Source organism: Malaclemys terrapin, chromosome 3, assembly GCF_027887155.1.
Source record: "Malaclemys terrapin pileata isolate rMalTer1 chromosome 3, rMalTer1.hap1, whole genome shotgun sequence".
In the NCBI taxonomy this organism is placed as follows: domain Eukaryota; kingdom Metazoa; phylum Chordata; order Testudines; family Emydidae; genus Malaclemys; species Malaclemys terrapin.
Window position 1 is genome coordinate 94,270,149 of NC_071507.1, and position 72,089 is coordinate 94,342,237.

Sequence of the window (72,089 nt, forward strand, 5' to 3'; positions counted from 1 at the left end):
TCAACCTTTCCAGACTACTGTGCTCCTTTCCGGAGTCTGATTTGTGTTACGTACCCCCAAGTTTCACCTCATTTAAAAACTACTTGCTTACAAACTCAGACATAAAAATACAAAAGTGTCACAGAACGCTATTACTGAAAAATTGCTTACTTTCTCATTTTTACCATATAACTATAAAATAAATCAATTGGAATATAAATATTGTACTTACATTTCAGTGTATATTATATAGAGCAATATAAACAAATCACTGTCTGAATGAAATTATAGTTTGTACTGACTCCACTAGTGTTTTTTTTTTGTAGCCTGTTGTAAAATTAGGCAAATATCTAGATGTATGCCCCGGAATCTCTGTACCTACTGCGGGCAGATTTGCAGTTCCAGGATCGGACTCCTGAGTCATCTCAGGACCCAGATGTAAATCCGTGGTAAAGATCATCCTCAAATCAAGGTATCACCTCTAAGTACCCCTGGTTGTGAAACACTGTTTTAGGGGATACAGGTCCAGACACACTTGACTCATTAGCTGCCAATCCCAGCTGAGGATGTAGGTGATGAAGAGCACCTGGCCTGTATAAGGCCAGCAAGAAATCACCTGAAGAGAGAACTGGGGAGGGTTGCAAGAAAGCCCATGAGTTAGGAGAGGAGCTGAACAGAAAGGAACTCCCAGGAGAGCAGCCCTGAGATACAGTGCTCTATAAGAGAGACAGAAGAGCCCAAGAACCATGGTTTTCAACCTTTTTTTCCTTTTCAGGCCCCCAACAAATTTTAAATGGAGGTGTGGATCCCTTTGGAAATTTTAAATGTAGTCTGTGGACCCCAGATTGAAAACTACTGCCCTAGAGGGATGAGAGATTTTTTGAAAGACAGACCGACCCTCAGGAAGGAAGGCTATGCTTCAGTCTTGAGCTAGGCACAAAACTCTTGGTTTGTGTGTTTGTTTGGACTTTAATACCCCAGATGAGGTACACTCTTATGTGGGCTCAGGGGACTCAGACTAGAGTGGAAGAGCTTAGCTTATTTAGTCTAGCAAAAAGAAGGCTGAGAGGGGATATGATTGCTCTCTATAAATACATTAGGGGGATAAATACCAGGGAGGGTAAAGAGCTATTTAAGGACAATGCTGTTGCAAGAATAAAATGGGTATAAACTGGCCACTAACATATTGAGGCTGGAAATGGGAAGGTTTCTATCACAAGGGTGAGGTCCTGGAACATCCCGCTAGCAAGAGTTGTAGGGGCAAACAATTTAATTAGTTTTGAGAGAGCTGGACTAATTTGTGAGTACAACTGTATGATGGGGCTGCTTGTGATGGTGGGGGCAGGGCTCAAGCAGCCCTGGTGCTCACTTACAGTTTATGGCCTTTGTTCCTAAAGCTCATGGTTACATGATGAAACCTTGAAGCTATGAGGGGGTCAGTAAAGGACCCCCCTCCCCAATGTATTCTGACAGGGATTTTTTTTTTTAAGTCTCAGTCCTCTGAAGTATCAGGGATGACTATTGCTGGAGATGGGACATTGGGTGGGATGGACCAGGGCTCTGAAGTGGCATCAAACATTCTCTCTTGGCTGTTTGGCTCTTGCTCACATGCTCAGGGTCTAACTGATCACTATATAGGGGTCAGGACGGAATTCTCTCCCGGTCAGATTGGCAGTGACCTTGGGTTTTCTTCAGCTGCATGTAGGTGTGGTGAACTTGCCAGGATTATCTGAGTATATCTCAATCATTTCCCTGCTATTGTCAGGACCCTTGGTATCTTGAGACCAGGGGCTTCACTTCAGGGCAGGCTATTCAGTAACAGGTAAATTAACCCAGTGCCAGCTGTGAGTAATTCTGAGACACAAGAGCTAATCACACCGCTTATTAACTTCCTAGGCTTTTGCCAGCCTTAATATAGAATTTAAACGGTCCCCTTGGGGAACCCCAGTCTCTTTTGATACTAAGTGAGCAGACCCCTGTGATATTAGGTTCCCCCTTTCACCATAATATCAAGAAAATCCAAGTTTCTCATTTCCCAAAGGACCAAACACGTACCAAAGATCAGTTCCTTAGATCTCCCTCCTTCATCCAATAAGGCACTGCTCAGTCCAATCCTATAATAAACTTATTTAGGATTTATTAAGTGAAAATGAAGCAAGAGATATTTGCACAGTGCTAAGAATATTAAAGACAGACAAATACATACTTAGATTATTTTATAAAGAAAATTTCTGTTCATAGTCTTATAGATTCAGTTTCTGAGGTTTATCCCAGCTATGGCAGCTCGGGGTCTTTTATCTGGCAGACAAAATCCTTGTCTCTTAGGATCCAGGCTGGTAAAAAGAACCCTGTTTCCTCCTACTAGGCAGCTTTTATCTGAAAACCCTGCCATGTGACTGTTCTGACTCCAGGGCTCACAGATGCAAAAGATGATGGTGGGGGAGTCCACAAGGTAATTCTTCGGTGATGTCCTCCTGTGTAACTCATTCCTGGATGAGAGTTTCCCCTTGTCCCATAAATTGGCTTTAGCTACAGTATTGGGAATTGAGAAGCTTCTTCTGGACACATAGCTTTTTAAATGGGTATCAATTGGCCACTTTCCCCTAGGAGGGGTAGCCCTTGCTATAGGCAAAACTCAGTGATTAAAGGCTCTTGTTATCAAGTGGTCTGCCCCAGCCATGTCCACATATTACTCTTAGCATGAGAACTACAGAGATTAGCATATGAGTATTAGTAGTCCATTCCCCAGTATTTAGGAAAGTCCTAACTATATATTTACAGCAATTTTAACAAAATAATTAAGCCTGACAGACTCTCCATTGATATATAGGCTTAGAGTTGGCCTAAGCCTCCACAGTGTCACAGCAGGGGCCTTGATCACAAGTACATCTCAGTCCTTCCTATTCTTTGCCTGTGGCACAGTCTGGTCTCCAGTGGGCTGTAATACTTTAGTCTAATTTCGGTTGTTGGGATAGCGTGTGGGTGCTAGGTGGTGTTGGTGGCCTGTGATGTACAGGCGGTCAGACTAGATCATCTGGTGGTCCCTTCTGGCCTTAAACTCTCTGATTCAGCTGGAGGGCTAAGTCACCTCAGCAACTGAACACTCTGAAAGCTGTGAGAGTTGATGACTACCTGGGATAGAAACTGAGGTAGGGCCTGCAGTAACATGCCATTCAATAAAGGGCTATGACAGAGTCCACTCTGCAAAAGTCCTTTTGTGGAAAGACAACAGTTCTTCTTAAGGCAGCTACTCTGGGTCCTCTCCCTCTCACCAGCTAAATGCAGCTATGTGGCACTTTTTTTTTTTGGGGGGGGGGGGGTCTTTGAATCAATTACTTTTTTATAGGGCCTTTATCTCATGAACATATTCAACTACACACTTTAACAGGCAATTTTCTGTATGAATGAAAGACAAATTGGCAACCTAAAGACAAGTGGCAAAGTGCCATCTGGGATGAGCAATGTCAGAGGGTGGTGTCTGCCTACCTGGCAGTCGCTCTGAGTACTGTACTATCACTTGAGGACAGACTCAGGCCTGGTCTACACTACGACTTTAATTCGGATTTATCAGCTTTAATTCGAATTTACCCTGTAACCGTCCACACAACGACGCTATTTATTTCGATGTAAAGGGCCCTTTAAATCGATTTCTGTACTCCACCCCGACGAGCGGAGTAGCGCCAAAATCGATTTTAACATTTCGAATTAGGGATAGTGTGGCCGCAATTCGATGGTATTGGCCTCCGGGAGCTATCCCACAGTGCATCATTGTGACTGCTCTGGACAGCAATCTAAACTCGGATGCACTGGCCAGGTAGACAGGAAAAGCCCCGCGAACATTTGAATTTCATTTCCTGTTTGCCCAGCGTGGAGAGCACAGGTGACCACAGATAGCTCATCAGCACAGGTAACCATGCAGGCTGATAATCGAAAAAGAGCACCAGCATGGACCGTGAGGGAGGTACTGGATCTGATCGCTGTATGGGGAGAGGATTCAGTGCTTGCAGAACTTCGTTCTAAAAGACAAAATGCAAAAACTTTTGAAAAAATCTCCAAGGGCATGATGGAGAGAGGCCACAATAGGGACTCTGAGCAGTGCCGCGTGAAAGTCAAGGAGCTCAGACAAGCGTATCAAAAAACAAAGGAGGCAAACGGTCGCTCCGGGTCAGAGCCGCGGACATGCCGCTTCTACGCCGAGCTGCATGCAATTCTAGGGGGGGCTGCCACCACTACCCCACCTGTGATCGTGGATTCTGGGTCGGGGATAGTCTCATCAGCGACGCCTGAGGATTCTGCCGATGGGGGAGAGGAGGAGGAGGAGGATGAGGATGAGCTTGCAGAGAGCACACAGCACTCCGTTCTCCCCAACAGCCAGGATCTTTTTCTCACCCTGACTGAAGTACCCTCCCAAGTCTCCCAAGCCAGTACCCAAGACTCTGACCCCATGGAAGGAACCTCAAGTGAGTTTACCTTTTAAAATATAAAACTTGTTGTAAAAGCAAACGGTTTTTAATGATTACTTTGCCCTGAGGACTTGGGATGCATTCGCGGTCAGTTCAGCTACTGGAAAAGTCTGTTAACGTGTCTGGGGATGGAGCGGAAATCCTCCAGGGACATCTCCATGAAGCTCTCCTGGAGGTACTCCGAAAGCCTTGCCAGAAGGTTTCTGGGCAGTGCATCCTTATTCCCTCCTCCATGGTAGGACACTTGACCACGCCATGCTTGCAGCAAGTAATCTGGTATCATTGCCTGACAAAGCCTGGCAGCGTATGGTCCCGGTGTTTGCTGGCATTCAAGCAACATCCGTTCTTTATCTTGTTGTGTAATCCTCAGGAGAGTGATATCACTCCTGGTAACCTGGTTGAAATACGGGAACTTAATTAAGGGGACAGAGGTGGCCGTTCCTACTGGGCTGTTTGCCTGTGGCGGAAAATAAATCCTTCCCTGCAGTTAGCCAAGCGCAGATGAGAAATTGGCCCTGAGTTTTTCGCGTTTGGCTAGCAGGGATCTTCCCTGTTACCAGCCACGCGGTGGGGGGGAGGGGTACAGCGATCATCCCAGAGAATTCATGGCGGGAGGGGGGCGGCGGCGGGGGGGGGGTGGTTAGTTTGGTGCCTGCAGGGATCTTCCCTGATACCAGCCACGCGGTGGGGGGGAGGGGTACAGCGATCATCCCAGAGAATTCATGGCGAGAGGGGGGGTGGTTAGTTTGTTTTCTGCTGCTGCTGCTGAATGTTAACAGAAAAACCGCAGCACTCTACAGGCTATGCTTGGTATGTGGGAAAGGAGGGCGCAGAAGCTGTAAGACAATGGCTTACCATGGCCGCATGCAAGCCGAATTCTGTTGCCCAGACCTGTGATCTCTAGCAGCAAAGCCACAGGCACTCAGCATTAAGAGGCAAAATGCGACCTTGCACAGAAATCACATGTGCTATGTAATGTGAATAGCGTTGGTCACCGTGAAAGAGTATAAGCATTGTTCTGCAAAATGTAGCTTTTTAAACAATTCTCTCTTTTTTCCCCTCCCTACAGCAGCTGCAAATTCCTCAAGCCTCCCTCCTCCATCCCGTAGGTTATCACAGATAAGGCGTCGTAAGAAGAGAACGCGAGACGAGATGTTTTCTGAAATTATGGAATCCAGCCGCAGTGACAGAGCTCATCTGAATGAGTGGAAGGAAACAGTTTCAAAGTATAGGAAAGAAGCCAGGGAACGTGAGGACAGGAGGGACCAACGTGAGGACATGAGGGACCAACGTGAGGAGAGGAGGGACGCTCAAGATGAGAGGTGGCGGCAGGAAGACCAGAGGAGGCAGGATGCAACGCTGGGGCTGCTGCGTGAGCAAACAGACATGCTCCGGCGTCTGGTGGAGCTTCAGGAACGGCTGCTGGAAAACAGACTGCCGCTTCAGCCCCTGTTCCACCCTCCCCCCTCCCCATGTTCCGTATCCTCCTCACCCAGACGTGTAAGAACACGGGGGGGGAGGCTCCGTACACCTTCCCATTCCACCCCAGTAGACAGCCCAAGCAAAAGGCTGTCATTTTTTTAACCTTTTCTTTGTGGCTTTTTCCTTCCCAGCAATCCTCCTCCCAAATACCACCCGGGTTCCCTCCCTCTTTTTCTAATCTATTAATAAAGAATAAATTATTTTTAAATGATAGTGACTTTATTTGGTTTGAAAGAAAGCTGGGGGAAGGGGGAGGGTGGGTTCCTTACAGAAAATCAGTCAATAAAGGGGGCGGGTTTTCATGAAGGAGAAACAAACAGATATTTCACACTGTAGCCTGGCCAGTCATGAAACTGGTTTTTAAAGCTTCTCTGATGCACAGCGCTTCCTGGTATCTGGCTGCGCGTAATCAGCAGCCAGGCGATTTGCCTCAGCCTCCCACCCCGCCATAAAGGTCTCCCCCTTACTTTCACAGAGATTGTGGAGCACACAGCAAGCAGAAATAACAATGGGGAGATTTCTTTGGCTGAGGTCAGAGCGAGTCAATAATGATCGCCAGCGACCTTTTAAACGGCCACATGCACATTCTACCACCATTCTGCACTTGCTTAGCCTGTAGTTAAACAGCTCCTGACTCCTGTCCAGGCTGCCTGTGTACGGCTTCATGAGCCATGGCATTAAGAGGTAGGCGGGGTCCCCAAGAATAACTATTGGCATTTCAACATCCCCAACGGTTATTTTCTGGTCCGGAAAGTAAGTCCCTTGCTGCAGCCCTTTAAACAGAGTAGTGTTCCTGAAAACGCGAGCGTCATGAACCCTTCCCGCCCAGCCCGCGTTGATGTTAGTGAAACGTCCCTTGTGATCCACAAGTGCTTGCAGCACCATTGAAAAGTACCCCTTGCGTTTTATGTACTCGGTGGCTTGGTGCTCCGGTGCCAAGATAGGGATATGGGTTCCGTCTATCGCCCCACCACAGTTAGGGAATCCCATTGCAGCAAAACCATCCACTATAGCCTGCACATTTCCCAGAGTCACTAACTTTCGTAGCAGCACCTGAGTGATTGCTTTGGCTACTTGCATCACAGCAGCCCCCACTGTAGATTTGCCCACTCCAAATTGATTCCCGACTGACCGGTAGCTGTCTGGCATTGCAAGCTTCCACAGGGCTATCGCCACTCGCTTCTCAACTGTGAGGGCTGCTCTCATCTTGGTATTCTGGCGTTTCAGGGCAGGGGACAGCAAGTCACAAAGTTCCATGAAAGTGCCCTTACGCATACAAAAGTTCCGCAGCCACTGGGAATCGTCCCAGACCTGCAACACTATGCGGTCCCACCAGTCTGTGCTTGTTTCCCTTGCCCAGAATCGGCGTTCCATGGATAGAATCTGCCCCATTAACAACATGATCTCCAGAGCACTGGGGCCCGTGGTTTCACAGAATTCTGTATCCGTGTCCGTGTCCATGTCCATGTCAATGTCCTCATCATGCTTGTCGCTGCGTTGCCGCCGCCGCTGCCTCCTCGCCTCGTTTTTCTGGTCCTGGCTGAGCATAAACTCCATGAGAACGCGCGAGGTGTTTACAATGTTCATGACTGCTGTCTTGAGCTCAGTGGGCTCCATGCTTGCCGTGGTATGGAGTCTGCAGTGTTCACTCACCCAGGAAAAAAGGCGCGAAAATGGTTGTCTGCCGTCCGTTGCTTTCATGCAGGGAGGGAGGAGAGAGGGAGGTGGTGAGGCTGTACCCAGAACCACCTGCGACAATGTTTTTTGTCCCATCAGGCACTGGGATCTTAACCCACAATCCCAATGGGCGCGGGAGACTGCGGGAACTATGGGATAGCTATGGGATAGCTACCCACAGTGCAACGGTGCAGAAATCGACGCTAGCCCCGGTACTTGGACGCACACCACCGAATTAATGTGCTTAGTGTGGCCGCATACATTTTGACTTTATACAACCTGTTTTTCAAATCCGAATTATATAAATTCGGATTAATCCCGTAGTGTAGACATACCCTCAGTCAAACAATGTAAGATTCTGTCCCCAACAAACCTAGCAGCAATGCTGCCCAGTTTTGGAGCGAGTTGTCTCCACAGAAGCAACTGTTTTCATGCTGGCAAAAGCCACCTATTTCACCTATTTGGGGAGAAAGCATTGAGCACAAGTGAGAGGGAGGAGGAGAGGGATGGGTAAACTCCATGTCTTTACCACCCCAAAAGCTACTAGAAGGTTGGAGAAGGATTATTAGTTTCCCTCAGTTGTACTTTGTTTTGTTTTCCCCTTCTCCTCAGTCCTTTCAATGGTTTTATATCTTCAGGCAACTTAAAAAGGCATCCACAGATCAAACATTAAGGGCAGAGAGTAGGAGACAAAATAAACCACACAATTTTAGAGGAGGGAGAACCTGGCCCTCATCTCCCAGAGAGAGAAAACTCATTTCAATAATAATGTTTTAGGGCTGCTGGGCCCCCATCCTTCTAGGCTCTTCTGATTTCTTACACCTCCTTCCCAAGCCATCAGCATTTTCACTACTGAAGAAAAAAGAGGGGAACCTAGAGCAGAAGGCAGGGTAAGATGTCCCATACAAAATGGGATAGCTTGCATTTCTGGGATGATAGGCTTGTCCTGTGTTCTGGGTTAGGACAATGTCATGTCTGGGGAGTACAGGGTCCAGAAAGGAGAAAAAGGGCTGGCTGGCTGCTCCAGGATCACATGGCTCAGTACTACTACAGAAGAGCAGAGAGAGGAGGAAGCCCCCAGGAACTCCTGGGTAGCGTTTTGCTTGTTTTTAAGGGAACAAATCTTTGTTTGGAAAATGAGCACAATCTTGAGTCAAGAGGTATTCTGAGAGGGGTGGAAATAAGGCAAATTTTCCCCCAATGATACATCAATATTGGAATTGTCAGTGCATTGCCATACATTTTAATTTCTTGTGAACATAAGCTTTCACTCCCCCTCCTACTAAATACCCCCCTCTTAAAAACACCTTGTGATGGGTTCCCAAGGGTGCCACCTGGAACTGGGATACCACTGCCCCCCAACCCACTAACCTGGGCTCCCTTTACACTGTACTGGGGTGACCAGTTTGCCAAGCCCTCTCCCAGGCTCCAGCACACATACAGGTAGGGACACACCAAGCTGCAGTATATACAGACACTGTGATCAGCTCTGCATGGGGAGGCTACAGCTAAGGAACTGCCCAGCTACCCAAGTGCACACCCCCATCTGGAATGAAAACCCAAAATTATACCATCTTGCACTGCACAGAGATCTGTACAGCGTAAGCTCATGAAATTCTCCTCCTCCCTCAATATGGAGAAGGACATTGAACAGCTTTCTGCCCCAAGTTATGACTCCCACACACTGGTTTTAGACAAAGCAAAAATACGTTTATTAATACAAAAGATAGATATTAAGTGATTATAAGGGAAGCAAACAGATCAAAGCAGATTACTTAGCAAACAAAACATGCAAACGAAGCTTACTATACTAAACCCAAGATTGGATATGAGTAGCAAATTCTCACTCTAAAATGATGATTCAAGCAGGCTGCAGAGATTCTTAAGGAGCCAGCTGCACTAACTTATAGCTTAAAAACCCCAGGTGTTCCTTTCACAGGCTAAAAATCCCTTTCGCCTGGGTCTAGCACGTCCTCCCCTTCTCCCCCGCCCCCGTTTAGTCCTTGTTCCTCAGGTGTTTCCAAAAGACTCTTTAGGGTTGGGAGTCAGTGAAGAACCATGATGTCACTCTCCTGCCTTAAACAGTTTTTGCATATGGCGGGAGCCCTTTGTCTCAAAGCTTGGTTCCCACTCCAGTCAGTGGAAAAACACTGGTATTCCAAGATGGAGTCCAATACCAGGTGACCTGGTTACTTATCCCTGTAGTGCCATAGCAACCATGAGTCAGAGGCTGTTTACAGCATCATCAGGAAGGCTTCCTGATGGCAGATTAGCTTCTTCTAAGGCCTATTGTTTTCTCCTAATGGCTCATCAACCTGAATGGGCCTTTCCCAGCCAGCCATCTAGACTGACAGTCTTGTGCCTAGTGGGTCTTCCCCAAGTGTAAACACATTTGTAATACAGATACATAGTCCATATTCCTAGCTTCAGATACAAAAATGATACATGCATACAAATTGGATAATTATTCAGTAAATCATAACCTATCCAATGATCTCACATGTCCCATCTTGCCTAAAATACATCATAGTTATGCCATATCATATCATAATATCTCTATGAAGAATATGGGATGCAGTGTCACACACCGCTCAAAGCTCATCAGGCTCCTATCTGCTGAGGATCCCAATCCCCAAACATTTATAATCTGTGCCCTGTGAACTGCCAATCTGGTGGAGTTCACAAGTTCCACAGGAAAAGAACTCCTCACCTGCCACTGCAACACACTTCAAACTAAGATTGTTGTTTAAAGGCATGGGATTCTTTATTGCCTCAGCGATGCAGCGCAGAGACAGACTCAGCGCTCTGTACAGAACAAGGTTCAAACTATAGTGTCTGACCCTATCCACAACAACCCCAGCCAGCAAGGGTAGGGAGAGTCTAGGAATCACCAACTTTGGGACCACAGTGGGGAGTGTCCAAAAAGTTCAGCCACTGTGAAAGTTTCAGTTATCAGTGTAACTGCATTGCCTTTTGTGCATGCCTTACACCAAGATTAGAACTTTGAGAGAGTGGAGAATCACTTTGACATCAAAGGGGCTGCCCCTGAGCACCCTCTGTCAGACTAAAATTCCTCCTTCTCTCTGGTAACAAATAAACTTAGGGAAGCCAGTCAGCTTTCTCCATCTTCCCCCTGGTAGCTTGAAGGATGGGGTCAGGGGAAAGGCCCAGAAGTACTAATTGGAAGGGTAGGGTCAGGCCTTTTAGTATTCTACATCCAGCTAAATTATTCCTCTTAGAGGGATTTAAAGCAGATGAAACAGTTCAAGTATAAAGCTTCCTGTTTAACCATGAATGCTGGAGAGCAAATAGTTCTTAATTACTTTGACAGGCACTGAGTCAGCTTGTCAGCTAACTCCACAGTAAGATCTTAAGTTTTTTTTTTAAAAGAGACAAATGGAGGCGACAAGGCCACACTTCAATTTCATGGACTGAGAAACAATGTAATAAGACCTGAAATCTGTGAACTTTGAAGTTGACACATCTGATTAGAAGTGGATACTCAGTGCTTTGAATGCTCACTAAAATATGGTGACTGAAATATTCCATAGTGAATGAGCCAGTGTAAAGTACTGCATTCTTTTGACATATTACTTACCTTAAAGGGATTCTTTTCCCTTTAGATCCAACTTTGTCCCTACCCTACAAAAACAGGGCTGCTATTTCGCTTCTATTGCTGGTAAATAATCTGAAGTCAGAAGTGGGAAATCAACAAACATATTATAAATAGCACTGTTTTGCTAAAGAAACAAATCCTGCATCACTGTGCTCCTATTGCACTCTCTTATGTCCGTAATACTTGGTTTCTCATCCACATGTGTCTTGGGAAGAGAGAAGCCTTCTGATAGCACCTGGAAAAAATCTAGAAAATCTAGAAAAGGGCCTTTGCCAAGACATTCAGATTTGCATTTTGAACCCTCCAAGTTCTGGGCTATACTGCTGTTGGGTTTTGATTCAGGCCATTAGAGGCAAGCTGTGCAATTCAGATCCAGGTTTGGACATATACCACCACCACCACCACATTCTGCTCTTTGATATTCAGAACTCATTCTAAAGGAGAGTCTAAATGTCATTATGTACAACATGATTGATTGAAAAACAGCACACCTACAAGGGTGGGGTTGTGTGTGTGGCGGGGGGGTTGTTGATCTGAATAATGTGAAATATTGTTCTGCTCTGCCTACCACATCTCCAGACCCAAAGAATGAAGTTTTATGGGCATGTGTGATGCTTCTTGGGGCACGGAGGGCTGGAAGCCACTTTGTTCCCGCCTGCATCCAGTGTGAAGGAGTCCTGCCTGTGTCACCTGGGTGTTCGCTCCCTACCACAGCCAGCCACTCAAACAATCTCCTCTGGGCTGTATCAGACGTGTCTTTGCCCTCCAGGTTACAATAGATGCACCTCATTCCCTCAAGTCCTTTCAAAGTGTCACCTTCTGGTATCCAACTCCTCATCACTGGATACCTACAGAAACCCCAGATCCTCTTCCAAAGGAACAGTGTACCCCAATTTAACCGTAGCCCATCACTCCTGTATTGCACACAAAGCTTGACTTCAATTATAGTAAAACAAAAGGATATTTAAGAGAGGATAGGGATTTAAATAGAAACAAGTAGTTACAAATAAAACAAAATCATAACATACTTAGAACAGCCTTCCAAGGGGAATAGTAGAGGCAAAAACCCTAACTTGTTTTAAGACTGAGCTTGATAAATTTATGGAGGCGATGGTATGAGGAGATTATAAACAATGGTATATGGCCTATCCGTGACTGTTATTAGCAAATTTCTCCAATGGCTGGAGGTGGGGCACTAGATGGGAAGAGCTCTGAGTTACTACAGAGAATTTTTTTCCAGGGTGTCTGGCTGGTGGGTCTCACCCATATGCTCAGGGTCTAACTGATCACCGTATTTGGGATTAGGAAGAATTTTTCCCCCAGGTCAGATTGGCAGAGACTTTGGAGGGCTTTCACCTTCCTCTGCAGCGTGGGGCACACTTGTTGGTTTGAACTAGAGTAAATGGTGGATTTTCCGTAACAAAGTCTTTAAATCAAGATCTGAGGACTTCAGTAACTCAGAGATTACAGGCCTATTACAGGAGTGGAAGGGTGAGGTTCTGTGATCTGCAATGTGCAACAGGTCAGACTAGATACCATGATTGTCCCTTCTGGCCTTAATGTCTGAGTCTATAATTAAAACAGAAGAACTGTCATACTGGGTCAGATTATGGTCCAGTATCTGTCTCCAACTGTGACCTGTGTTGGGCCAGTGCCAAATTATTATGAATTGCTGTGACTGATATGAATAAATATGGCAAGCATGAGTTTGATATGGGTTGGTATGTCTGAACTTGCTAGAGGAATCTGGGAGTGGGATTCTCTTAGCACTAGATAAATGATGTGGAAAACTACTGGAGGTGCTAATAGCGGCTTGATCTGCGTTTATGTTTCAATGTCGAACTTTGGACTATATCAGCAGGGGACCAGCTCACAAAGTAAAGAAAATGTAATATCATGTGATCAGTGGGCTTGGTGCAAGCTGACCTGGGTCAAAGTGACCTCTTTGGATGGCATCACGCTAAGAGCTTAGGTGAATGATTGATGAGAGAGTACATGATGTTTGAACTTTGGTTTGTGTCTGTTCTGCAGCCCCCTCCTTCCAAAATATTAATTAAAAAAAAACAGTGATGAACACCCACCAGGCATATTTCTGGACACGTGACTCCTTTAGGAACAAAAGGTATAAATGCTAAGCAAAGTAAATTGGTTAAGTTAGTTCTCTAATTAACATCGGAAAAGGTTCAAGACTGTGAGACAAGGGATGTGAAGAAGGTGGTCAGGGAAAGTGTGGGACCCTTATTAAATGGGGTGGGGGGCAGCAACCTAGTGACTGATGATGTGGAAAAAGCTGAAGTACTCAATGATTTTTTTCCCCTTGGTCTTCACAGACAAGGTCAGCTCCCAGACTGCTGCACTGGGCAGCACTGTATGAGGAGGAGATAAGCAGCCCCCAGTGGTGAAAGAACAGGTTAAGTACTATCTAGAAAAGATGGACACGCACAAGTCCATGGGGCAGTATGCAATGCATCCGAGGATGCTGAAGGAGTTGGCTGATGTGATTGCAGAAACTTTAGCCATTATCTTTGAAAACTCATGGTGATCGGGGGAGGTCCCGGATGATTGGAAAAAGGAAATGTAGTGCCCATCTTAAAAAAGGGAAGGAGAATCTGGGGAACTACAAACCGGTCAGCCTCACCTCAGTCCCTGGAAAAATTATGGAGCAGGTCCTCAAGGAATCCATTTTGAAGCACTTGGAGGAGAGGAAGGTGATCAGGAACAGTCAATATGGATTCACCAAGGGCAAGTCATGCCTGACCAACCTGATTGCCTTCTATGATGAGATAACTGGCTCTGTGGATATGGAGACAGCAGTGGACATGATATACCTTGATTTTAGCAAAGCTTTTGATATGGTCTCCCACAGTATTCTTGCCAGCAAGTTAAAGAAGTATGGATTGGATGAATGGACTATAAGGTTGATAGAAAGCTGGCTAGATTGTCAGGCTCAACAGGTAGTGATCAATGGCTTGATGTCTAGTTGGCAGCCAGTATCAAGCGGAGTGCCCCAGGGGTTGGGCCTGGTGCCGGCTTTGTTCAACATCTTCATTAATTATCTGGATGATGGGATGGATTGTACCCTCAACAAGTTCGCAGATGACACTAAGCTGGGGGGAGAGGTAGATACGCTGGAGGGTAGGGATAGGGTCCAGAGTGACCTAGACAAATTGCACTTGTCCTTGTTGAACCTCATCAGATTTGTTTTGGCCCAATCCTCCAGAGTCCTGCACTTAGGATGGAAGAATCCCATGCACTTCTACAGGCTGGGGACCGACTGGTTAAGTGGCAGTTCTGCAGAAAAGGACCTGGGGATTAGATGAGAAGCTGGATATGAGACAGTGTGCCTTTGTTGCCAAGAAGGCTAATGGCATATTAGGCTGCATTAGTAGGAGCATTGCCAGCAGATCGAGGGAAGTGATTATTCCCCCCTATTTGGCACTGGTGAGGCCACATCTGGAGTATTGCGTCCAGTTTTGGGCCTCCCACTACAGAAAGGATGTGAACAAATTGGAGAGAGTCCAGAGGAGGGCAACGAATATGATTAGGGGGCTGGGGCACATGACCTATGAGGAAAGGCTGAGGGAACTGGGGTTATTTAGTCTGCAGAAGAGAAGAGTGAGGGGGGATTTGATAGCAGCCTTCAATTACCTGAAGGGGGTTCCAAAGAAGATGGAGTTAGGCTGTTCTAAATGTTGGTAGATGACAGAACAAGGAGTAATGGTCTCAAGTGGAGAAGCACTGGAATGGGTTACTTAGGGAGATGGTGAAATCTCCATCCTTAGAGGTTTTTAAGGCCCAACTTGACAAAGCCCTAGCTGGGATGATTTATTTGGGGTTGGTCCTGCTTTGAGCAGGGGGTTGGACTAGATGACCTCCTGAGGTCACTTCCAACCCTAATCTTCTATGTGTACTGTGTAACATTAACTGCTTATGTAATTCTTTCTCAAATAAATTTCTGTGCATTAAGCATACTGTAGGTGAGTCTTTCACTGGTACCAGTAACAATCCACCCAGCTGTGGGCCATTAAAGATCCGTTTCAACAGCCTGTATAAGAGATTCAGAGAAGTGTATAAAATGGGGCACTTACAGAGTGATCCACCCATCTTCCACTCCTACCTTTTGGTAGTCAGAGGTTTAGGGTCGCCATGACCTCAGGGTTGCATCCCTGACTATCTTGGCTAATAGCCACTGTTGGATCTATCCTCCATGAATTATCTAGGGGTTTTTTTTTTTAGCTAATACAAAAGATTCTCACCCCAAAGTTCTTTTGCAGGCTTGCTAGCCCCAAGGAGCTAAGAGCTAGGCTTTCATGAAGCATCTCTGCTCATCAAGCTACCTCCTGAATGAATGGATCTAGAGTATCTCTTTCCACTCTGTGAATAAAGACAAAAGACTGACTCATTTATATCACAGACAAGGCTGTCATCTTATGCCTTTTTCACTTCCAAGTGTTTTTGATGTTTATAGCTTATCTTTGATGGTTTTCCATTGACGTTTCTGGTTTGGTGCACAGGTAGACAATTGAAGCAATACATTTACACAGTCAGCTACCCAGGCAGAAGTAACAACTCCCTCCCACTTGAATAGGCCATCACCGAGACTTGATTCCCTGGTGACTCACTTTCCTTCTAAGACCATCAGGACATAATTTGCAATAGTTACATTATTCCTTAAATATCACCTGTACACTCATCTCACAATGATTGAGTATTGATAAGTTACAAGTTTTCAGTGGAAGCCTCACATGCAACACTTTATGGATAAATACCATGAAAGTGGTATATTAGGTGTGGTGAATTTGTCAGATATGAGACAGCAGGTGCCTGTAAAGAACAGTGAACACTTTGCCAGTTGGCACCAATGGGCCTCTGTGTCACAGCATGTCTCCAGTATTGGATTTCAGGGTACTATGTGCAGTGCAAGCCTCCCACTTGATGGCATATATTCCCTTTAAAAGCTCACTTATTCCCATAAAGAAAAGAGCTGCCGATCTCAAAGGAGCTGTGAAAAGTGCTGCTTTACAATCAAGTTGCATAATTTGTCATTAAGGAAATGGAAATCAGTCACTAAATCTAGGGCTTGTTTAAGCATGGGAAATGAGGCCTGGTCTGCACCTAAAACTTAGGTTGACATAGCTATGTCACTCAAGGGTGTGGAGAATTCACACCCCTGAGATATGTAGTTGTGACCTAACAGCATCCCAATACAAGAGGGAAAGGGATCTATTGACAAATTTCAGGTGGCCTGACCAGTTCAGTGTGCCCCAACTCATGAATATCATAACCTTTATCTAGAAGGTGTCATGTAAGATATCAATAGAAAGCTAACAATGTACTGATCACTAATATTATTGTGAGGTATGCATGGAGGACAAATTCAAAATTACAAACATATTGGGAATTAGGTAATTAAAATGTGTCTTCCTGGCAGAGCTAAAAACTTACCTTCTAGAAGGCAGAACCACATTCCTCTGTCTAGGGTGGGATATTTCCAAGGTACATTAAGAGACAATGGGAATGCAATTTACATAGAAGGTAATCAGGGCCATCAAGCCAACAAGGGGGGAGAAAAAACATCAGAGCCAGGGGAGGAGAAGGTAATCAGGGCCATCAAGCCAACAAGGGGGGAGAAAAAACATCAAAGCCGGGGGAGGAGATTGAACGATAGGTCAATTTGAATTTGAGGAAACACCATTGGGGGAAGAAACCAGTATGAAAATTCCTTCACCAGGAAACTCCATGTTGTCTTCCTCACAGCTTGAATGATCTTTAATTTTCGGGTGGTGGTGGTAACCTCCAGAAGAATCCATTTCAAAGATTCAATGGATTATAAAAGAGGGGCAAACCCCAAGTTAAATTTCACATAAGATGACAAAGGAACTATGCACTTTAGACTTTTGGGGAGATCCTGGCCAAAGGGGGTGGTCAGCCATCTTGCTGGAAGGCAGACACATGAGGAAACTACCTTGAGCAAAGACCGTAATTTTGTTAAGTTTTAGTCTCTACAAAGTGTTTTTAACTTTTATTTGCTTGTAACCATTTTTAACACTCTACTTAAACTCACTCAATCTTATCTCCTTTTGTTAATAAACTTGTTTTACTTTTAATCTAACCCAACTCAGTGCTGTGTTTGAATTAAAATGTTAATTGACTCCAGTAAGTGATATGTTGTGCAGTTTGTCTCTTTGGACAGCAAATCTTATTCCTCTGAATTGTTCAGGAAAGTGCTGGAGACTGCAGAGCATGCCGTTGGCGGGAAATTCAGGATTCAACATGTGCTTGGGGATAGGTCACCCCCCCCAATTTGTGTGTCAGAGACTAGAGTGGCACTGTTGCATTGTAGGCAGGGTGCCAGGGTCAGAGTGCTGACCCAGGGTTGCAAAGCACAGACACCCAGGATACTGCATGCTTATCTGCTGGCTGGCTTTGTCCAGGCTGTGAGCCACAGCAGCAGAGCATTTGAGGCACCCAGGGATACAGGGCAGGCAATGACAACCTCTCACTGGTCTGGATTGCACCCCAGAACATGCCAGCACTTAAGTCAACCTAAACACCAGTGTAGACAGAACTAGGTCAATGAAAAACTTCTGTTGACCTAGCTACTGCCTTTCAGAGGTAGATTTACCATCGAAATGGAAGAACCCCCCATCTGTGACCATAAAAATTTTCTACACTACTGCTGTAGCGTTTCTAATGTAGACATACCCTGACTGTCAAGTTTACTGGAATAATTATTCCACTATAGCTTTTCTGGAAAAACTCCCTGTGTGGGCACTATTCCAAAATAAACATAACTTTTAGTATAATTACTCTGGTGGGAAGTCACATTTACTCTGTAATAGACTGTCCACATGGGGACCTATACCAGCAAAGTTATAGCATGATAGTTGACCAGCAAGCTATATTGGAATAATTAACCTGTGTCAACAAGCCCCTAGGTTCTATTTCCTGTTCTGACACAGACTGTGTGACCCTAAGCAAGTCATATCTCTCTGCTTCAGTTCCCCATCTGTAAAATATGAATAATGCTTGTCTGTCTAGACTATAAGCTCAAGGGAACTATCTTGTACTAAGTATCAGGGGGTAGCCGTGTTAGTCTGTATCTACAAAAACAACAAGGAGTCTGGTGGCACCTTAAAGACTAACAGATTTATTTGGGCATAAGGTTTAGTGAGTAAAAACCTCACTTCTTCGGATGCACTTTCACTCTATGCATCCGAAGAAGTGAGGTTTTTACTCACGAAAGCTTATGCCCAAATAAATCTGTTAGTCTTTAAGGTGCCACCAGACTCCTTGTTATCTTGTACTAGGTGTTCATATAGTGTAAATAGCATGTCAAAAGCAGAAAGGAAATTAAATTGCTGTGCCTAACCATGTAAATTCAGGAAAGAGTTAGTACTTCCTTGAGTTCATCTCTGAGGTCTCGCACGCTGATTGTGCCATACATAGGATTTCAACTAGCAGTGGGCGAAAGCCTAAGAGTTTGGATTTGATTTGGGCATGCATCCAAAACTCAGCACATTCTGATTCAAAGAATATTTGAACTTCTTGAATCTTCAAAATTGGGCTGGAAATCTCAGTTTTGAAAGCTGTCATGAGATTTCTGATACCTTCTACTTTTGAATAGGTTGGAAACAGCATTAGAACAGCTTTTCTAATAGTACTTAATAGTTCCAATCCCAGAGGGAAACTGGACGTGAAAAAAAGATACAAATATTTGAGCCTTAACCTTTGTTTGGTGCAACATAAAGATGAAAGTCTGGTTTGGAGAGAAGGATGAGGAACATCTTCTAAATCAGCATATCTGAAATTGGCATACCAAGTGCCAGCTCCTGCCCAGGTCCCTTTGTCTCAATTGAATAATGAGGAATACATGGCTAAAATTAGCCCAGATCACTTGTGTGTCAGTATTAAGTAGTTTTAATGTTATAAAAATGTGCTTTGTGTTTAGACTTCATTTAATGCATGCTGCAGTCTAGAAGCATTCATCTTACTTATAACCTCGGTATCCCATATCAGAGCATTTGCATTGTAAGTCTCTAACTCTGTAAATCACCAGAAAGCAAAGAGACATTAGTGTGAAATGCTGGCTTCCAATAGAAAGTGTTACATCCTGTCCCACAAGAAAGGCCCATCAACACCCTAAGAACTATAGTGGGACAAAGAGGACAAAAGACTTTATTGATTGCTCTTCCTAACTGCTGTCTCCCCTCTACCCTGCAATCAAGAGAGATATGCAAGTGAATTCCTCCCATCAGCTTACAATTTGAAGCAAAAAGGGGAGGGGAGGGATGATGATGTTTCCTTTTCCTATATAAGGAATCTTTAGCTAGTTTATTATAGGATTGACTACACGCATTGACTTCAGTGCAAGATCTAACATTGACTGGGGTAAGTGAATGGTCCTTTGGGACTAGAAAAACCTGAATATTGCTGTTGTCTTTGATGTAAGGAACCATCTATCACACAAGCAAGAGATTGGAGTACACCAAGTTGATAAGGTTGCTATAGTGACTCCATGATACAGTTGTTTTAGTGCCTAAGGAGTTTACAATTGATAATAAGTTGGTGAAATCCAAATATAAAATTCACAACCAATTTGCAGTTTATTCCCTTTTCCTACATCTGCCCTGAGGTTGGTACACATGCTTTTGAGCCACTGCAGGACAGCTTGACTCTATGTACAGTAAATATATCCTGTAAACATAATATGCGGATAAGTAAAAGGTACAATATTAGAGGAACAGTGACCAACTGGGATGTAAATAGCAATCAAATATTGCTCAAAGAGGAATAAACAATCCTTCAGCTTGTATGTTGCCAAAAGCCATTGATTGTATTGCTATTGTCCATGGAGCCAGCCAGTGAGCTAGCATTGTCTAATGATTCAGGCATGGGAGCAGGATTCAGGAGATATGGGTTCTGATCCCAGCTCTGACATGGTCTCCATGTATAGGCAATATTTTCAAACTTGGGTGCTTAAATGTTAGGCAACTAAATCTCTATGTAGGCACTTACATAAGTTGATTTTTCAGAGATGCAGGATTCAATAGGAGGAGTGGGTGCTCTGAAAGGCTAGCTAAGTGCCTACATATGAAGTTGGGAGCCTAACTTTAGACTCCCAAGTTTGAAAAGGTTGGCCATAATGTCTCATCATAGTTTCATCATTTGTAAGTCAGCATATTGCCACAGCTACCTCACAGTCTTTATGGGCTAAAAATCTTATTTACTGAGGGCAGCTGACAGAAAAACTCATACCAAAAAAAATCTTTATACATTCATGTCCATGAGCTTGAAAGATTTTGTGCAGCAATATTATAATCTGAAGTTCCATTGTTCAGATTTCCAGGCATTATAAGTACTTCTGGTGGCATAAAATAGAGAATAGAACTTGAATCAGGAGGGGAAAAATAGAAAACAATAAAAGAATGTCATGCTCTTGGAAAAAGCAATATATGGAATGCAATGAGATGAGAGTTTCTTTGGAAATATTGTTCCTTTATTGAAGATAAAATATTGGATGTTAGAGCCATTTGTGTGTGGCATTAATATTAGCAATACAGTGCATGACTATTTCCTCCTCTTTGCTGTGGCATTGGAAGAATTAGGATTTATCATTCTAGATCTATAATTTTCTACTAAAATATCTATATTTTATCTACATGCACTTATGCAACAGTGAAATTTGTGCCGCTACCCTGTCAGAGTGATTTACACTTCAATGATTACAGCTCTAGGTGGATGATGGAAGGAAATATTTCCTGAACAGTATGTCATCTTTGCAGTTTGTGTTAGTGGATAGTTTCAAATCAATTTAAATCTGCCAACAGGAAACACCATTAAATATTGATCCCTGAGGGATTCATTATCCCAAATGATAGATTTAGCCATTAGCATACGTCTGGTAAACAAAGAAGGGTTTTGACAATTCAAGGTGATGAAAGGGAGCTACTGTGCACAATGAGCAATCTTGCATGGGACAAGTGGAGGTTGACTTCAAAACAGAGTGTGGTGGCAGCTGTGAGTCCCATGCGCTTCATGACAATGATGCAAATGAAAGAAGGATGGCAGCTCTTCTACCCTGCTTGTTATGACATTATGTGTGTGCTTCAGTGGTGTTTGAACAATTAAGATATAGGGGCTATTAATGTAGCTGACAACTGTCTTAGAATGGAATTAGCTGCCACCCAAGTTAAGGTCTGAGTCTGAGAGCACTCACATGGTGGAACTGAGAGAGTCTTAAGAGTCAGTCAGTTCCTTGCCATATTTGATCCAGGGAAGTTCTTCAGAAGAGCCATGGGGACTGATCTTCAGATGGTGTAAATCAACATAGCTCCACTAATGACAGTTGAAGCTAAACTGATTTATGCTAGCTGAGGATCTAGCCCATGCACCTCATTAAGTGAGATCAGACTCATGGTGGGGGGGAACGGGACAGCAAGTTTTTCAAAGCAGGAATGGTGTCTACCTCTACCTGTAGAGTGTCTAGCACATCTTGGGGACTACTGAATACACACAGAATTCCTTCTCCAGAAAGGACCAACACAAACTAGGCCAGGTCTGCTCTCTTTAGTACAACTCAGGGCAGACAGCAGAAAGACTGTACTGAGTCACAGACAGGGCATGGAGAGAGAGTTTATTATTAACTTTTCCTGTCCTTTTAAATTCAGACATAAAGTAATGTTTCTCATACATTGTAACAAGATTTTATATACATAATTAAGGCTATAATTACCCACCACATAGTAGCCATATAGTCGATATACCATCACCATACCTGGGGATGGATGCTTAATCTAATACCTGATGTCAAGCATACCCAGAAGACCATTGACTGTCCAAAGAAGACAGACCATCCTAGTTGGTGACTTATTGTTAAGAAGATTATACAAAATATTCTGCAGTAGACAGAAGTACAACAGTACTATGCTGTCTTCCTGGAACACAAATAATACACACAACTGAACAACTAAATGGGATTCTAAAGATTCTGGGCAAGGATCCTTGGATATGATGCATGTTGGCATGAACAACACTCCCTCAAAACACTTTGTAAATCATCAGAATCTTCAGGGATCTTAGAGGGGAGGTGAAGGAGAGGAAAGAACTGGTGACCTTGGCGGTCCTTCCTGTCCCATGCACAAGAGAAGAGAAAACAGAAGATATTGGAGGTAAACTGTTGACTGGGCATGTAGCATCAAGTAGAGGGTCTTGAAGAACATTGGGTCATGTTCTATAGGGAAAGGAGGGTGTATGGCTTGGACTGGCTCCATATCTGCAGAAGGGGAATCACTATTCTGGTTAACAGGGTAGTTAGAGTACCAGAAGGACATTAATCCGGTATCTGAAGGGGAGGATGCTAAGGGGGTAAATACAGTACATATGCTCAGACATAAGACTCAGTCAAGGTAGCACAAATAAAAAGGAATTAAAGCATTAAGGGATGTAAGGTGAAGAAACTCCTCCTATATGCTGGTGCTAAAAGTCTGGGTAATAAGCAGAACAGCAATTATGCAATGTATAAGTGAAATGATTATAAACAGTAATGCTGTGAGACATCTTTGATTGGATGAGTTTATGCTGGTGAAAGAAACAAGCTTTCAAGCTCACACAGAGCTCTTCAGGACTGTGAGCATTTCATTAACATGGCTTATGCAGGCACAAATATGAGGAGAGGTGGCCTAAACAGCACCTCTTAAGATGTTGTCCACACTATGAAGAAGTTTGAGAAGCTCCATTCTATACAAATCCAATTTCCCACACAACATAACATTGAAGATGCTGCTGTATTGATACAACAGTATTAATACGTTTGCTTTAAATCAACAGTAACTAGTAAAATATTGCTTTATGTAATCTAGTGTGAAGTGAGCACAAACCAAATAATATACATTGCAATGACAGGAGATGAAAAAGGTCATCTGTTGACAGAGGCCATTGTATAACTGTTATGAATAGTTAATAGAAATGTGAAACAGATGGACTTAACGAAAAGTCTGTGTTAAGACATTGTGGGAAAGGGGCAGAGACTATACGAATGGGACCCAGTTATGTAGATCCATTGGCCAAAACTACATATATACAGAGGGGTATCACTACACTTGTATCTTTGCCTTAGAAGAAAGAGGAAGATTCCATGCCCCACCCTGCCAAACATTCTTACCTCCACAGAGAACTCATGCATAAGGGCAGTTTACTTGAGCTTTTTACAGAGGTCCAGGATTTTATCCTAAATCATTAATTAAACTGTTATAAATAAGTCATTCTGTCTTACAGCTACAGTGCATCCTGGTAGCTGTAAATAGCAAGGTCATCTCAACTGAGCTCACTTCATGAAATGCAATATCCATATTCTCTTTCATAAGCAAAGCAATTCTGAGTTGAGTGTTCCCATAAAGATTTAGCTTGTCCCTGAGCAGAGCATCTCCTTAAAAATTAGCAGTACTGCTTGCTGGTAACTTAATAAAAGAATCTGTGAGAACATTTCTCAGCAAGTCTCTACATAAAAAGAAGTGCAATCTGTATCTATCCAGAAATACCTGTACTGTCTTTAGTTAGAGGCAGAGAAAATTAATACAGGAATAGTATATTGCAGATTCTGCCACAATACAGAATATATACAAGCTATAAAAAGAACTGAAGAATAGAATGAAGTATACAGCTACATAATACCAAAAGCATGAAATAAGTAGTTCTCAGAGAACTGGAAATTCAGCCATTCTAGACACTTGTAACAGGATTCACTCACTACAAGAGTACATCCTCCTGGCCAGAGATGGCATAGCAGCTCTCTTCCCATATGGCATTCCCTGCCAATAGTCACTCTATTTCTGTGGTGCTCCCTCTTCATGGTTCAGTCCTCCAGCTAGGTCACGATATGGTCCCTCCTTCCAGGGGTAGGGGGAATCTCATCAGACCACCTGTCCAGATGCTGCCTCCAGCAGTCCTGCACCACTTCCCAGTGACTGGGAGGGCAACACAGGCCTTTTGCCATACTGGGTTCCAGCCCAGGAACCTTATACCTAGCAGTCAAGATCTACAGAGTCCCCCTGCTTGGGGCAGTTTCCTTGGACTGCTTCCTACCCTGCCTTGTCAGGCTTTCTTTCCTCACAACTCTTCTGGAGTTGACCCTTCTTCCAGTACTAGGATCTTAGGCTTACTCTATCCCCTGGGTTTTTTCTGCCTCCCCACCTCTTTTCTCCCAGAGAGTGACTTCAGACTCTTCCCCTGCTACTACAAACTTTTTCTCTTTATATTCCTTACCCACCTTCTCTCTGGGGTGGTCTTCATCAGCAATTAGTTTTTATAATTCCCTGGGCCTCCCTTCAGGTGCAACTTTGAAGTTTAATTGGCCTCTTCTGGCCACCTTAACCCCCTCAGGGCTGGTGTGAGGTGAACATCCCATCACAACACTTAGAATAATACTTTTCCAATTATTCTATTGAATTCTATGGATACATCACCTATAACATTTCTCTCTCTCAGCAACTTCCCCCGATTTGTAAGATCGTTGGCATACACAATAGGCTGATTAACACCACACAAAGGGTTGGCCACAGGAGGTGATTCAAAAAGTTATTCCAGTCCCACTCCCTTCAATCATGGTCAAGAATCAGGAGTGGCAAAGATTGTTTTTTCCCCTCTCTTATCATACCTAGGGCTACCCATATTACATGGGGGTAGGGCAAGCCTTGTTATAGAAGAAGGACCCTGCACCCTGCCCTGAAGATCTTACCTGTGCAATAGGTTGAGATAGCTGTGTGCCCCCTAAGTAGATGCAGTTGGATGACTGAGATGGTTGAGTAACCTGGCTATGAAATGGGTCCAGTTGAAGCATCATTTCTGGTTACTACAATGGCAGCCCTGGGATAGACCTGGTAGAATTTTCAGGCTTAAGCCAGTGATTCATCATCCCTTTCCCATGCTGTGTAGGCACATCACACAGCTCCCTAGGGAGGCAGGGCTAAGGGAATAGAAAAACACACTTGCAAGAAAGAGACAAATCTCCTCCTTGCTGCAGTTGCCTCCCGCTGGATTAAATTGTTGTCAAATTTTATCCTGTCTTCAACTTTTCCTGCAGCCCTGTAAGCACCATTTCATCTCATCCTTTCGTCTCACAGGACATCCCAGATCCCTCTGCTCTGTCTCCCCATCCAGGAAAACCACTGCTGAGCAGCTGACAGGGTTTTAGCTAAATCAGCTATCAGACTGAGCAGAACCCCAACCTGAGTGCATACAACCTATAGAGACACTTTACACCTCTCTTCTCCAGTGTGGGAAGAAGGATCCTTCTCCAGTGGCCCCTGTCCTGGGGATGATGAAGAGAAGGAAAACAGTTCCCTCAAGAAATGTGCCTTATGGGGCAGTGTGTGAAGAAAGGCATGGGCTGAGTGTGTGCTCGGATGAGAATAAAGAAGAAATGGGAAGGCTGAGTTTGCGGTGCGGGTTTCTGGGTTTGACAAAAAGAAAGATAATTGGAAAAATAAAACACAGGAAGAGAGAGGAAGGGAGAGGAGTAGGATAGATCGGGGGGAATATGAAAATATTAAATTGTGTAGGAAAAACAAGTTTGAGAGGGAAACAGAATTGTATCGGATGGATGGAATGAGGTGGGAGCACATACTGAGAATGATCTAGAGCAGCCAAACACTTACAGGTAGCTCTGAGTCTTCTGATCTGTGCATTGGGGACAGAATTTGGTCAGTAGAGAGTACAGATACTTGGAAATGCCTCTGCTACTTCAGAATGTGTATTGTATCCACAGATATAACAGATAGATATTAATCTGCCTTCATAGAGCAGATTCAGTGTAGGATGAGCAATCAACAGTTGAAAAATGTCCCAACACTTCACGACTGGATCTGTGTTATCTATCCATTTCTAAAAAGTGCGGGGTGAGCGGGAAAGATTGCCACCATAAAAATAAAGCTCATCTGTGCAGGAGACAGAATTCTCAGGGGCAAGTCAAAGACTGTGGAACTAACTCTCGTGGGAACTGAGGACCATCACTAACTTCACCACCTTCCACTCCAAGTGGAAGATACACTTCTTTGACCTGCCATCTCTGACATACACACAGCAGCTTGTACATTTAAAGAAACCAGAAAACAAAAGACTCCTCTGCACACACAATTATTTTCCTTGGGAGAAGATGAGAGAGAGCATGAACCACAAATAACAGGTTTTAATCACCTCCATACAACATTAGAAGATGCTCTGACACGGTGGTTAAGGCAGGTTATAGAACTTAGGATTTGTACAAGAATTATATATATCAGAAACTTATCAAAATGTCAGACTGAGCACCACACTGCCATCACAGAGCAACATAACTAATTTAATAACAATAGATGTTAGGTCTTCTAAGCAGGCTGGAGACCATCTGCCAACAGAAACAATCATGAAATAAGTCGATGGAAACAAAGTTAGACTGGATTCATGCAGGCTATTTCAAACAGAAAAGCAAGGTCACCTCTGACTAACACAAAACACTGTTAAATAAACAACACAGGACCAATTACAGTATATTAGAGCTTACTGATCCATGGTTAAACAGTATCTGGCCCCTTATCAGGAATGGGAAGTCCAGATAATTGATCAGATTTTACTTTATATTCAAACTGTAATAGCATTTTTCACCAGCTGAAACTGATAATATGAAGTTTCTTCTTAGTCTAATCATTTAGCAAGAGAAGCTGCTGAGGAGTATTTCAAACAAACAAACAAACACACACAAAACAAAATATATGGGGGAAAACAGGAAATGATTAATTGTACATTTGTAGTTCTTACAGGAGGAGGCTAGTCTTATTAGCAGACAATATTTTTGTAATTCCTTTATTTTATATTTTGAAACTGTAAGAGTATCTTTAAAGATCATAATCTTCTTAGTGGGTCTTTGAGTGAACAGTGTAATGATGATATGTAAAATAAACCGGGATTTTGCTTTTCCTAAAAACCCAGTTTAAAAATAAAAATGAGAGCAGGCTTTAAATCCTTCAATAAAGAAAGTTTAGAAATCCTCCCAAACACAGTTCAGGCAATATTGTTTTGAAAATGTACCTTATTTTCTGTTCTATACTGTTGAAATATTTGTTGAGAAAACTTCTAATTATGTACAGAGCTACACTAAAGTATCAAAAAAGGAATAAAGAATTAGTATGAATTTAAAATAATGTTTATTTCAATTTCTCCCCTAGAAAGACTGCCTGTAAAAATGGCTCAGTTGTTTGCTAAAAAATAATGATTTTTTTTCATGTAGGTTATGAAATCCCCAAATATCAGTTGCTTAAAGCTATTCTAGAGACAGTTTGCATTTTGGAATAATTTTCTTGTGGGGGAAAAAATAACGTTTTCCCCTTGGTTAAATTCACAGCACTTGGGCTTGGACTGTCTTTATGCCTTCTCTCATTAGCAGTTATTTTTCTCCACCTGCTAAGGAAATGAATTATTTCCTTTCACTTCACCTGTCACAATAACACCTACATCACCTTATGTTGTCCCTGATCAGTAAGGATACACAGCAGCAGTGTTCGGCTGTCTAAATGTTTTATTTAATATGAGGCTCCATTAATTTCCTTGTGGGTGATGTTTATGGTTTATTCCATAGCTGCACATATCAGTAACCTAGGAATTTCTAGACTGGAGCAGACCCAAAGTCCACCTACTCTGGTACTCTGTCTCTGACAGTGGTCAGTTCCAGATGCTTCAGAGGAAGGTGTAAGAACCCTATATAGGTAGAAATACCTCATCCTGATCTCTAATAGTAAGAGATTAGCTTAAGCTCTGAAGCATGAAATTTAATATCCCTTCTAAATATTTTGTTAGAGATTCATCACTGCTCTAAATGCCAGAGGCATAATGGGAACATGGTGATGAATTATGCACTGTAGATACTCTTGATATCCTTATAAATATGCAATCCCTCTTTGAATTCCTAGCTATCAGTACTAAGAGGCTATGTAAATTGGTTAATGACAGTGTGAGACTCTGACACCCCAATATGCACCACTGTCATGTAATTAGGATATGTTTTGTACAAAGTATGCCTTGTGAGGGATCATTCTAAAAGTCTTGATCTGCTAGACATTAATATCTCGTTGGACTGTATGTGTTATCGTCGTATGTGAAGTTATGAAGTTTGGCTACATATATGTTACTGAAACATGTTGTGAGGTTGAAAACACCCACAAGTACCCTTTCAGGTGCAACAGTAAAAAGGCCAAAAAATGTTAATGGCTCATTGAGGAAATGCACAGAAGCACAAGGATTACCCCACAAACTGTGTACAGTAGAAACCTCTCAGAGATAGCACTACACAACGGGAACTGGTTGACCCAGGTCACACCCACATATCCTGGCCCCTTTGAGATGTTACAAACGTCAAAGGTTTGGCTGGTAGCAGCTCTCTGTAAGGGGAAAACAAGTGTGGGAAAGGTGGAGGAGAACACTTGTATGAGAACTGTGTGAAAGGAAGAGAACTAAAATGCAGCAATGGTAGGGATAGGCACAGTGCTGCATACAAAGGGTGCGTGGCAGCTGAAGGAGCTAGAGAGATACAAAAACAAACTATTTATAAAATAGCCTATGAAGAAGCTACGAAAAGATATTCACAGCAGAATGTAGAGAAGGAGGAATATGCTAATGAGGGAGAAGAGCTACTGGTACAACAATATGCAGTTCAGGGCAGGAAAGATAGCATAAGGGGAACAGATGTAGATATATGGCTTGTAGGTAAAGAGAAATGTATAGTATTTATGATAAAAAAGTGATTAATTTCTCTCTACAGACAGGGAAGAAGACTGAAAGAATAAACATAACAAAAGTGGCAAAAAAGTATTTGCATATAGACACTCAAGGGACTATTCATGCAATTTTAAATTAAGGTAATAATGTAATGTAAACAACATGGTTCTAAGTGTTTTTTGCTGGAATGCACATAGTTTAATAACACAGTCAGGAATAAAAAAAAAAACCTTTTTTGAAATGGAAAACGAATCTGATGAGATATATGTATACGAAACCTAGGTAGTGAGAACTTGTGTTTAGACATAAAGGCAATGATGTAATCGGACATGATAGAAATAACAAGAGGAGGAGGGGTGTTCTGTATATTTATAAAGGAAGGTTTTACTTATGTTGAAATAGATATACAGAACTTAAGTTTTGAGTACAATACAGTTGAGATTACTCTGCAAAACAATAACACCTTTATATAAATCTAGAATGTTTACAGCCCATCTAGAATGGGAAGAGTTAGTTAAGAATGTCGAAGGCCTGTATATTATTTGTGGAGACCTTAATAGCTATAATGAATTATGGAAAACTGATTATAATGGCAAATGCCTGGAACAATTCGTTCACATGCACGATCTGGTATAGCTCAATACTGGAGCACCTACTAGGTTTAATTCAGTGGATGGAACCTTTTCATATTTAGATCTGGGAATTACAACAAGCAATATAGCAAGTAAAAGCAGCTGGGAAATCTATAAAAAAAGATGAAATGGGAAGTGATCACTTCCATACGCTAATTACCTATCAAAGCCAAGGTAATGTTGAAAACACTGCAGGAATTCCTTCCTGGAGCCTTAGAAAAGCAAATTGCGGACTCTTAAAGAGTAAGTGTGTTGAGTATCTAAATACCAACGGTATAAATAATAATCTAAAGGAATTTCAATGATAATATAAAGGGAGTTGTAACAACAGCCCACATAACTATAGGTAAGATATCAAATTGCCACACACTCTGAAATCCAGTTCCCAGGTGGAATGAAGATTGTAAAGCAGCAATTAAAGAAAGAAATAAGGCATACAAACAAGCAAAGAGTACAATGAATTGCAAGGACTTACAGAACTATACAAGATGTTAAGCATCAGCATGACAAATAATTAAAAAGGCAAAGAGAACTGGAGAAACTATTATGGGGAAAATGAACAAAGATTCCAAGCTTTTAGAGAAAAATTAAAAGAATGGATTATGGAGTAAAACCAAATTTATACTTCGTCTTATAGTAAATGATGAAGCTGAAAGTTTTAACTTAGGCAAAGCACAAATTTTAGCAAAAGAGTTTCAAAAAGTTCGTAGTGATACAAATCAAAGTAAAGAGTTTTGTGAACAAAAAAGAATGTTGAAGAAAATCGTGAGGTCTTACATGGGCAGACTATAATGACGACGTACTGAATGAAAATGTATTTGTACAGGAATTCATAAAAGCTATAGACAAAAGTAAAAATGCAGCCCCAGGTAAAGATAGCATATGTAATGCAATGCTTATGCACATATCAGAAGGGAGTCTAAAAGCTTTATTGAAATTATGTAATAACATATAGAGAAATAGAGGCTAACTTTTGTTTTTCCTGGGGGGTGCTCCACCCTGCTCCATCCTGAGGCCCCTGCTCCTGCTTGGCCAATTCCCCCGAAGCCCCGCACTCGCTCCATCTCTTCCCTCCCCCACTCCTCTGCATCCCCCAAGGTCCCCACTCCTGCGCCTCCCCTAAGCCCCCCACCCCACTGCTCCCTCCACTCTGCCCCTCCCCCGAGCATCACAGCCAGCCCCGGGGGCCTGCCGAACAGCTGATCGGTGGCCGCCCTGAGGCTGGAACCACAGTGGCTGGTGGGTGCGGAGCAGCCCCTATTTTTTTTCCAAACTTAAGCCCCAGAACACCCACAGAGTTGGCACCTATGTATGGGGAAAAGGAATACTACTGGCAGAATGGAAGCGAGCAGTGGTTATACCTGTAGTAAAACTTGGCAAATTATGCACAAGACCTGATGTGTGGGCAAAGTTATGGAAAGAATGATAAATGAGAGATCAGTAACCTACTTGGGGGGAAATGAAATGATACCTTGTGTACAAAATGGTTTCAGGAAAGGAAGATGCACAGTTAATCATGTTGTTGTAAGATTAGAAACAGAAATACAAAAAAAACCCCATGAGAAACACAGCTTATGATAGCTGTCTTTTTGGATGCTGATAAAGCATATAACATGCTATGGAGGGAAGGCTTGCTGTATAAACTAGCTGTAACTGGAATAAGAGGAACATTCTGGTGGATAAGAGACTTAAGTGACAGAACCATACCTATGGGCCAAACAAAAAGACTTAAGATAGATGTGGAGAAAACCAATGAGGCACTTGTGGGGTGGGGGGTGGATTTCAGAATTGAGAGATACTTGGGGATTTAAGTTCTCACTTGCTAAAGCAAAGGGAATCATCTTCACAGAAAGGAAAATTGGGGAAGAATGGAACAATAGGGGTGCAAATGTTGATGCTGTATTGTGCATTAATAAGATCAGTTCTAGACTATGAATGTCATGCCTTTAATTCAGCTTCTAAATCAACGCTAAAAAAATATTAGAGCCAATCCAAAAGCAAACTATGAATCACATGTGGTGTGAATATTATGACTCTGTTGTGTGTGCTGCAGGGCAGCAAAAACACTGGAGCTGGCCCTGGTGAAAAGGAAGATCTGGAAGAAATTTAAATCTTTAGTCATGGGAAATCAACTGTAGCTGGACGGTTGTCTCTCCAGTTGTGGATTTAGAATGACACAATAAAACAAAGGGAAGAGCAGGACCATCAAATATGACTAATATTTATAAAGATTTATAAGTTTATAAATGGCAAATGGAGTCAGCACTGCCATTTCTATACTGATGGCTCAAGAGATGACAATACAGGTAGATTGGGAACAGCTTTTTGTATCCCTGAATTTAGAATTAAGAGATCTATGAGACTAGCCCATTTTGTGGCTGTTATGATGGGCAAATTGATGGGCATACGGTTGGCACAGACCTGGATAAGGGACGTACACCCAACTATGATTGTTATCCTATCTGACTCTTTATCGGGTATAATGGTGATTGGAAAAGGAGCCTCAGAAAGCAGGAATGATTTAATCAATGAAATATCATTCTTGACTATGGAGATAGGTATACTTAAATTGTACTATAGTAATATGTGGGTTCTGGTGCATGGCGTGATACTGGGCAATGAAATGGCAGATAAAGCAGTGAAAAATGCCTTAAAATGAGGAGGTTGGTATAAAGATCCCCCTGAGCAAACCACACTTCAAAAGTTTGGTTAAGAGAGAACTTAAGAAGGAATGGCAAGAGCTAAGGACCAAACATTAAAAAAGATGAGGGTTCTATGAAGTATGTGCTAAACTAGAGTATAATGGTAGACATAATAGCTATAATAGAAGAAGTGAAGTAACTATATTTAGAGTGCTAACAGGTCACTATGATCTGAATGGTAATTCATATTCTATACAAGCCCAAAGAGGGGTTGTGCAACACATGCAAAGTCCTAGAAACAGTTGAGCATCTGCTGTGGCAATGCAAGGAGAATCACACAGAAAGAAAGATTCTTTATGAAGAACTGAGATGCCTCAAAACGAAAGAATATAGTCTGAAAGGATTGAGTACCTTTTAATGGGGTAGCATTAAAAAAACATTACTCCATTTTTTTAAGGATTCAGGACCAGGTGAGAGGATATAGATTTTTGCTATGTGAAAACTGCAGTAGGTGGCAGTCATAGCCTCACACGCTGCTATACCAGAAAAGAAAAAAAAAGAAAAAGAAAAGGAGGAGTGATTGGGGTAAGCTGTGCCTGGGGAGAAGAACTATAGGAAAGTTGAATTAACAGCAGTGGTAGGTCCTTAGAACAAGGGACCAGCTGTTCCAGGAGGGAGTCCTGGGACTCGTATTCCAGAAGGGCAAGGGAGCTGGCTGGGACTGGGAAGCTGGCTGCAACTGGAAAACTGCAAGAAGTAGGATTACCAGAAATCCCTGGAAGGTGAGGCTGTGAAACCCTAGGACCAAAAGGTCAGCTGAAGAACTGTTTTTGTTTGTTATGTGCTTATGTTTGGACAAATAAATATACTTAAGGAGAGTGAGTTTGGCAGTGAGTGCTTGTTAAGCTGGGGAAAAGCCCTGCTGTGTCACATGGGGGAAGAATGTGGGCACTTTGATCAGCCCCTGGTATCAGGGGCGAGTGACGGAGATCTTTGGTACCCAGTGAAGATGGGGGAAATAGAACCAGGGTGCTGCAGAACAAACTTTACCCATGAGGAGGTGCTTCCTGACACCCACTGTATTATAAGGTTACTACCATATCCCAGCAAGATACATAGAACAAAGCAACATTTAAAAAAAGAGGTAATGGCTAGGAAAGGTTTAGTTAATTACATTTATATCTAAAGAAGCTTCCGCATGTTCCCAATTCACCAGTGTACATTTCTGCAGCTTGTAGCATTATTACTGGAAAATAGCTGAAGTGGCAAAGTTCCCACAACAAACCAAGGCCCCAGTCCTGCAAACACATCCATATGTGAATACTCCCACTGCATTTACAGGCCAAATTTTGAAGTGTTGAACTGTTCCATGAACCATATGCTGGATAACAACATGAGAGGACTCCACGTCTCTAGAACTAAACTGGCTCTTTATTAAGAGAATTATTCTCAGAGATGCTGCAACTGCAGGAAGCATTCCAGCCATGTGTATACAGACTGACTTCCTGGTGCCACTTCTAGACTCTTCTTTCCTGCAACTTAGAATCATAGACTATCAGGGTTGGAAGGGACCTCAGGAGGTCATCTAGTCCAACCCCCTGCTCAAAGCAGGACCAATCCCCAACTAAATCAATTTAGCTCCTCCCTCCAAGTACCATGAAGGTTGCTACATTAAGCCTCACAACTTTTGAGTTAAGATACAAAAGAATTTTTAGAATTCCCCTGTGATGCTGAGCCAGTGAAGGTTAAGTAATTAGTTGGTTGAACTGAAAGCAACCTTTAAGGACATATTAGAAGAGCATTGAAATGGTAAACAGATTCCTTGTAGATAGTTAGCAAAGCTAAGTTAAATAAACTAGAGTTCTTAAAATGTAGGTCTGTATTGTTAGAGAATCAGAAGTAGATACTAGTGGTATTTGTCTGTGTTTATCTATATCTTCTTAGAAGTTTAACAATGTGATCTAAATAGCTTGTAGATGCTAAACTCTGTTCCCGTCTATAATATTTCATTACTATAGTCTATTGATTCAAAGGTCAAAAGATATTAACATTTAGATGGAACTTGTGATGTAATAATATTATTGTCTTTTTTCTCTTTGAAGTTTGTAGTAAACTACCTATGAGCTGTTTGAATGGTTAATTGCCTTTTGCTAATGAATGCAAACAGTTATCGGTGTATGCCTAGGAAATAGAGATTTGTTTCAAAACAACAATATACATTACCTATTCTTCATCCAAGGAATGCCTACTGTTATCACGTGCTGCCAAAAGGCTTATCAGCTGAACTTCAGCTATAAAGAATCTTTCGGGGCTGAACCTTACTATCTCAGATATGCTTAAACTTAAAATTGCAAGACTGAGGTCTCCAGGTCTATTCTGGATTATCCCTGCAAATGCTCATGGAAAAATTTGAACAAACTCTGCACATGGACTGCCTATTGAATTATAACCTATTGAACTGATTCTAGAAGGACTTTTACAAATCAGCAGCCTCCCCATTTCTGCTATGAAACCAACCTAATAACTTTATTCATCTCTGTATGTTTAATGATCTCCTAACCATAGTAACTCTTTCTTTTCTTTTTAAATAAATCTTAGATTTAGTTAATAAGAATGGGCTGTAAGCGTATATTTGGGAAAGATCTGAAATATTCATTGATCTGGTGGATAATGTGTCCAATCTCTTGGGATTGGTAGAACTTTATATATGGTGAATAAGTGTTTTAGTAACCCTCACTATATTAGACTTGGCTGTTTGGGTGGGAGCCAAAGGCTGGATTGCTTATAGGAAATTGTATTTTGGCTTCTTGGTAGCCAGTAAGGTATTACAGCAGCTGTTTGGTGGTTTTATTCAATAATTAGATTTCACCAAGACAGTAACCAGTTTGGGAGATCATGTGCCTTATCCTTTGCAGTTTGCCCCGATTGAGCATTCTCAAAAGAGCCCCTCTAGTGACCACAGTCACATTCCCCAATGGAAAAAAGTAGGTCATTTGCCAGTCTCCTGTCTTAGAACTGGCTGGGCAAAAAGTTGGTATGATCTTTCTTAAGATCTTTCACTGCATGTGACAAATTTCTCTTGCACAGGATTTTTTCCTACAGATTTTAGAAGGAGTTCCAAATTCCAATTTTGGATTTAATGGAGATGTGCATGGTTCCTTTAACTATGGAGAGGAGACCGTCTCTCCATAATTGCATCAAATTATTTACCTTTTTGCTATTAGCACTCTCTTCATCATAAGGTAGGTATCAAAGATCCAATGAACACTAACAGCTCAATGATATACCAAATCTATATGGCCAGATATATTCCACAGAATTACCTTACTGAAGTATTTTGTTTAGACTGTGTCAAAACAATACAAAATACTAAATATGAAATATAAATATGAAATACAATAAAAAGAAAACAAATAAAATGAAATGCTAAACTTTTTAAAATATTTGACTACTATTTTTTTAAAGTTGGAACAAGGTTGGAACACAATACCCTATTTGAATACAAATCATTTCATAATTTTTCCACTGATTTTTTTTTTAATCAGCATGTTCCTATGAAACATTTTTATTTTGATGAAAGAGCATTCTCTAACACAAAACTGTTCCCTTGAAATTCTTTATCATAGCTTTGGTGAATAATGGATCCCAATTAATTGATGTTCAAAAAAAGTCACATAGTGCTGACGCCATTGGATAACAAATAAATGACATTCAAGGCCCCTGATGGCTGCCCAGGATCAAAAAGTAACTAGTCTTTCCTGGGTCATAAATTCATAAGAGTTAGTATATTCCTTTTTATATTCAAAATAGCAAGTTCAGCAGGCACATAAACTTGCTTCATTAACTGTAGGACATCAGCTCAATTTAAGTAATGAATTATCACCTCCAAACCCAAAGACAATTTGGATTACCATTAATATTCTGATCAAACACAGGAAACAGAGTTGACTGGCTCAGTTTGCCAATTCAAGATATTTTCATCCTTCTGAAACTTATCTTAAAAACCTGGGTTAAAATAAAAATGTTGCTTTTATTGTCAAATCTCATATATATGAAAATAAATGGGTTTACATTATGGTTGCTATTAAAATACAATGTAATATGTACTATACATTTATATAGCATCATTTATATAAAACAATAATTTATAGGGAGATACAGGCAGGAAAGAAGACATTTTTGTAGAGTGAAGGCCTGGAAAAATGTTTGCATGTGCTTAAGTTCAATCTTATAGACTAGTTCTATTCAGGATAATGGAACAATTCAGGGATTCAAGTTAAGCACATGTATAAGTATTGACAGGATCCAAGTTGTACTCTGCAAAATCATTTTCTTTCTAGTCTGTATCTTCCTGCAAGTTATTTCATATGAATGACAGATATCATTGCAAAATCAGGGTCTTCTTGAGGGGGGGAGGAATGGATTAGAGTTGTGCACGAATCAAAATTTTTGTTTCACATAATTTAATGAGGGATTTTTTTGCTCTTTCATTTCCATATGTGTTTTCATCCCTAAATCATGCTTCATGTTTTGAATTGGATGGGTGGTTTTTTTTTTAAAATCAAAATCATACAAAAATTCAAAGTTTGCATTATTCTGAGGTGAAACCCTCTTTGCTTAAAATGAATCTGTTCTCTTCCTGAGACACACACACTTCACCAAAAATGTGTGAATCTTATAGTTATCTTAGATTTTATGTTTGCTAGCATTTCATTACAAATATTTGACCTGCCTACATTGGAGTTAGGGTCATTAGACAGAAGTGAGTAGATCTAAAAACAAAGACAATCTTGAAAATGGTTTGTAACTATTGAGGAAGTTAAAAGAAGATGAAGACATATGATCCCTTATCCTTAAGCAAAGAAGTGTGGTCTTGCTGATACTTCCCAGAATTCCTTAACATTAAAGAGTACAGATTAAAATGTCAAGAGTCCATAACTGAGCCCTGTGTGAATAAGATATAGAAAGGGTTTTCAGTAAAGAAGAACAAATTATTCTTAGCAGAAAATTTATTAGACAAATTTAACTCTACGCTCACTCTGTTTATCTATACACTGCCCCCTTCCCTCACTTCTTTGTAGCACCAGAGCGCTTTTGGGTAGGAATTGTATCTACCTGTTTGTACAGCACTTAGTACAATGGATCCCCATTGTCAACTGAGTCTTTGTACATTACAGTAATATTGTCTCTGAACAACTTATGAAGCTCTCAAATTGATTCATCCAGAATTATTCTCCAATTTGTTATAACCTACCTTATATGCCTGTAGACTAGGTGTGAGCAGTTCACTCCAAGGGTCTGAAATTCAGACAGTATTGTTTAGTTTTGATTAGACATGTTAGTGATGTGGTACATTTGTTTCCTTATTGGATGAGCATAACTCTTAGAATCAAGTTTTCAATGAAAATATTCACATTTATAATTTCAAAGTTTTTTTTGTTTTCTGGAAATATTCTCCAATATTCCTTTAAAACCAACTGTGGGGGGAGCCTGTCCCATTTCAGTCAGGAAGGGGTCAATGAGCTTCTCTGAGCACAGTCAACTCCAACCCTGCACACCTGTGAGGCCTGCTGCAGCTGGAGTAGGGCAGGTCCTTAAAAGGGTGGATCCAAAACTAGGAAGGGGTAGCACTCAGAGGGACACCAGAGCTAGCTCATAGAGTCCCTAAACCCACAGAGTAAGTACTACTGGCTAATAAAGCTGCTGGAACTCCTCTGCTGCCTGGGCCTGCTGAGGAAGTAGAGGAACCATCTTTACATTGTTAAGTCTCCTGCCTGTTTATTTCCCCTTAGGGCTTAGGAACATGGTCCTAGCTCACAGACCGCTGACACAGGCTTTTTCTATACTACCAACTTATATTGGTATAACTAAGTTGGTCAGGAGTGTGGAAAATCCATACCCCATAGTGATGTAGTTAATCCAGCCTAACCCCTGGTCTAGACAGCGTTATGTCAATGGAAAAAGCCCTCCTGTTGACACAGCTACTGCCTTTCAGGCAGGTGGATTACCTATTCTGATGGAAGAAGTAAACAGTTTCTTCACAAAGCACTACACTGCTACAGCTGCAACAGTGCAGTGAGGGTAGACAAGTCCCTACTTGCCTTGCAAGAAGAATGGGGGTGAATCTGGACTGTTTGCGGGGTGCAGGACTGTTCAGTTTTGCCTGTTTGGTCTGCACTATTAACACCCAAAAGGTGGGGAGGAGCTGCCGCCCTGATACTAGTACCCGATGGACACAGCACCTCTTCTCACCAACTCCATAGTATAACCTGCTACAAGGTGTCAGGGATAAAAAGTGCCCATATGCCACCCAAAGAGGGTGCTCCAGAGGTTTTCTATGACAACACCATTTTAAAAAAATATTGGTAAAGTCATTCACTTAGAATGTTCAGGGAAACTGAGCACAAAAAGTGCATGAATACAGCTGGAATGAATGAGGAATATTCATGGTGCATTTTTTCTGGATTCATCCAGTGTTCTTTCCAGAGGTGGTGATAGACAACCTACAGAGGGGCAGTGGGGGCAGCACAATTGATGCCAAGAATATTTCAAGGATTTTGTTTTCTAAATTATCTTTTCACAGAAAAGCTTCAGTAAACGCAGTAAAGCCATGGCATTTCATGTTGTTGCTATTACTAATGCATATGTCACCACTGTATACAAATGCTTATTGCAAAAAGAAATTCAGGGGAAAAAAAACTTTCCTTTCAGAAATTAATTGCAGTGTTGTACATGTTTTGAGTCATTTGGAGTCCTGTTAGAATTCCCCTTGGTAGTGTCTAAATAGTACATATATCTTCTATGTCTGCACACAGACTGGAAACTTACAACATGCTTGTTACAGTTGTAACACCTGTATTTCACTTTAGTGGCCCAGTAAGGGCACCCACTCTCAGGCTTTCAGCTCCCTAGCTGTTACTCTCTTGGGTGGAGATTTGCACCCTTCTCCCTTCTGATTGGGGTATTTCCAGGTGGCACAGTTTCCTGCCTTCACTGAGAATTTCCCAGTACAGACAAGTTGCCCAAACACACCTGCTTCCTTTCTCTTCAGAGACAGTTAACAGGTATAAAACTGCTACAGTTAGTAGGTAGCATACAACACTTCCTATATACATGGTAGGCATGTAGCATAGGCTGGGGAAGGCTGTGCCTCCCCAAACAGCCCCAGGGGGATCCACCCATGTTCTGCCCCAAGGCCCCCTCCTGCTTGCCGCTAGTTGCTCCAGGCCAGGCAGGCTGCCTCCTCTAAAGGAAGCCTGCTGGCTGGGGCTAGGGTGGCCGGCCTGTGGCTGGGACTTGGAGTGGGTGGGGAGCCGCTGCAGCTGTGCCACCCAGTGCTCTGGGGCAGGTAGAGGGCCTTGAACTGCCTGCCCACCCACCCAGCACTCTGGGGTTGGAGGCAGGCCGCAAGCCACCCGCCCAATGGGAGAAGGGGGGTGGCAGAGGAGCAGGGCTTTAGGCAGAAGGGGGGGTGGCTGGGCTAGGGGCTAGCCTCTCTGCACCCGTGGTTCACCCACCGCCCAGGCCTATGCAAGTCTATTTTATTCTTAAGATAAAGAGCATTATGGAAAAAAGAACCTCTATGCATGCTAATGAACTTACCTAAAATGGATTCTGGCAGGTGGAGTCCTTCAACACCCCTCACTCACTCAGAGGAATCCTTGCGATCATCAGTTCAGCACAGTTTTAGCTCAGAAAAGCACCAGTCTTATGAGGTCTCAGGAAGCCCAGTCCTTCCAACCCTTTCCCTAAGGAGCAGGAGTGTGGAACAATTTGTATAGTGGGGGTTCTGACAGCTGTTAAACCAAACTGTAAACCCTGTATATCATGGAAACCACTTCAAGTCATACAGTGCAGCAGCACCCCTAGTTCCAGCACTATGCTCAGGAGTGGGGCTGTCAAGGCTGGATCCCCACTTTGAACTTTAGGGTACAAATGTAGGGGCCTGCATGAAAACTTCTAAGCTTAACTACCAGCTTAGCTCTGGTTTCGCTGCCACCATTTCCCAATTAGATTCCCTCCCTGGGAAGCCCTGAGAAACCTTTCACCAATTTCCTGGTGAATACAGATCCAAACCCCTTGGATCTTAAAACAAGGAGAAATTAACCATCCCCCCTCCTTCCTCCCACCAACTCCTGGTGAATCAAGATCCAAACCCCTTGGATTTTGGAGTCTCTGGCCAGGAGGGATTTTATAGTACTGTACACTGTACACAGGACAGCTGTTACCCTTCCCTTTATAGTTATGACAGGGGCATTCTGTTGAGCAGGGGTGCTATTTTTTGCTGGATCAGAGAGAAGGCCCTGAGCCAGTTTAAAACCAGGCTATTTATCCAATCCCCCTTCTTTGTCTGTTAGTCCCTGGAGAATCCAGTTTGAACTGGTATATGCATATCTCCCTGGCTTCAAAGGATTGATAATGGAGGAAGTACAGCATCCCCCATCACTATGAGAGAAGTTACATACAATGCACCAATAATACATAATTGTATTTTTAATACAATACACCCCAAAGGTATTAACCTTTATTCAATAAGGTTTATCTTAATTCAATAAGGTTTGTTCAGGATATTGTCAGCGTGTCACAGTGCTTTCATTATTCTTGCCTACAAACTTATTCCTTTGCCTCAGTTCTTACTGTTTTTTACCAGCGGTGAATGAGGAAAAACACAGGGATGGATTTTAAGTGGCAGGTTGCAACTTTGTTAGATGTAACACTAGAGAGGGGCATTATGTGTATCATTTCCCCATACAGACATTTAGGTGTCCAGTGCGGATTTTACATGACTCCAATCATATAGCCCCTAACTCAGGGTAGGATCTCCTCTGCCTACCCCTCAAATAGCTGAACACTCTCAAAGGGGACAGAGGGAACCAAATAGAGACATTGGTCAGCAATGGCTTCAAGTATCCCCTTTCCCTGTAGGTCCAAGTGAAATCCTCTGTCTTGTTCCTGGGCGCTGGCACTTTGGTCTCTTATCTGCACTGACCACTGGCCACAAGCTGCAATGAACTGAACATACATACAGTTCCAAATATTAAATTTCTAAGCCCTATTCCTATTTAACCTAACTGTGTTTCCATAAGGCTCTGAGGAAGGGAAAAACCCTACCAGGCCTCAGCCAATTTGGCCACAATGGGAAAAATTCCTTCCTAACTCCTAAGAGAGACAATGGGTCAGACTCACTGGGATGCTGTATGATTGAATATGACCATTTATATCATTGATATTACCACTGTTATACAATTGCAACAAATTTTGTACAAAGTATGTCATGTAAACTGTCAATGGAAAAATTACAGTCTATCAATCTACACTTCTATCTCCCTGATCACTCGATTACAGACCTAAAAGACGCAATATTATAACAAAAAAACTTCAAACACAGACTCCAACGAGAGACTGCTGAACTGGAATTAATTTGCAAACTGGACACCATTACATTAGGCTTCAATAAAGACTGGGGTCATTACACAAAGTAAAACTATTTCCCCATGTTTATTCCCCCCCCCCCCCACTGTTCCTCACACCTTCTTGTCAACTGCTGGAAAAGTACCATTTTGATTACCACTACAAAAAGATTTTTTTTCTCTCCTGCTGGTAATAGCTCACCTTAACTGATCACTCTCGTTATAGTGTGGATGGTAACACCCATTGTTTCATGTTCTCTGTGTGTATATATATATATATATCTTCCTACTGTATTTTCCACTGCATGCATCTGATGAAGTGGGTTTTAGTCCACGAAAGTTTATGCTCAAATAAATGTGTTAGTCTTTAAGGTGCCACAAGTACTCCTAATCTATCAAATATGATTGTCCTGGTTAAATCCATGTATCATCTTTGTATCTAAAGTTATGAATATTGGCCATGGACTTGCATCTTATACATGTATTGTATTCCTGGATAACACCCACCAGATAAGATTTACATCAAGGCTTGACACCTATGTGTTGATGGCCCATCAAGGACACTTATCTCTCATGATGGGCCATAGAAGAAGCTCATTCCGCCCAGTAAGCCTTCCTGTGGAAGCCTCAGCAAGAATATGGGCAATGGCTGCCCCTATGAGCCATCAAAGCATGTAAGGACATGTGATATGCTCAGGTGACCCTGGACTGCACCTTAGGCCAGTAACTTTCCACAAACGGAGACAGTAAATTTCCAGGCAAATGACAAAGGATATAAAAGACCCCAGAGATATCCATTTTGGCTCTTTTCCATCCTGATTCTCTGGACTGTGGATTTACAACTAAAAGGAACATTTTGAACTATGCACTGAGGACCTTCCAATCCTGGAAGTTACCAGAGAGACTTTACAAGCCAACAGTTCATTCCACCACTGCTACAAACCTGATATAAGGATTTTGCAATTATTTGTATATATATGATCAATTAATCATTATTAACTCTTATTCTTTTATTATTAAACCTTTAGTGTTAGTTACTAAAGGATTGGCATCAGCATGATTATTGGGTAAGAACTGAGTTATATTGAGTTGGCTATGTGGCTGATCTCTTGGGAATAGAAGAATTGAATTGGTTTTCAGTAACCACTCATCATAGAGTCCAGTGTCTGGAAGGTGAGGCAAGTGCTGGAATGCCCTAGACTGAATTTTTGACTTCCTGTTGACCAGTGTGGTGAGACAGAAGTTTATTTTTGTTACTGGCTTGGTAAAATCTAATGATAGAAAAACCATTAGTTTGGGGGTGAGTCTGCCCTACTTCTCAGCAGTTTGTCCTGAATTTGGCATCCTAAGCTGTGACCCATTGAGCCAGGGTGACGCCTACAGCCTCCTAAACACAGAGTTCCTGTACTACATATAATTGCAGGAAGAGAGAGTAGGTTCAGCTAAAATGGGGCAAGAGCGTTGAGAAAGCCTGGGAATGGGGTTTAAATTAATTATCATATGGAGCGAGGAACTAATTGGCTCCCATCTCTCTGACTGGCCAAAGGGTAGCCGAACTCCTGGGAGGAGGGCCTACCCTTGTGTAAACTTTCCCTTTCATTCTAAAGCTGTCCAGCTCCTTGCAGATCTGTCAAATCTCCCATCCATTAAACAGTGGCTGGCACTGTTCTTCCAGCTTCTGAGTAACTTTCAGTCAGTTCCTAAGTCTTAATGCCAAAACTGGCATGCCTCATACGCATGCAAAGTCTTTTGGACTCTTCAGTATTGAATGAGTTATATGCTGGTAGCTATATCTGGTCTGCTAAAAATAGAGCAACTTTAGAGGAGGTCTGTATACTGAGGCAGATTTTTGAACCAGCTTCAGTTAAGGTGTAATGTTAAGCCTTGCTGCACCAGCAAAACTACCTGCACCCCGCTCCACCCGCCATGGAGGATGATACATCAAAGGAAGATCAAGTGCTGGGGTCATGGCTACCCTGCCACAAGATTTCTGCTGGGGCAGAAGCTCACTCTCACTGGCATTCCATTGGAGTTTTGTAAATAGCTTATTCTCTGAGATGATGTAGAATTAACACCTGTTCACCTGCCTTGTCCTCTTCCTCACCAATATCCACACTCCTTGGGTTTCTCTAGCCCACTGTGTCCTTCCCTCAAAGGTGCCAGAAAAGCTGTAGCATCTTTGCATCTCTGGTCTCTCTTTCTCTGGAGTACTTTCACCTTCTGGGGCCCACGAAGGGAATTTAGTTCAGGGAATTTAGGCAGTAGGTTAGGAGGTGGGACTACTGGACCAACATATGTGCAAATCAAGTGCATAATGATAAAGTCATTGGCCTCTCTGAGTCTAACAAGGGCACCAATTAGTGGTAATTGTGATTATGGGCTTTGTGATACGGACATATAGGATGTGACTAGGAACTGGACCAAACTACCAAACCACTGCATTTAGGCCATCAGTGAAAATGAAGTGTGGCAAGATGTTGAATCAATATTTTTACCCATTTCAAGATTTAGTCCTCAAGCTATTCCAGTAATGGAAATTCCACAGCAGTCAACTGGGATTCTGTGTGAGGAACAGTGATAGACTCTAATCCTTCGTGTCTGCAAGGATTTAATTTTTGTATGGAAATTATATTAAAACATTCCTGTTTGAACAGAGCTTGGTCAGCTGTGGCATTTTAGAATTAAAATTACAAGATGCAGAAATATACTATTCCACTCACCTAACTAAAACATGAAATCAAAACAGATTCATCTAAGCACTCCTAATTGGATATTTCAGTCCAGTTCCATAGCCAAAACTGAGAAAGTGGGTTGGGGGCTTTTGGAGAGAGACGGTTTCCAGTTCTGATCGTGTTTGTTGCTGTAAGAGATTTACAATATTCTAGTTAGGGCTCAGACATGTCCATAAGGCACAGCCTGGCACTAAGGGCTGTGCAGAGCCACACTGCTTTAGGGGCTATCCCAGAGGTGGCTGTCTCAGGGAGGCAAAATCCCTCTGGGAGCTCTGGGCTTTTCCAGAGGCAGTCTGCCAACTGCTACACCTGTTTTAAGAAATGCAGTTTACGTCTTGTGTGGAGCTAGCCGGGCAGCTTTGCTGGCCAATTCCCACGGGGAAAGAAGGTGGGGCTTCTGCATGCCTCTTTTTGGAGGAGTAAAGTAAACAAATACATATAAAATAAATTAAACTTTCCTTAATCATCCAGGTGTTCTATGTAACACTAACAAGTAAAACTTGTTCATATATATGAGATATTTAAGTTGAAATTACACCTTTAATAACAAGATACCTGTGTCTGCCATTCTTTGTCCATATATACACTGCTATTGAATCCTTGAACTGTAGTGTTTCAATCATTAGGGCCAGATTACGTATGCACAGGGGTAATCCCACAGAAATCGTGTAAGTGCTCACCAATCTGTCTTTTAATTATTCACATTTCCTTACAGTAAATTAGCTTTCTAGGCTCCTGAAACAAAATTACTTTGAGACCACCTGAACTTTCTTAGCACAGCTAAAGAGTTGTAAGTAATGTTTTATATTGATGTTTTAAATTAACCAGAAGCTTCTCAGTAGCACAACAAATTGTAAAATAAGTCACAAATTATCTTAACTGGTCACAGTGGCAGTCAAAGACAAAACCAATGAAAGATAGTTAATAAGCAAGAAAATGGTATCTTATTTACTTAAAAGGTAGAGGGCCCACTGTAACTCTGTGTTGAAGTACCATGCTTATGAGAGAAGGATCAGTATACTCAGATGACAACATTTTTAATTTAAGGGCCTGAGGCTGGGAGGTAATAATGGTGATAATGGCTTTATCTGAACAGAATCAAAGTTGTTAAATCAAATTACCCTAAGCTGATGCTGGAGGAGATGAACACAGCCACAGACAAATCCTTGATGAGTCTGTGAGGGCATAGATTAATAAAGAACTGAGAGCCAAATCTACCAGTCCCTTACGCAGGAAAAAATTCACATTTGAAGTCGGTAGAAGTTTTGTCCAGCTAAGTACTAAGTAAGGACTGCAAGGTTTGACTCTAAGAATACACAAGGCTCCCATTAAATTATTTTATAGACTTAATATATTACAGAAAACCTCATGGAGATTGGGGGACTGTCTCATTTCAAAAACAGCAGCAGAGAGGAATTTAATGAATTACCAATCAAAGAAATATGTTGTTAAATAGGGCTGCAAAAGCCTAGTGACCTGGTTATTATTGGTAAACTGTCAAAGGCTTATAAAAATTGCATTACAGTAACTCCTCACTTAACGCTGTAGTTATGTTCCTGAAAAATGCGACTTTAAGCGAAACGATGTTAAGCGAATCCAATTTCCCCATAAGAATTAATGTAAATAGGGGGGGATTAGGTTCCAGGGAATTTTTTTTTTGCCAGACAAAAGGCATTATACACATTTTAAACAAGCAATTTAATACAGGTATTAAATAGGCTGGCAGCCTGTTTACCCCTATCAGCTCCCCTACAGCCTTTAATACCCCTATCAGCTCCCCTACGCTCCCCCCTAACGCCTCCTGCCCGCTGGCGGACCCCGCGGATCAGCGCCTTCCCCCTGCTCCCCCCGCCTCCTGCCCGTGGCAATCAGCTGGTTTGCGGCATTCAGGAGGCTGGGGGGAGGAGCAAGGACGTGGCGCGCAGCCTCCCCCCTGCCCGCAGCAATCAGCTGGTTTGCAGCATTCAGGAGGCACTGGAGGGAAGGGGGAAGCTGCGCGATAATTCTGCTGATCTCAATGTAGTTACAGTGTAGCATAGAAATTGTCCCTTTATTCCTTTTGAGTTTCCAAAATTCTATTCTACTCTTTTTATGACCTGCCAAAATAATGAATTATGACTTCTTCTTTTACTGCATTTGTTACCATTTCAGATCATTTGTCCCTCTCTCTTTCCTCCTTGAAACATATTCAGGGGTCAGAAAACAAGACAACCTTCCATAAATCATATTCAAAGATGCTGAATATAGAAGAAAACGATCAGATGGATGGAGGCATGTGCACAGATCTCTTGGCAGACCTAATTACTGTTACTTGTACATGTAATAAAGAATGGAAACACTACAAATGTTGCTGTCACCTTTAACAGCCTGTGTGCGTTCATAAATAACATTACTTGGTTGACGGGCTGCTTATTTGCTAGGGTTTTGCTTCCAGACTATGTAAGAACCCAAACAAACCTGAATATTTAGTTATTTGGTTAATCCCCACACTGCTTAGTATTTATGTCTGAGTCTATTTTTCCCACTGGATTTGTGTCTGTCTTTCTGTTTTTTGCCTAAAGGTGCTATTTATGGCACTGAAATGACTCTAGCTTATCTTTTCATAGCATTTCCACCAGCCAAGAACTGAAATACTATGAAAAGATCCAGATTTCTCATTATTTCTGCCTTTAGGCTCCATATGGCATTTAACAAAACAAAACCACACAACAAAGCCCTGTGGAAAATGTAAATACAAATGCTAGAGCTCACAAATGTAACCATGACAGTTGTAACAGAGCTAACTGGACCTCTGACCCTTTCTCAGGCCTCTCTGAGTGTACACTTATCAGATCTGAGGCCTCATGCGTCTATGTCTCTAGAATGGAATCCCACAGTTCTCCCACTCTTAAACTGGGTGCTAGGCTACAGTACCTTGTGTAACAACTGTGCATAGCCCAACAGGTCTGACTGGGTTTAACAACTGTGGTTCTTTCCTTCAGGAGTTGTGACCCATGGATAACACAGTGATCCAAAACTTAAAACAAAGTAGTGTATCTTCTTAACAGTAGAACAATGAGTACTTAATTAACGGCTAGTGATTAATGGTGCCCACTCTCTGCCTAACCATCATTTCTTGAACTGTAGCGCCTCTGGATATGATGTTTATTAATGTGAACATATTAAAGTTGGTCAAGGACCACTTTCCTTGAATATTCACATTTTTAAATTTAATTCACTTCAATCGTTTTGTGCTCATTTTGCATTTAACATTCCCTGAGGCCTGATTTTATAGCTCTTGTTCATCTAGAATGGTACCTTAGTCCATTGATTTCAGTGGAAATAATTCAGGAGAAATACACAACTTTATGTGAGTAAGGGTGGCAAAACTGAGTTCCGAGTAATGGAGTCTGACTAGCAGGAATTAACATCAGCAAATTTCAAAATTTCATGTGAAAGTATTCGAAATGAGGACATTTGCACATTCGTCTTTAACCCATGCCTGCTCGATGTGGCCCTCTGTCCCCCTCTAGTGGCAGCTTGAATTCTCCTGTTCAGAAGCTCCTACAGCTAACATTGGTAGCCCACAGACGTATTATGGTAAGATTAATATATTATTGTCATTTTAAAAAATGTAAAAAATTGGGCCTGGCTGAGGGTAGGTGGGGTAAAATCCTGTCAAAGGCCTGTTACCAGTATTGGTTCTAACTTTGTTTCAGGCCGGGCAAGCCCTGGAGGATATACTTATTTTGGACATTCTAGAATGGAAGAAAGAATTAGCTTTTCAGGCCAGTGGTGGGATTCGATCTAGCTGTGCAAAAGATATATTTATGCATCTAGTGACTGAAAAACAGATCAGTGCATGGAGAGGTTTAGTAAGTTCCAGGGCAGGGCTAGCAAGTTTGGTCAGATTCCTAGGAAGGGCAATCTACTAAAGATCCTGCTGCATGAAAAACAGTTGAGTTCAAACTGAAACCATTTTTAAATTTTTTTTTTAGCAAAATGAGAGTCAGAAATTTCATTTTGAACTAAATGTTTTGTCAGTTTTGGGTATTTTTAACCTTTTGTTCAGTAAAAGGAAAAAAATGCAGACGAAAAACAAAGGGCTAGAATCACACAGTCAGAGAAGAAGGTAGTGGCTGCCCTGTCACACCCCATAGTGAAAACACTCACCTGGGACGTGGGAGACCTAGGTTTGAATCCCAACTGTGGAGCAGAACTTGCACCCAGGTCTCCTGGATGAGTACACTAACCAATAGGCTATAGAGACAATCATTTTTTCTCGTCTCCATATTAGTCTCCCTATCTATATGGAATCACTCAACCCTCTCTCTTACCCTCCTTCCCCCCGAATCTCAAGCAAGCATTTCTGCCTTCCTTCTACTCCCAAAGTTGTCTTTCGGTCTCTCCCAATACCTTTTGATCCCAAAGTTTCTCAGAAATTTAAATCTACAATGATCCCTTCAGTCTCTCTGCCTCCCAAGATGGCACTAATCTCATAGATTCATAGAGTTTAAGGCGAAAGAACCATTAAATCATCACCTGTGTATCTAGTTCTTTTTTGCACCCTGTTAGAGTCTTGGCCTTCACAAAATCCCCTGGCAGAGTTCCACGGGTTGACTGTGTATAATGTGATGAAATACTTCCTTTTGTTTATTTTAAATCTGCTGCCTATTAAAGGTAGAAGGGCAAGGAAGAAGAGAAAAGCAGCTAGTCCTACAAGAAGAGGGGAAGAGACAATTGAGATAGCCAGGGTTTGGAGCCCCAGGAGAATAGAACATGACTCGCAGAAGATTGCTAGTGAGAACTAAAGCCAAGAGGACTTGCAGCTGGAAAGAACAGGAGGAAAGCCAGAGAACTGCACCAACAGCAGGACGAGACAGGTCTACATGCTGGGGACTCCTTACTCAGTGGAATGGATAAGCTTGTTGCCTGAGCTGATCCGGAGAACAGAAGGGTGTGGTGCCTGCTGGGAGCTAAGACACAGGATGTGCATCTGAGACTAAAGAGGATCCTAATGGGAGTGGGAAAGAATCTACTGATTCCTTCCCATGTGAAAGACAATGATACTGCTAGATTCTCACTGGAACACATCCAGGAAGACTATGCTAGGCTGGGGAAAACGCTTAAAGAAATAGAGGCTCAGGTGATCTTCAGTGGGATTCTATCTGTCCCTAGAGAAGGAGAGGAAAGACAAGATTATGATGATCAACAGATGGCTTAGTCAGCGGTGCTTATAAGGAGGGCTTTTGGAATGTTTGACAACTGGCAGGCGTTTATAGACAGAGGAGTGTTCTCATGGGATGGACTGCGCCTGAGGAGGGAGGGAAATAAACTTCTGGGATGGAGGTTGGCACAACTGATTAAAAGAGCTTTAAGAGCTAGGAATTTGGGGAGACGGTTAGGAGATGCTCAAGTAATCTCCATGTCTCTCCAAGTAAGAGCAGATACAGCAGTTGAGAAAGGAACAACAGAGGATAAGAGAATGGACATCAAGAGGAAGGATAGCACCAATACTAATGACACTAACAGTACAGTTGGTGATACTGGCAGTAGAATGACTTTATCTAAAAACAGACAAAGAATCTGGGTGAAGTCGAAAAGAAACAACTAAGATGTCTGTACACCAATGCAAGGAACTTGGGTAACAAAAGGGACTGTTTAAATAAAAGCTGCAGATTTCTGAATCTTCAGTCTTAACAGGTTATGGTCAGTGAAAAATGTTTGTTGTTCAGTGTTTTACAGCATTGCTAACTGTTGCAAACTTATTGCAAGTAAAGCTCATTTGGGCCCTGCTGGAGCCAGTCTTGCAATGAAGCTCCATTCCTCTCTCTCAACAGCTTGTGTAAAAACCCTTCTGATTGGCTGTCTTCTCCACTTTCTCACCTCCTTGGAAACAGCAGCCAAAGGAGTTTTGGAATAAGGTGAGGTGGGGGGGGGGAGAAGGAGCAGAGAGAACACAGCAGCTCAGGGCTGCTTCCTCTCTGCTTCCTCTCAACCTCTTGTGAAAATTGGGTGAACACCTTTTTACCTCCCTCTAATGATCCAATCTCAGGCTTGGAGTGGGGTGAGGAACTGCCCTGTCCCCAGGCCTGACAGGGGCTGAAGAACCTCCCTGGTTACAGGTGGAGCAGATGGTGCTTTAGTAGGCAAGGGACTGGGAGCCAATGAGGGTACAGGATTGTTGTGTGGCTGGGTAAGTGGAGTTGATGTGGGTTTGGGCAGATGTGAGAAATGAGGACAGAAAATCAATTGATTTTTGGAGCTGGAGGTGAAGAGTTGATATTAGGGCTGAGGCACAAGATTAATTGCTGGGATGTGGTGGACGAAATCCTATTTCTCACTGTAAATTGGCAACACTAATTGTCACTCATTGGGGTTGGCAGTGGAGTTCAGAAATCAGAAGATGTGAAACATTTTATGTCATCGTTATTTGGGGGGTTCTGGCTCAATTTTAGAACTTTTGGGGAGAGTTGCAATACTGTGTTGCATGTTCACACACTTGTATTGTTTTGTTAAGCTTTGTGTTTTTTTATATTCAGAGCTAGCATTACAAAGAAATCTGACTTGACAGAGAGATTCAAGGCACTGACAGAATTAGAACACTTCTGAGTTCACCTTTATTACTCATGGCAGCGAGAAAATACCAGGAAGCATTAATGAGGAAATAACGAATGCACCCTGATTCTGATTTCACTTACACTGGTGTAAATCAGGATTATTTTGTGTATACTAGATTGACTATCGTTGTTCTTTCTGAAAGCTTTCTACACAGTGACATTTTGGGACAGGGACTTATTTACCACAGTTCATCTATTACACACATCCCATTTTGTGTACTTAATACTCCTCATTGTGTGTTATTTCTGTGGGACTCATTTCAGTCACTTGTTTGCATAGATTTTGTTAGCAGCTTCTTTCTCCTTTAGTGAAGGTGGCTTGTACTTGATGGGGATGCGTGGAGGGTGGGAAGAGAGTTGACACTCAAGCACAGAGCATTCTAGTTAACGTATCTATAAACTAAACCACGGGAAACAAGGAGTGGGGTCAGATTAAGTTCTCAGTTACACTGCTGTAAAATTGAAGTAATTCTATTGACTTCAGCATTATACTGAAATGTACAGCAAATAAAGTGAATCCAGAACTTGGGTCTCTAAGTTAATAGAGGAAGTTTCCCAGAATTAACAGGATATAACTCCCCACCCCCATACTCCCACTTGGGCTTACTCATTTTTGTGAGTTAGGAACAAATTCTTCCATGCCAGAAATATTGTGATATATCACTTTATTTCATTGTTTTGTGTGGCTTCCCTGCTTCTGGAAACACTGGTTGTTTAATATCTTCATCTTCACTAACAAAAATGGATTTAATATGATCATTTGAAACAATGATCTCCCCTTCTGACCCAGCGTAGAGTTTGTGTACCTCATCACACAATCCAAAAGACATGGGAAAAAAACCTACTTTCACAGCAGGACAAGGCTTGTGGCAATTTAAAGTGTATACTATTTTTAAAAGCTATTCTTTTCAGTTTTGATTTGTTGGTGAATCTTATGATATCTGTTTCCTCTAGTAGCGTGGGAAAAAAGATTGTCACCATTACTGCTTCTGCTATGACAACTGTGGCCTGGGAGCAGAGATACATCAATGAGCCTGCATGATGTCCTGGGAAGACAAAGGGAGCATGGGGAATGCAGGACAGATAGATTTGGGAGACTATGGAACTGGTGATTTGGGAGCAAGAATATGGAATTAAAGGATTGCTTGTTTGGAGGGCAGGAAGAGAATGAAATTGATAGTCTGCGTGTTTCTTTTAGGAATGAATTTTGGTTGAGGGCAAAGAATATTTTACCCTAGGAGTGTTGTATGTTTAGCCAACCAAAAAGGAAAATTTTGAGAGAGGTCCATACTAAAAAAGTGGGCACCACATCACTTGCAGAGTATGTGTCAAATGCTGTCATTCTGGTTTGGTTTTATTTTTCACCTATTTTGTACAGGTATAAAAGACTCCACAAAGTACAAGGCAGTGGAGAATAAGCCTTCTGACTTTATTTGGCATTCTTAGACTGAAACTGAAGGTGGATTTACTTTCAGAAGCATAGTGCTACTTCATAATTCAATCTGACCTCCGATAACTAAGGCACAATTAGCTTAATTGAAGATTTATATGAGCACTTAATTGAAGTGAATGTTAGCTGATTAGGGCACTCACATCTATATACACATATTTAGCACAGAATAGCAGGTGCAGTAAGTGAATACTAATATTACCATAGTGAATAAATCAATATTTAAGAATTGTTAGCTGTTTAGTGGACTGGAACTTGGCAGAGAGACGCTGACTGAAAATCGGCTAGATGACTAAAATGATAAATTATAAACCTTCCCAGGGCTAAATCTAAATGGGATTGGGGCCCACCCTCATCAGACACGCACAACAGTCATTGCGCGTATTGCCTGAGAACTGAAAACAAAAACCAAACCTAGCGTCAATAATAAGGCTTATTTTATATAGTTCCATTCATTTTCTCTCACATCACCCCCACACAACTATTAACCATTTCACTCTTAAACGGCGTTCCTTTGAACCTACTATTTAATACCAAGAGTTAGTTACTAGCTACTATAGAACTTGGCACTATGGGCTAAATCTATGGCTCCCAACTTTTTCCATAATGGAACTCTTTCTCCATACCAGGACTCTCCTCCCTCTTCACATTTAGCAATATGGAAAGGGCAGGGTGATCATGACCCCGTCACAGTTGAGTGCACAGACACTGAAAAATCCGTAGGGTGCCCCCCTGACTACATACCTGTCTCAATGATTCAAATTGCATTAGACGGTCCATTTATGTTGAAGAGTAGGGATCTTGGGTCTCACTTCTCCGGTGCCTTTTGTATGGTCTGCTATTCCCTAATCCCAAAAGGGGTAGAGCCTAGCAATACTAGCTGCCTAAACAGCTCACCTTGGGGGTTGCCAAACCTATCCTAGCTAGCCAGTATACCAGTGTCATTGGCTCTTTGCAGGTATAGGGGAGAGCTGCTAAATGGTCTTCCTGTATAGCAGGAATGGCAGTTCCCACAAAGTCTTCCAGGAATCTCCTTTGGGAGCTGCAAAACCACTATCTGCTCTCTTCCAGAGCTGCCCAGCAAGTGCTGGGAACTGCCTGGTTTTAAAACCTTATTCGCTTTTTGACATGATTGACAGGGCTAGAGGGGTGGGTCCAGCCTTGCCCATCACAACTCTTTAACCCCTTTATTGTTGTTGTGGGGTTTAAACGCCCTGTCACACACCTTCTTGTTTAGGATTGAAGTAAGGGTGTTAGTCATGTGCAGGAGCTCCCCCATCATGGGGGCAGGAGGAATCAGCATTCCGGTGAGCTTTTTCAGCTTGGTGATGGATTTAGAGGGTTGTAGTGACCAATACCAATGCATTATTCGAGGGTTGATCTCCTTCATTGCATTCAATCATCAGAACGATGTATGGTCAGTAATTAATGAAAAGAGGCTCCCCAATAGGTAGTAATGTAAGGCACCTATGGCCCATCTACTGGTAGGGCCTCTTTTTCTATGACTGAATATGCTCTCCCTCTCTGGGAAATAGCTTCCTACTGATATATAGTTCTTCTCCCTCAAATTTTTGCAAGAGCACTGCCCCAAGACCTGAGGCACCAGTCTGTAGAAGGAACTCTTTTGAACAATCCAGGTTGAAAAGGACAGGTTCTATACATAGACACCTCCTGAATGTCTAAAGGCTTTGTTACAGTTTTCCATCTGCCATATTTTCCTGGGGTGGCCCTCTTCTATGGGGTCTGTTAAGGCTACTGCAATGGTGGAAAACCCCAGGACAAAATGTTGGTAGTTCCCAGGTAATCTCAGGAATCATCACACTTGGTTTTTTTGTCAAAGAGATAGGGCAGCTCAAAGATGCACTTTGTCACCAGTGGCTGCAGCTAGTGAAATTCATTTCACCGGATTGGCTGTCAATTTTAGGTCCACAAAGGATTGAAGTACTGCTTCTAACTGTTTCAGGTGGTCCCCTCCAATTCTGGCTATAGATAGGTGGCAGCATATTGTTAAGAACTTGCAAGATTTTATCCATCAACCTCTGGAAAGTTGTGGCTGCATCTTGTAGTCCAAATGGCATGGTATGGAAACTGTACAATTCAAAGGGTGTGGAGAAAGCCAATGTTTCCCTGGAGTCCGGCATAAGGGGGATCTGTCAGTAACCTTTTTTAAGGTCAATAGTAGATATATGCTTGGCTGCTCCTAACCACTACATTAACTCATCTACCTTCAGCATGGGATAGGTATCAAATTTAAATATTGCATTGGACTTTGAAGAAGTCTATACAGAAGCATACTATCCTGTCTATCCTAGGGAGCAAGACAGTGGGACTCCTCCATTCGCTGTATGACACCTCCACCACTCTCACATCTGACCTTGGTTGAAGCTCCTGATGGACTACATCCCACATTTTCCAGGATAGGGAGGCAAGGGTTTTCCCTCATTTTTTGCTCTGGTGCTGTTTCAACACAATGAGAGATTGAGTGGGTCTTTCCTGGAGTAGACAAGAAGATTGTTGGACTTGAGTCCTTTGTTCAGGTTGTAAGATTGCACCCATCTTTACAGACCTGGAGGTTTTTTCTGTCAGGGCCTGGGGTCCTACTTTGGGTTTAGAGGGGAAGGAGTAGATGAAAAGTCCCTCCCTAGCCTTCCAGGTTTCTAGAAGGTTTATGATAAATTTTTGGCCTGGGTTTAGTCGGATTTCATAATTGATGGGACCTACCTTTCTAATCACTTTGAAGGTCCCTTGCCAACGGGCCAACAGTTTAGACTCCAAGCTGGGTAACAGTAATAGTACCACATCACCTGGCTTAAACTCTCTCGACCAAGCTCCGTGGTTATAGGAGGATTCTTATTTGTGTTCAGCCTGCAGAAGGTCTTCTCTGGCAAATTCTCTCAGTTCTTTAAGTCGTCTCTGTAACTGGAGAACATATTTAATCACACTGGTCCCCTGAGGGTCCTGTTCTTCCAGGACTCTCATAATAAGTCTAGAACACCACAGGGTTATCTTCCATATGAGAGCTTGAAAGGTGAAATGCCCGTGGACGATTGAAGGACTTCCTGGATGGTAAATAGCACAGGTGGGAGTAGTTAGTCCCAATGTTTGGGGTCCATGATCACAAACTTCCTGAAAATATCTTTTAATGTTTTATTAAAATGTTCTACCAGGCTGTCTGTTTGTGAATAGTAGACTAATGTTTGCAGCATCTTAACTTTCAATAGGTTTCATAGAGTCTTCATCAAGTGGGACATGAAATTAGAGTCTTGACCTGTCAGGATTTCTTTAGAGAGTCTCACAAGAGAAAATTGTGTCACAAGCTCAGTGGCTATGGTGGCTGGATTAGTCAATTGTAGTGGAATGGCCTCAGGGTACCATGTGTCATTATCTAAGATGACCAAAATGTGCTGAAAGCCAGCAGCTCTCTTCCAGGAGCCCCACCAAGTTTATTCCTATCCTTTCAAAGGGTAGATCCATGAGGGGAAGTAGAATGAGGTGTCTTGGGGATGCCCCTGGGGCCTATTAACTGAAACTCTGGGCAAGAGCTGTAGTAGTGGCTCACATCTTTATGGATACCAGGCCAATAAAATGGATGGTGATTCGGTCAAGAGTTTTCTCCCTCCTCGGGTACTCTACGCATGGGCTAGCCTCATCACCTACTTCTAGTATGATAGGGACCAGAAGTTGGGGCCTGACTTCATTTGTCTGTTTATCTCATTTGACACGATATATCTGCTCACCTCAGAGTAGTTGGTGTTCCAAAGGTTTGCCATTTACCACAGGGAGCTGACTGAAGGCTCAGTAAGCATGGGGTTGGCTCAATGTTTCAATCAGTGTTTTGGGCAAGAATATTAATGCCAGAGATGGTCTCAATAAGGTCACTGAAACCTGGTATGGTGCATTCCCACACCCTGAGGGCCCTTCATCAGGGTCAGGTTGTTCGCCTTGCCTAGCCAATTCAGCTTGGTCTGCCTTGGTCCAACTGCCAAAAGGGACTGATCTTTTTGCAAGGCATCTTCCATATTCATCTAGGGCCTCTTGGAAATACTGCAAATCCCTTTCTAGTATGGCTAGGTATGCTATGGCAGAGGCTAACCTGACAAGAAGGTTGCTGTATGAATCCCCACCATCAGTTGTATGTTCCATGCTAAGTAGGGTTTCACATTTCCCTGTATATACTGGAGCATGACTGTCTCCCCAGCCTTGCCTTGCTGTCTAACTAATTGTTACCATACCACTGTCTGTCCACAGCTGGAGTCCACTAAGCCATTGATTTGTATAGGCACTACTAGCTTGTCTGACCCCTTCTTCAGAGCTTGAATCTCAGTTGACCATACTTGCCCATCATTACATTTCATGTAGGGACAGTCTCGGAGGAAGCATACTCCTAGGCTTGCAGGAGCAATAGGCTCTGTTTTAGGGGTTTGTAGATCTTTCTGGAGAAGTCCCCTGGCTGCCTCTGTTTGGTCTTCCCAATGCATCTGATGGGTCTCTGGGATTACATGAAGAAATCCCTCTCTAGATGACTGTACCTTTCTGATGAGCTTGGGACATGCCCCTGCACCCTTGCTGTATTCCTTGCTGCTGCTGCTGAATCTGTTTCTAGAGGCCCACTCTGAGGTGGTCCCTCCACTCAACTCATCCCAGCTTCTGTTTGATCAGATCCTCTCAATCCCTGTACACTGCTCCCTGGTGGGCTATCAGCAGCCATATAATTCTCCACCTCTGCCAACATCTCTGGGCAATGTTTTAACACCCAGGCCTTTCTCCTACCAGGTACAATGCACATGAACTTTTCCACCACAAGTTCAGCAACTTGTACCCCTGTCTGGGATTCTGGCTTCAACCAGGGCCAGCAGTGGTCCCTCAAACGCTGGGACAGCATGTGGTGTCATGCTCCTGGCGGGTACTTCTCAGCTCGGAAACAGCAGTGGTAGGGTTCCTTCATAATATCTAAATAATCAAGGGTAACTGTTTTGAGTTTCTGGTAGTCCTGTGCACCATCTCCTATTTCTTGGTAGGGTGGAGTCTGATGAGGAAAGGGGCCAGCTGGATGGCTCAATGCAACTACGGCCACCAGGAAGAACTGGGTCATCGCCCAGGCCCATTTTTGCTAACTTTGTGTGCCATACAGTGCAAAAAAATGGGAAAGAGATGGGCAAACAAATTTGCACGTGCATTTTAGTATGTATTTTTAACAGGATACCAATACACAAATTTTTCAGCCAGGTTGCCCCCAGATTGTAGGAGGGGCAGCCGCCCTGCCTCGGAGAAGGGTGCACTCAAAGGCACGGTGGCTTCGAGCAGGGGGGAGGTCAAGTCCAAGGGTGGGGCATGTGCACCCACGTGCACTTGTGAGCAAAAAGTCTCCGCTGCCGTCAGAGTCCCAGGTGGCAATCAGTCTGGAGGCAAGCAGCTGGTCTGTGGGAATCACAGCAGGGAACATGGTGGTAGCAGGGGAGCAGACGGACTGGGGGGTTGGGAGGGGCTCTATCTCCCACCCGGCCCAGGCTCCCTGACAACAGCAGCAACAACAGCTGCTGCAATACTGGCAGAGACTATGATGGAACAAAAGACTCAGTCCTGGTAACAGCAGTAGTCACTATCATAACAGGAGCAGTGACAGTAGCTCTGTGACAGCCTCCTCCTCTCTGACAGCAGCGGGCAACCACGAGGAGAGGCCCAGTAGTGGTGTTGACATTGATGCTCTCTCTGGGAGGAAGGCAGCAAGCTCCCAGGCAGCAGCCAGTGAGGCAGCAAGAGGGGTCCTGGCCGGGTTGGGTAATAGCAGGTTGCTCGATCTTCCCTGCTTGCCTCAGGAGCAGAGGGTGGTGGTGGAAACTAATATTCTGCTGTTTTACCAGAAGAAAGGTCTCTGAGAGTTTTGTGGACTTGAACAGAGGCAGGAGTGAGTCAGCCCTGCCACAAGGACAACATTATAGCTTGTTTAAAACACAGAAAAGGAAGTACTTCTTCACACAACACACAGTCAACTTGTGGAACTCATTGCCGTGGGATGCTATGAAGGCCAAAAGTATAACTGAGTTCAAAAAAGAATTAGATAACATCATGCAGGGTAAATCTATCAATGGCTATTAGCCAAGATGGTCAGGGACCACAACCCCATGCTCTGGGTATCCCTAAACCACCAACTCCTAGAAACATCTGCCATTGACCACTGTCAGAGACAGAATACTGGGTAGACGGACCATAGATCTGATCCAGTATGGCCATTCTTATGTTTTCTACCTACTCACTATACATTCCTTATTTCTTTTTAAATTGTTTAGCACATTAAAGCTTCTGCTAAAAGACCCCAAACTTAGATTATCCTTTAAAAAAATACCTATATTTGATAGTTTAGAAGACAACCCTTCTCCCTTCTTCCCATACACTTGATTGTTTTTCATTGTAGCCCAACATTCTCCCATAAATGTCACTCCCACACCTGAAATAAAATTATTTTTTCATAGTCCACCAGTCTGATATAGTGCTTCTAACTTATATACTGATTTGAGTTTCTTTTATCTTATTTTTAAAGAATTAAAACAAAAGTTTGCACAACTTGGGCTACCGTGAAGGAGAAAGTATTGAGTACCAGAAGGTACATTTCCCCCTGCCCTGGTAAAATGAAATATTAAAAACTTGGAACATTTTCCAGTAGTATAATAAAGTTATCCTAGAGAGTGTTTTGAGAAAAACCAAACCAGCAAAAAGTTTTTAAATGCTTTTTCTCCTATTTATTTATCTTCAGGAAGAAAAGATCTATACTAGTTTCATACTGCGAACCAAGTAAAAAGAATTTTTAAAGATTTGTTAGTGGCCTACATACAGCTCAGAATGAAGATATTTCCCCAAGCTTATTTGTCTTCCGTGCTAAGTTCTTCACTTAAAATCTTGCAGATAATGAGCAACCTAGTCTAGTGAGTGCATCATATAAAACTTCAGCAGATGAATTGACAGTTTTCTACTGAATCTTTGCAACTTCAGAAAAGGAAAAAACTGCTTAAAACCTAAAAAGCAAATCAGTATTCTCATGCTGTTCCCTCAAGCAGCTTCTCACAACCACTATTAAATGCCTAAAAACAACTACAGTACTTGCTGTCATAATTCTCCAGGACTGAATATTAATGCTTCTAGTGAAAAAGACAAGACTTCCAGGAAGGTTAATAAATTATACTGTGAAAGGGGCTGTTAAAATTTATGAATACAATTAGAAGCTGTCATAGTTATGTTTTTTCCTTTCTTATGGAATGACTTATTGTTCTATTGCTACATGGTTTTACTTCAGCCTCCATTTCTCTGAAAATTAATTATACTGGATCATTCATATATGCAAAATACAGCCCCCTCCTCCCTGCCCCCACATACATTAAAAGTTGTTGAGGAACAGAAAACAGTAAAAGTGACAAGACTGAAAGGAAAAATGTTACCACATATCCTGCAGTAACCAAATATGAGAGGCTGCATTGAGAAACATAAGGTAGGAGGTGCTTTATTGTGCCTAGGCCTTAGTATTGTACATAGAATTTCTGTTTCACCGGAGTTCTTAATTTCCTGGTATACTTGTTTCCCATTAGTTTTACATTTTCCTTTAATGCAGTTGTATGTGACAATTTGTTTTTCTGCACTATGTCCCTTCCATGTATCACAGAGTGACTGTCTCCTTTAATAGGTAGCAGGGTGCAGTGCACCTATGACTCAGCACCAGCCTCCCAGTTGGGTTTAAGTGAAGGCACCTGGGCCTGAGAAGAGGAAAGATAGAAAGGGGTAGTTGAGAGCTACCTGAGAAGGAGACTGAAAGAGTCAGATGGGGTAAGTGATACTTGCCTGGAACTAGAGATGATACAGGAGGGGTGGCAGAGAGTTGCCTGAGGGAAAGAGCTACAGGAATCCAGAAGGAGAGCAGCAGTAACTGTGAGATGCTGGCAATGGTTCTGAGAGAAACTGTTGAAGCACTGGCTAGAGCTGGGGAACCTGCCATGTTGTAGGAAGCTTGGGCAGAGGCCCCTCAGAATGAGGGGAAGAATCAGCATGCTCAGCGTAAGCCAGGACCAGAAGCAAGTGGTTGATTCTGGAGGGAGATCCCAAAGAGCCAGGGTAGGAGTCACAGGCGAGAAGGCCTGGGGAGAATAGGGGGCCAACAGGCAGAAGACCTAAGCCCACAAACAAGGGGTTGATTCTGGAGGGAGGTTCCACTGAACAGCTGCAGGAGTAAGAATCACAGGCAGAGAAGCCTGACTGAGTGGAACCCTGCTGGGAGCCTTGTCATGGGACACCTGGCACGGAGCTACAGGAGATTACTTATGGGAGAGAAGTGGGTTTTGTAACTCTCAGGCAGGAGTCCTGGAGAGTGGGGTCCTGGGACAGGGGCTAAAAGGAACTAAGACACAGTTGTTAATGACTCTTAGGTGGGTTAACCTGGAAATGGTGACCCTTGAATGGGATTGAAGAGCTGCTGCAATGAGACATTTTGGGGTTTTGAGAAGTACTGACTCTACTGTGATGGATCTGTGGAACTTTTCATGAATGAAAGGGATTAAATGTGCCACAGAGACATAACATTCTTTTGCATGGGCCATATAAAGGGGAAACCAAGGCAAACCTACTGCAGTCTGATTACACCATGTAAATAACACAAAAGTAACTCACCATCATACTAGTTCACTCAATCCAATATAGTGTTCACTGTGAGGAAACAAGTCAATAAGGATTCAGAGATGGCAGAAAAAACTCCATAGAGCTGGAAATAAGGCACATTTTTTTTTTAATGGTGAGGATAATTAACCACTAGAGAAGCTTACCAAGGGATGTGGTGGAGTCTCCATCAGCTGAGGTCTTTAATCAAGATTGGATGTCTTTCTAAAAGACATGCTCTAATTCAAGCACAAGTCTTTGCACTCAATGCATGAATTGCTGATCTTCAGCAGCCTAACATATGATGGAGATCAGATGATCTCAATGGACATAACATCTATGAATATTTTCTGAAAATGCCACAGTAATGCAGAAAAATTGCCCAGGAAAATCATTTTCAAAGTGGGTATCTTGTATACTTTTATGGCTTGATTGTTTCTTCTCATTTTGGTTTTACACTAGACTTCCTCTGACTTCAGAGTTACTCCTGGTTTACATCAGTATAAACGAGAGTCAAATCCAGTCCATTTCCCAGTATCTTTTGTACAAATTTTATTCCCAAACCTGTAAAAGAAGGATTTAAATGGAAGTTTTGCCTGAGTGGGAAGTGCAGGAATGGGCTTACTATATGCTCCAGTATGGCTGTCTTTTGTCTACACACTCATTCTAGATAACTGTAGAACAGTTAGTTTGACTTTGATCTCAGGTAAAAATTAAAAGATGGCACTATAATTAATACCAGTCAACATAGTTTTGTGGAAAATAAGTGTAGTCAAACTTAATATTGCTTTTGTGATGAAATTACAAATTTGGTTGGAAAAAAGTAACTTGACATAATATACTTCTGCAAGGCATTTCACCTGGTAGTGTGTAACGCATGCCTGCTTGGTGTGGCACTATGTCCTTCTCTAGTGGCACTGAGAACACCTAAAGATTGATGAGTGTGCTACAGCCTTCTCTAAGAGGCAGATGCCTTTTAGCTCATGCAGTAGAGCCTCATATACTAAGTTTCAAAGGTCCTAAGTTTGATCCTGTCTGCCACTGCCTGGGGTATGTCAGTGTAACAAGTGCATGGTATTTGACTAAAAAAAAATAGTACTATCCAATATCAATGCAGCACATATTAAATGGGTTATAAACAAAGTAACTGGAACTAAAAAAGTAAAGATAAACAAGGAATTGTCACCCAATAGGGCACATGTAATAAAGTCCCACTGCTTATCTTAAATATCTTCATCAATGATTTGGAAGAATACATAAAATCATTACTGCTAAGGTCAGTTATACAGGTCAACTTAAATTATTCGGTAAAGTGGCCTCATTTGAGCAACATGCTTTAATACAGCCAAATGCAAGGTCATCCATCTATTAACAAAGAATAAAGGTCAAATTTAAAGATTGTAGAATGTGTCCTGGAATGCAGTGACTGAAAAAGATTTTATTTAAGAGGAAGAACACAGACCTTGTGTGCATAAGGGGAATATTAAGCAGCAGTAGGGAGAGGATAGTATCTTTAATTGAGGTACCTTTAATTGAGCACCATTAATGAGACTATTACTAGAATTCTGTATACAGTTCTGATGTTCACGCTTCAAAGAGGATGTTGACAAATTGGAAGTGTTCAAAAGATAGCTACAATAATGATTAGAGTTCTGGAAAATCTGATTTAAGGGGACAGACTGAAAAAGCTTAATCAATTTAGCTTATCAGAAAAGGTTAAGAGATTGCTGGATTATGGTATTGCAGAAGGTTCGTGCCAGGGCTCGACCCTCTTGAGCAGGAGGGGAGCCACACTGACTCACTACTGGTGGAACAAGCAAACAGTTAGTTCGGGGCTCAGGCCCTCAGGCAGGAGCTGAGCAATAAACAATTAGGGAGCTCAGGCCCTTTGGTGCAGGGGCTGAGCAACAATACAACAGTTAGTTCAGGGACCGAACTCACCTCAATATTTGATGAGATTGAGGCTCTGGGTCTGACCCCAGTCACCCAGGGGGAGGACGACCCTCCGCCAGCGGGCCTCGATCTGGGCAGCGGCTTAGTTCCGCCACCCCCTCCTGCTTTCTGTCCCTCGCCCCACTCTGCCGCCCCCGATCTTGGGGAACCCTTGGCCCTACCCATCAGCCCGGCCGCAGATACCACCCCGTGCGAGGCCGCTGAGCCCTACGGGGCAGCGGCCGACGTTGTGCGGCTGGTTCCTGCCCTTGATCCCGCCTCTTCCCCCGTTCCTGCCCCCAAAGCTTCATCTCTCCCTGCTGCCTCCGTCCCCTCGACCCAAGACCCTGGCTGAGAGGAGCCGCACCCCGGGTGTAGGTAATCGAGAGCCCAATCCCGTTCCTGCCCCTGTCCCTGATCCTATCCCCTCTCCTGACCCAGTCCCAGGTCCCGCCTCGAGCCCTGTCCCTGATCCCGCCCCTGACCCCGATCCTGCCCCTGAGGTATCACTTGTCTCTTTCCCTTCCACCTCCAGTTCTACTGCCGCCCCCGGGGTTGTCGCGTTTCCGCTACCTACGGACGACCCTCAGGGGGCGGTTTTCGTATCTCCCATTCCCGTTACTGTATGGGCTGCATTATTCCCTCCACCGCCCTCTCCTTTGCCAGGGATGGGGACGGGCTGCCCAGCGCAGCAGCGCTGGAGCTTGGCCCTTTGTTTGCCCATCTCCATGGGCCACGAGGACCTTTCAGGGGTCCCACCGGAGGACGGTGGCGACTTGGCCGCTGCCCCCCCTCCCCCGCGCTGAAGGATGAGCTGTGCCTCTTTCTCTTGGACACCCGCGGCTCAAAGGGCAAGGTGCAGCTCGCCCTTCAGCGCTGGGGGGATTTCCATCGTGTCCTCCGGGCCGTGAATCCGCTTTTGGGGCAGGGGAGAGGGACCGGGCGGCAGGACATTGCGGCCTATCGGCGGGCCCGCAAGTTCCGCGACTCCCTCTTGACCTTTGGGGTTGAGACCGTGCTTTTGCGGGGCCCGCTGGAAGCCATCGATCCCCCTGCCCGTGAGGATCCGCCCCAGCCCTCGCTATGACTGTCACCATCTTCGCATCGTTAAACACCCGGGGCTGTAGGGTGGGTCTCCGCAGGAGCCAGGTGCTCTCCTTCCTTCGGGGGGCGGGGGGTACTCTGTGATCTTCCTGCAGGAGACCCACACAGCTCCAGCCGTCGAGGCTAACTGCCGGCTGGAGTGGGGGGACAGTGTTTATTTTAGCCACCTCAGCGCCCATTCGGCTGGGGTGGCTACCCTGTTCTCCCCCGAGCTACAGCCCGAGGTGCTGGGGGTCGCCGAGGTCATGCCGGGATGCTTGCTGCATGTCCAGGCCCGTGTCGAGGGGCTGCTTCTCAACTTAGTCAACGTCTATGCCCCGAACACAGGCCCGGAACGAGTGCCTTTTTACTGGCAGGCAGCGGCCTTCCTTGGCACCCTGGATCCTCACGAGTACCTGGTCCTGGGCGGGGACTTTAAACACCACCCTCAAGGACTGGGACCACTCAGGACTTGAGACTTCCCAGACAGCCGCGGACATCCTCAGGGAGATCGTGGACCATCACTCCCTGGTGGACGTCTGGCGCGACCACCACCCGGACGATGACACCACCTTCACCTATGTCCGGGTGGAGGACGACCGGTTGCGCCACTCCCAGTTAGACCGTATCTATTTGTCACGCTTTCGTCTGGCCTGGGCCTACGCCTCCGGCATCCGGCCGGCCCCATTCACGGATCACCATCTGGTGACCGTGACGGCCTCTCTCAGTTCTGAGAGGCCGGGGCTGGCCTATTGGCATTTTAATAATAGTTTGCTGGAGAACGTGGGCTTCGTGGCATCCTTCCGGGAGTTCTGGCTGGCCTGGCGGGAGCAGCGGCGCGCCTTTCCCTCGGCACGGCGGTGGTGGGGAAGGTCCGCGCGCGGCTCTTCTGCCGAGACTACACCCGGGGCACCAGCCAGCGGAGGGATGGGTTGATAGAGCTAGAGAGGCACCTGGCCTCCGGCCCCGAGGATCCACCCCTCTGCGCAGCGTACCGGGAGAAGCGGGAGGAGCTCCGGGCCCTGGAAGACCACTAGGCCCGGAGCGCGTTCGTTCGATGCTGCATCAGTCTCCTTACCACACGCCTTCCTCCGCCGCCTCTGTGGGCTCCGATACGACCGTCAGCTCCTTTTTCTTCACCCACGAGACCTCTCGGAGCTGCCGGTCTTCTACCAGGACCTCCTCCGGACCTGGAAGCTTTTTTTGGAGACCAGGTCCATTGTGGCCACCGAGGGCGCGGACCTCCTCGCGGAGCCCCTGCTGTACAACCCCGATCTCTGGGTGCAGGTGACGGAGTCTCCCTCGGTGAGCCAGAGGTTGGTCCTGGCAGAAACCACCAGTTTCGGAGACCTCCTGGACTACGCCGGGGGGACTGGGTGGATCCCCGCACGCTTGGCCGGCGCATGGGGCTCTCCACCCTTGTGACCCCTCTGTGTGTACTCCAGGAGGTGGGCGCTGCCTTGTTGCCCCCTTCTCTCAGCTTCCTGTGGTGGGCCCTGCGAGAGGGCGCTCTCCGCCCACCCGTCACCCCGGGCCCTCCGGACCTTTTTAATCGGGCCCCTGTTCCGCGAGCCCCCCGTTCTCCTGCTCCCATAATCTGAGCCAGCTGCACGCTCTGCAGCCGGTCCGGTTTCGAACCACTCCCAGAGACCACCTGTACACGCTCGTGCTCCACACATTGCATCTCCTCACCTTCGCATCCCGCCCCGACACCAAATGTCGTAACTACCTAATGCCTGTAGAGGGTGAGGGGCCCCGGTGGGCCAGCCTTTATTCTACCTTAGTCCTAAGGCCCGCCAGGGACATTGGTTGGTGGCTCCTTCACGGAGCCGTGAGCACGGGCGTGTACCTGGCGTGGTTCACCCCTGTTCCCAAGGCCTGCCCATTCTGCGACGTGAGGGAGACCCTGGCGCACGCCTACCTCGAGTGCACCAGGCTTGCAGCCCCTGTTCCGGCTCCTCCAGAACCTCTTGTTGAGGTTCTGGCTGCACTTTTCCCCACACCTATTCATTTACGCACACCCTATCCGTGGCCCCACCAAGTCGCGAGACCTCCTCGTCAACCTCTTCCTGGCTTTAGCCAAACTCACCATCTACAATACCAGGGAGAGGCTGTTGGATGAGGAGGTGCTCTGCGACAGTGGGGCCTATTTCCGTACCTCCCTGGTCTCACGTCTCCGGGCAGAGTTCCACTGGGCCGCGGCCGCTGGCTCCCTTGACACATTTGAGGAGCAGTGGGCACTGTCCAGGGTTCTCTGTTCAGTGTCCCCATCCGGCACCCTGATTTTGAACCTTTGACCGTCACTTCACTCCCTGTTTTTTTCATTAGTTGTCCCAAGGATTTAGTTGGTTCCTGGGTCCAGTGGTCCCTCCTGCTAGGCTGGGGGAGGGGCCTTTAGAAGTGGGCAGGAAAGCCCGCTCACCTCCCAGTTGGTACCAATAAGGACTCACTACAGGTATATAAGTATGCACATGGGGAGAAGATTTCTGATGATAGAAGTATCTCAGTCTAACGGACAAAGGCATTAGGAGATCAAATGTCTAGAAACTGAAGCTAGACAAATTCTGATTAGAAATAAGGTGCAATTTTACAGTGAGGTTAATTAACCAACAGAACAATTTACTTAGGATGTGGTGGATTCTCCATCACTTGAAATCTTTAAACCAAGACCAGATATCTTTAGAAAGATATCTATAGCTCAAAGAGACATTTTGGGCTTGACTTGGAGTTTACTTTGAAGTTGTTTAGCCTGTGTCATGCAGGAAGTCAGGTTAGGTTATAATGATCCTTTCTGTCCTTAAAATCTCTGATTATGGGCTGAATCTGGCTCATTGTAGTATAACAGGCACACTCCAATAATTATAATTGTTATGCTGTACAGAAGGCTGTATCATGATCCCTGCTAAAAATTCTAGTTTTCAATGGCATATAGACCCTCTTTCCCCTCAATCCCCTCCAATCCCCCAATCTTTGCCTCTCTGTATGTCCAGATTCAGAACAGGAGGTTAGTTAAAATGTGCATACAGCACTGTAGTTTAAGTCATAAATGGAATTCTACTCAATTTAAATGTCTTGTGTGGTGTGTTCATTTTAATTAATTGGAATCAAATGTTTTTTTGAAAAATTAATGTGTATAAAATCTTCAGTAGAGAGATAATTTTATTATACATTTGAGTACCAAATACTTGCTTTTATTATTTAACAAATAAAAAAATAATCATCTCACAATCGTGCAAACTTCATGATAGCATGAAGATTTTTCCTTTATACTCCCACTAATAAAAAGGCCTGGCTTGGAGAGATTCAGTGAGAGCTTGGTGTCCACAATAGCTGATGAAACTGAATATTAAATAATGTTGTCCCTGCCATTCCACCTGTATGATCAGGTGGTTCTTTTTTTTTTATGGACGATTGTTCAATCATTTTGTTTTTGTCCATTAAAGGAATGCTATCTGGTTAAAAATCACCCTCCATTACCTATATTACAAAAACTACCTCTGATTATGAAAACTAAAAAAATTTAAAATTCATGTTTCTTTTCCCTATTTAATATGTTAATTTATAATTTCCATTTCTCTCATTCTAGATAGCGACATTAGATTAGGCATTTTAAACCCAATTCTTCCCACTTGCACATGCTTAACTATACTTCAGTGGAACTACTTGTGTGTAAAGTTCAGTATATACACAAGGGTTGCAATATTAGAGCCCTTGACACTTATTTATTTTCAAATTTTAGTCAATTGCTGTTTTAGAGTCTCATGCATTAGCACAATGCAACAGTGACTTGGTTTCCAAAATTCCAGCAGAATGTTTATCTGTTTATCTTTAAAAATGTTTCAGTTTGGAATTAAAAAGAAACCTGGAAACCTCTGCTGGATTTAGGTTATTTTTACAAAACCTAATTTTGGTGTCAAATTTGACCTGTTATAGTTTCTTTCAGATTTTGGGGGCAAATTTTCAAAAGTGTACATGCAAAAGTGCTACCCACACAAATAGTCTTTCCTTGGTCTGTCTGAACACTTGATTGACCATAGGTCATGCATTTTAAACATTTGGCCTTCATCTCAGTTGTAAAACTATGAATCCACATACAGTGTCAGCAGTGGGGGGAAGCAGAATTGATTTGTGATCAAAATGGATGTGCCTACAGTTGGGTTCCTAAACTTATAATTAGTCACCCACAATTAAGGTGTTTGATAATCAAAGGTGCTGAGGACCTGCAGCTCCCAGTGACTTCAAATGGATTTTTGGATGCTCAGCAATTCTGAAACATCAGGCAATTTTATCTTTAGAAACCTAAAAATGTGTTTAGGAGCCTAACTAGGTTATAAAGGTTTTGCCCACTGTCTCCCAGACTGAGAAAGTGCTTCATCAATCAGACACAATTGAAACTATGGATCATAAAGCATTATATTTAGGACTTTTGGTTTGGGAGCTTTATTCATTTAATTTGGGGAGGCAATCTGAATTTTCTTTAAAGGTCAAAAAATTGGGGGGTTGGGGGCTTTTTGTATAAACTGTAATTTGTAACATACACCTCTACCCCGATTTAATGCAACCCTATATAACACTAATTCGGATATATCGCAGTAAAGCAGTGATCGGGGGTGGGGGGGCAGGGCTGCGCGCTCCGGCAGATCAAAGCAAGTTCGATATAACACAGTTTCACCTATAACACGGTAAGATTTTTTGGCTCCCAAGGATAGCGTTATATCGGGGTAGAGGTGTATATTATTCATTACAATATATACTGTGGTTAGATGTTTGGCTGCATGTGTGTGTTCTCCCTATGTGCTATCACAGCTCTGTGAAGACAGTTGGCACAGCAGACCTCAAGCCCAATGACCACAAAATCCATTACGGTATGAAGGCACCCAGCCAGGTTTATTGTCGATGAAGCATGGTAGTAGTATCCCACAGACTTTACGGGACTGCTACTACTTGTATGCCCATGACAATGGACGCAGCTTAGGCAGTGGCGGGACTTTCCATTACCCCCTCAGCTGGCCAAAGACATTCCCTCTGAGATACATCTTTATACACCAAGACGAACAAGTTATGTATTGCCCCGATGTATTAGGGTGCTACCCATTGCCTTGTACATGTTGGTTTGATTAAAACATCTCTATCTATCATGCTGTCATCCTGACCTTATCTTTAGGATGGGTCAGGGTGTTCCTGTTGTCTGTGGGCCATGTGCTGGTATCGAGGTGTTCTGGTACCACCCTTCTGGAATGTGTTTGCATATATATTCTTGTGTCTAGCACTACTTAGGAATGTGTTTCTGCAGTATCAGCCCTGTTCTTGCCAGATTCTGTGAGCAGAGCCTGCCTCTTGCTTACAACTTAACTTGACTACTTTAGCCCAGGCCTCATACCAGGCCTCTGATACAAGGCTTATGTTTCAAGGCCTAGGGTTGCCAACTTTTTGACCGAACAAAACCGAGCACCCTGCCCTTCCCCTTCTCCGAGGGCCTGTCCTTCTCACTCCCTCCGTCCATCACTCGCTCTCCCCCACCCTCACTCACTTGCTCATTTTCACCAGGCACGGGAGGGTCCCTTTTTGACCGGGTGTTTGGTTGAAAACTGGACACTTGGCATCTACTCTTACTACATTCCTCTTACTACATATACTAAATGTAATGACTAATCTCTTTGTAATGTTCCCTAGTGCACTGTAACATAGTGCTATTCAAAACAGCACTATGTTAAAGTGACTAGGGAACCTTTAGGGTATGTCTACACCCCAGTGAAACATCCACAGCTGGCCCAGGTCTGCCGACTTGGGCTCATGGTACTCAGTCTGTGGGGCTATATAACTGCAGTGTAGTCATTCAGCCTTGTGCTGGTGCCTGGGATCTGGGACCCTCCCCCCCATCATGGGTCTCAGGGCCCAGGCTCCAGTCTGAGCCTGAATGTCTACACTGCAATTTTGTAGCCCCACAGCCTGAGTCCTGTGATCCCGAGTCAGTGAACCTGGGCCAGCCTGTGGGGATTTTCTTGTAGTGTAGACAGTCTCAGTGCACACCAGAAGGGTCTACATGGATCAATTATCATGTAAATGTGTTTTAGAAATTATACATCTGTAGTCTGAATTACTGCTCCATGTAAACAAGCCCTGAGATAAAACAACAAACTGTCAGTTGTTTCCGGTGTTTATCAGTTAAAACCTAAAATCAGAAGCCCTAATTATACTTTTCTCATAAATTACTGCTCAGTCCCCAGGGATACAAGTTACATAACAAGGCTACAAAAGCAACTGGGGGAGTGTTTTTTGTTTTGTTTCTTTTTCATTCTGAGTGACTATACCGTTTGCTTGACAAACAAGCTGAATTTAATTTCAGTTCAGTTGAGGTGGTGATAATTGCAGCAATTTTAATGTTCTCCATTTGTATAGATTGTTATTAAGACTTCCTGCTTCAGGGAATTCAGTCAGCTTTCAATCTTATATCCAAGTTGTTTATGGTCCTGTTGTGCAATTGCACAGACCAAACAGTGCTTTCAGATGTTTAAATAAATATGTGAAGCCACATCCTCCCAGTTCATATTTAATCATGCACATAGCTTAGCACTGAGGGACTTAAGCTCTGGGAGGGATACTCCAGTCAAAATGAGTGGATGATTGCTATTTCTAGGTAAACATATTGTGGTAAAAAGAATATTTATTTCAAAAAGTTCAGGAATTCTACCCCAGGCAATAATAGTTCTCACTTTTCCTGTCACCATCAGTACTATCAAATAACTATCCTAAATAGAATTTCTAAGTCTAACTATTTACAGTTTATCTTTTGAGACTTGGAAGAGCACTTTGACTGGAGAAAATCTCCACATAGTTCTGCTATTAAAGATGTACTAAAGCAAACGATACAATTTTTCTTTAGCTGGTGATTATTTGTCTAACTAAAATGTTTCTAATGGGTCTCAATATAATGATTCTTAAATCAAGCACCAGCTGCTTTTTTCAAACTTAAACCAAGTCACCCAATCTTTTGAGCTTCCCACAAGTCAATTAAATTACTAATTTCTATTTATTTGTATTTAGTACAAAAAAATCACATTTCCATGTAAAGCAGCAAAAAGACATTAAACGTAGAGAGTTCATCGCCTTGTCACAAGGGTAAAAGTTACAGAAGAGGTCAATAAAGATCTCTCTTTTTGATCTTGCAGTGACCAATTGAGTATTGAATAATCCATATGGGACTAAATAAATTACTCTTGCTTCCCTGCTGTCCTCTTTGAAATGATAACATTCTTGTGGACAAGCTATAGCAGAGAAGAGCAGCAAAAGTTAATTGTGAAGTGTGGCTGCTGGATAACTGAAATGCTGCTAAATATTTGAAATCCACTGAAAAAATAGCTGCTTTGAAGACAGATGGATTTGGTTGAAGGGCTAATCCTCAAATCCTTTCCAGAAACTCACATTTTCTGAAGGTTATATTTCATCCCAAGGGTAGAGCAAGGCCCCCATGGAGCCAATACAATACAAAATAATTAGTTTTGGCATTGATGTACTCAAAGCATGACCTGCTTGAAGTATGGATTTAACTGAAGTGTTGATCTTATGTGAACTGTGTTGAGTGATCTGCCTACACCTTAATGACCCCTGTTATGTGATTCTCTAAAACTACTAATGTACATAGCTAGGGAAATGGCGAGCATACAATGTAACATCTTAGACATTAGGGTATGATATTTCCAATGCACTCAGCATTTAGCCTAATTTTACTTCCATTTCAGTGAATGATAAAACTCTCACTGACTTCGGTGGGGCAAAGTTAGACCAACACTGTGTGCTTTTGAAAATCATACCCTAAAATGATTTAGAATGACTAACATATTTCTTTCTCGTAAATAAAAAAAAAAAAGAGTAAAAGTAAATTGAGAAGGTGGTTAGCTGGTCAAATTAACACAGATGCTTCCAGGACACTCAGCGAGAGGTGAGTGAGATAATATCTTTTATTGGGCCAACTTCTGTTGGGGACCAAACGGTTACAACACCACTCCAGGACGC